The sequence below is a fragment of the Cyprinodon tularosa genome, unplaced genomic scaffold, assembly GCF_016077235.1.
Source record: "Cyprinodon tularosa strain WSP-4 unplaced genomic scaffold, ASM1607723v1 ctg9, whole genome shotgun sequence".
In the NCBI taxonomy this organism is placed as follows: domain Eukaryota; kingdom Metazoa; phylum Chordata; class Actinopteri; order Cyprinodontiformes; family Cyprinodontidae; genus Cyprinodon; species Cyprinodon tularosa.
The window spans coordinates 1,080,852-1,152,940 of NW_024039673.1; the positions used below are offsets into that span (position 1 = coordinate 1,080,852).

Consider the following 72,089-nt stretch of genomic DNA (forward strand, 5'->3'; position numbering starts at 1 on the left):
TGTATTGATAATAGATTAAAATCACCTGTATAAGATTAGAGACACATAGCAGGCTCACTCTTTTTCTAGTCTCTCATGAATCCTCCAGAGAAGAGCTTGCTGCCATTGGCCCTTTGTTGCTTTAAATAGTGCTTTACCCATGCCGGAGCAAACACCGACACGACATTGCTTGAATTCCCCCTTTACAGTTAAAGTAGGTCAGGTTTTCCAAACACAACCCCAGTTTACTCCGTCCCCCAAGAAAAAACATAGCATGACAGGTTATTTGTTGTTTGGTTTGTTAAATGATGAAACAGCAGTGTTTATGCTTCATTCATTTTATTAAATTTTTTTATCTGGGAGCTTGTGCCCAATTTGGTCTTTAGGCACAGTTGGAGGCATCATGTTAAGGGGCAAACGGCAGCAGAGAACTTTAGCTGAGGAGGGTAAGAGAAGGGAGACAGTACTTCCACGAGCTGTTCTTCCTTCCCCACGATGTTCTCAGTCATTGTCAGGATTGTCATCTGTAATGCAAATGTATTTTCATCTACTGTATGTTCCTAATGTATTTTAGTACAGTAATTACAAAATTAAAGTTTTCTCTGTTTCCTTACTCTGATGTTGTTGAGTGACATCCTTTTAGTCAGCCTGATCTGCAGGACCCTCCCCACAGTGAGGACGTCCAAAAAAGCCCAGACACTTAGATCTACAAGGCACTCACACACATCAACCAACGCCACCAGCTCATCATCGAGTGTTTCGCTTTGGTTGTTTAGGTCCAGTTTTAGATTCTATAGAAAGACAAGAACATGTCTATTTGTTTTGATTCAATAAGGTGGTTTTACAAAGCTGTAGTTGCTGGTGAAGGTTCTCAGTCATCCAGGTCATAGTCATTCCGTAAAAATTCAAAAAATATCCACTGGACTTGGTTTTCAAGATTTGAAGACGTTTCGCCACCTCTCCAGGAAGCTTTCTCAATTCAAATGTCTGGATCCGCAGTGAGTTTGAGTCTTATATAGACAACGCCTTGTATCGCTTGGAAACATGCAATGGTAACCGATGAATGGGTCGTTAGTTCCATCGTTAGCCTGTAATATCTGAACCTGTCTATGATTCTAGGGGTCGGTCGTTAAAGGGGGGATTGCCATTAAGGGGGGGGATTGTCTCCTGTAATACCTGAAACCTGTCTATGATTGTGAAGAGTCGGTCATTAAGGTGTTATTGTTCACCGGCTGGAGCGGGTAGGTCCCTCGTTCCTCTGTGATGGGGTGGGGGGTTTGGTGATATCTGGAAGGGATCATGTCTATGATTGAATTGTATGTTTTTGGAAGCTGGAATCTGAGTCCACCACCTCTGTTTAAAGTTGGTTTTTCTCTCTTAACATAGATGGCTTCCTTCACGCCCCTCTCAAACCACCTATTTTCTTTATCCAGAATATGGACATTCTGGTCCTCAAAAGAATGTCCTTTGTCCATAAGGTGTAGGTGTACTGCAGAGTCTTGTCCAGAGGCGGCCGCTCTTCTGTGTTGGGCCATGCGTCTGTGGAGAGGTTGTTTTGTTTCGCCAATATAAAGATCAGAGCATTCCTCGCTGCACTGAACAGCATATACCACTCCGCTCATATTCGGTCTGGAGGTTTTATCTTTAGGGTGCACACCCTAAAGATAGAATATGAGCGGAGTGGTATATGCTGTTCAGTGCAGCGAGGAATGCTCTGATCTTTATATTGGCGAAACAAAACAACCTCTCCACAGACGCATGGCCCAACACAGAAGAGCGGCCGCCTCTGGACAAGACTCTGCAGTACACCTACACCTTATGGACAAAGGACATTCTTTTGAGGACCAGAATGTCCATATTCTGGATAAAGAAAATAGGTGGTTTGAGAGGGGCGTGAAGGAAGCCATCTATGTTAAGAGAGAAAAACCAACTTTAAACAGAGGTGGTGGACTCAGATTCCAGCTTCCAAAAACATACAATTCAATCATAGACATGATCCCTTCCAGATATCACCAAACCCCCCACCCCATCACAGAGGAACGAGGGAACCTACCCGCTCCAGCCGGTGAACAATAACACCTTAATGACCGACTCTTCACAATCATAGACAGGTTTCAGGTATTACAGGAGACAATCCCCCCCCTTAATGGCAATCCCCCCTTTAACGACCGACCCCTAGAATCATAGACAGGTTCAGATATTACAGGCTAACGATGGAACTAACGACCCATTCATTGGTTACCATTGCATGTTTCCAAGCGATACAAGGCGTTGTCTATATAAGACTCAAACTCACTGCGGATCCAGACATTTGAATTGAGAAAGCTTCCTGGAGAGGTGGCGAAACGTCTTCAAATCTTGAAAACCAAGTCCAGTGGATATTTTTTGAATTTTTACGGAAAGCTGTAGTTCTGCTAAGATATTTACAGGACACAATATATGTATTTGTCTGTTTTAAAAAGTGTAACAGTTATTAATGGTAGAAGAATGTGCAGATGAAATTCCCCAGCTGAATTGAAAAAAGGCAAACATGTCTGCAAAATTTCAAGTAATAAAGAGCAAGAAGGATGAATACAATGTAAACACAATGTAGAGAGTCGCTATATACAACTATATATTCCTTAAGCCTTAACTAAATATGCCAAACAATACTAATATTTATATATTGCTCATAAGGCAGAAGAAGGTACCCAGACAGCTAGTGGTTGCTTGGATGAAAACTTTTCTACCACTCTTAGGCCTTTTTGTGTTATGCAATGCGGCTTGTTCTGCATTCAGACCTGCAGGCTGTGTCTGTAGCAAGGCAGCAAGTTGTGGAGCAGAGGCTTCGCACTCGTGTTTGGGTCTACTGTGTAGAAAGCAGTCATGCTGAATGCCACAAGGGGTATGTCAGGTAGCAAAATCCTTGCCAGCTGCTGTGTGTCCATGATTTGATCCACTGTGATGCTGACTTTCAGATCCAGGCAGTTGGACACCAAGTTGGCCCACAAGTAACCACACACCACCTTGAAAGAGATCATTTACAACTTATATATATATATATATATATATATACACTATATTGCCAAAAGTATTTGCTCACCCATCCAAATTATTGGAATCAGGTGTTCCAATCACTTCCATGGCCACAGGTGTATAAATTCAAGCACCTAGGCATGCAGACTGTTTTTACAAACATTTGTGAAAGAATGGGTCGCTCTCAGGAGCTCAGTGAATCCCAGCGTGGAACTGTGATAGGATGCCACCTGTGCAACAAATCCAGTCGTGAAATTTCCTCGCTCCTAAATATTCCACAGTCAACTGTCAGCTGTATTATAAGAAAATGGAAGTGTTTGGGAACGACAGCAACTCAGCCACGAAGTGGTAGGCCACGTAAACTGACGGAGCGGGGTCAGCGGATGCTGACGCGCATAGTGCGAAGAGGTCGCCAACTTTCTGCAGAGTCAATCACTACAGACCTCCAAACTTCATGTGGCCTTCAGATTAGCTCAAGAACAGTGCGCAGAGAGCTTCATGGAATGGGTTTCCATGGTCGAGCAGCTGCATCCAAGCCATACATCACCAAGTGCAATGCAAAGCGTCGGATGCGGTGGTGTAAAGCACGCCGCCACTGGACTCTAGAGCAGTGGAGACGCGTTCTCTGGAGTGACGAATCGCGCTTCTCCATCTGGCAATCTGATGGACGGGTCTGGGTTTGGCGGTTGCCAGGAGAACGGTACTTGTCTGACTGCATTGTGCCAAGTGTAAAGTTTGGTGGAGGGGGGATTATGGTGTGGGGTTGTTTTTCAGGAGCTGGGCTTGGCCCCTTAGTTCCAGTGAAAGGAACTCTGAATGCTTCAGCATACCAAGACATTTTGGACAATTCCATGCTCCCAACTTTGTGGGAACAGTTTGGAGCTGGCCCCTTCCTCTTCCAACATGACTGTGCACCAGTGCACAAAGCAAGGTCCATAAAGACATGGATGACAGAGTCTGGTGTGGATGAACTTGACTGGCCTGCACAGAGTCCTGACCTCAACCCGATAGAACACCTTTGGGATGAATTAGAGCGGAGACTGAGAGCCAGGCCTTCTCGTCCAACATCAGTGTGCGACCTCACAAATGCGCTTCTGGAAGAATGGTCAAAAATTCCCATAAACACACTCCTAAACCTTGTGGACAGCCTTCCCAGAAGAGTTGAAGCTGTTCTAGCTGCAAAGGGTGGACCGACGTCATATTGAACCCTATGGATTAGGAACGGGATGTCACTTAAGCTCATATGTGAGTCAAGGCAGGTGAGCAAATACTTTTGGCAATATAGTGTATATATATATATATATATATATATATATATATATATATATATATATATATATATATATATATATATATATATATATATATATATATATCTTTGACTTATCAGTGAAATATCTACTGGCTTATTGTTTATCTTTGTACTGAGCTATTCTTTTTGAAGCTTTTACACAGCCAATACTCAGTGATCCATTTTAACCTACCTTACCTGCTGATGCGGCTCATTCCGAGAGCAGTACAGTGACAAACTCTGCAGGATGTTTCCTCCTCTGCCCCTGCTGGATCTCTTTTCTCTGTTACTTTGACTGAGAGATCGCAGCAAGTCATCAGACAAACAGGAATAGCTGAGGTAGAGGTGAGAGAGGCCTCGGAGCTCTTGCAGCATGGAATACATCTTGGGAATGATGTGGTTTGGCACAGTGACAGAAAAGAAGCTCCTTAAGTCCAAAGAATAAAGGCTGCAAAGGGGATAGAGTCTGCTCTGGTTTTGTATTATTGCAGAAAGAAGATTCAGACCCTGCAGGTTAAAAAGGGGAAATAAAGCAGGTACAACTGCGTTATTGTGGTAGTTATAGCTATACACACAAACTGAGTGGTGTTTTTTCGTATATACCAGTGAATAGAGAACTACACTAAAACAAGTTGTAAGGTTAGTTTGTAAGTGAGTAATATACTTCATAAAACCAGATGTGCTCATGGCTATAAGAACTGAGTTGTGTCTACAGAGATTCAGGCATTAAAGTGGTACGAAATCGAATGTCTTTCCACTTCCTGTTTTATAAGATAACCCAACCATTCAAATAGCCCTTTGACGCATATTCTTTTATGCCTATTCTTACGCAACAAACCATTTGTGTTAGTCAAACAGCCATACTGTCACTATTGGCAGTTATTACACATTCAGGGCACACTTAGGACCCTTTGAAAAACTCTTGTATCTGGTTCAACAGGTACCTGACAGTGAATGAGATTGTTGTCTGTTATAACTGTTATTAGAAATTTGAAACATGCCTAAACGATTCATATGTTTTTACACAGCAGTGAAAGTAACAACCTCAATTTCGCAACAATTTAAAGGCAAAAAGTTCATAAAATGTTTTTTTTTGCTGAGAAGAGGAAGTGCTTTGAGTTTAATTTCCCAGACGGTTGTGTATGCTCTTTGATGACACTTCCTATAAACACTTTAAGCCCTGTTGGTGCACATATTATTAAGTCTAGATATTTTTATGCCCTCAACAATGCTTAAAGTTAGAAAAATTAACAACAAGGAAAGATAAACATTTGTTGAAATATTTCTTAATGAAAACAAAATGTGTAGACCTGCATTTCATTTGTTTATAAAATAAGTATATTGGCAATTGATTTTCTAAAGCTTTGCAAATACCCTTTGTCTTAAATTATTACCGGTATTTGCAATAATACAATTTTCAAATAATTTTTAATAACCTTAATCTCAATACAATATTTTCAAATCCTTGAATGTTATGTAGGACAGAGACCACATTAGGTATGATGTCAAATCTTTCACAGACTTGAATTGGGATTATAATTCATATGGTGTCCCTTTGAATTAAAAAAAAGGACTACAGTCCCTTCAGTTTTTGCTCCAGCTGTGTCCACCTGGCATCAAAAACCACTCTTTTGAGTTTATCATCAATATTATTAATCGACTTTTCCTCCCTAATTTCTTTGTTATGTGTACTAATAGTACGTATAACATTTAATATACTTTGCTTTTTAATAAAAAGGGTGGATTGTTTTCCTTTTTGTATTTACAAAACTGAATTGTTGCTTCCTCTGTTTATTTGTTTTAGTGTTCTGGAGAGGTTGACTGAAAACTCACCAGACAATTGATTATGTTTCATAGACTAAAAATGAATTTCAAGCTAACAAAAAAAAACATACCTTTTGTAAAAATGTATATCAAAAAAACAAAAAAAATTGTATGTCATAAAGATGCAGTTACCTGTGGAATACTGATCTGAATCTTGTTCAAACAAATTACTTTCAGTCTTGAGGAACCAGCCGAGAGGAAAAAAATCAGGTTATCCACCAGATTATTTCTGAGGCCCTGACCCCAGGCTGACCGGTCCAGCTGTAGTCTTTCGATTGAAAGGGACTTCAACTGGGCTTTTACTCTGTGGTGACAAAGAAATGCTCAGTTTTCAAGCCTGCTCTCAGATACATGTTTAGGCTGCAAGTTGTTTTACCTGACAAGTGTCACCAGCAGGCCACATATGGTAAGAATTAGACGCTCCGCCAGCGCGACGGATTGTGGAGGAGAGACAGTCACCTTCAAACTTTCCAAGAAGACCCCCAGATTTTTAGCATAGCCAACGGCTACGTTGTATTCAGACTGCTTGTATCTAGAGACACGACCAGTGAAGTAGAAGGAACGGTAGCGCCAGAGACAAGGCAGGCGCATCATGTTGTGCCAGTGATGACAAACCAGAGCTGCCTTGCTGCGATCATAGTCAGGGAGATATTTGAAGATGTGCAGCAAGCAAACGTCAGGCAGCCTCTCCCACTCACCAATCTCAGTGCCACGGTTGTCTACGGACATATCTTCGTCTTCACAGCCAGAGGAGGGAGAATCTTCCTCCCTAAACCTGTCTTCAAAATTCTCCTTGGTCTATATGAATTTTAATAGTAAAACAGGTGGTTGTCTCACAGTAGCAGCCAGTAGATACAGATTCCTGAGCCCGTTCAACTAAGAATGAACAGGCACTGTCAGAAAAAAAACCACAAAACTGGAAATTATCTGTGAGTTAGGTATTACCTGAAGAGAGTCCTCTCTGGCAGAACTTGCAGCAGAGAAAAACACTTTTACAGAAACTTTGGGTTATGCTACATCACAAGGAATTAGTTATAAAATTAGTTACGGATACAAATCAAAAGAAAACACTCCAACAGTTTAATTAAAAAGAAAACAGCCAAAATTCCAAAAAAGTAAAAACAAAAAAAAAAACAAAAAAAAAAAACAACAACACTGGACTTGTTTTTTTTTTTTTACTTTTTTGAATGATTATGACCTGGATGACTGAGAATGTTCACCCTCAAAACAGCCAACATTCCTTGGGTGAGGAGAAAACATGCAGCTATCAGGCCCACTTGCATTTTTCTTATCGTCATGGAGATGAAGTTGAAGATGCCATTATACACCTGCTTCAATAAACCCATTGTTATTTACACAAGGCAGACAGCACTGTGCGAATCTTGTTATTTGAATTATCCAATGCATTTAACACAATTCAGCCTGTGGGTCAAGCGTGTAGCTGGAAACGAGAGAAATGGGCTTGTGCATGCTTGCATGCTCTCGCGCACGTTTACAGGGTACAGGGTTGGGCATGTGCATTTTTTTTTTTTTAAGTTTCAAAAATTTGCGAAAATCCCCCACAATACCTTTAACACCGTAAACATGCACCTGAGGAGTAGTTTATGACTGTCTGTATGAAGTAAAGTTGCTCGTAGGAATATTTATTGCATTTCTGCACTTTTGGCAGAACCCTGATGCCATAGTAAACAAAGCTCATCATAACTTGACAAAATAGGCACTGCGACTATAAAGAAGCCATTTTGTACTATGACAACCTCCATATTTTAGGAGGAGGAGAAGCGTTGGGAGAAGCAGGTAATATTCTGCAGTCTGAGCATTAGATATGGCAGAAAATTACACACTGTAGCTTTAAGACCAAGTGGCTTGAAAAAGCTAATCTTTACAGAGCAGCAGCTTTCCGTTGTGTTTTCTTTTTCTCTTACAATATTTTCATGTTTTAATGTCTTTTAATCCAATAATTAGCAAACAATTTTCTTGTTCTCCCTAAAACATTTTACAGTTATCCATTCAGAAAAGATATAAATGAAAATTTTGTTGCTTTTTAAATGTAATTCTTTAGATAATTATTACATTTTGTTTAATTTGCTTTAGCATATTTTTTTTTTCAGCATTAGTACAGAGAAACAGAAGTTGTTGTAATATTGACTGTCCATAGTATATTAGTGAAAATACAGAATTGTATCTTAAAAGTAGAAATAGCTTTATAATGCACATTTTATAAAGGTCTTAAAGAGAAAACAACAAACCTAGGAGGAGAGTTTAGTGACATTTAACAAAAACATTAACTCAAAACGATAGAAGGAATACTCCATATTATCGTACAGAGATTAACATTTATTTGCACAAGAAGAATTTGAATACAAAATGGTTGCAAAGGATTTCAATTCAAAGAAAAGGGAATATTTTTTGTCTTTATAATATATTGATAAACACATTTAATATTATTCTCTGACAGTGTAATGATCTGTGGGTCTTTGTGTTTCTTTTTAGTCCTTTGGATTTCATATAATTTGGTTGGGATTATTTTCATTTTTGTTTTTTACTCACAGGTATTCTCATTTCATTTTTGTGTTCTGTTCATTGAGTTGCATTTTACCTTCATAGTTTTACCTTCTACAGAATTTTTTCCTTTTCATTTAGTAACATCCTTTTCTTCCCTGTGTTCATTTTTGTATTTAGTCACATTCCCTCAGCGTCTCAGGTGAGGTCCAGGAAATTAATTAAAAAGCTCAGAAAATCTGTAAGAGACGAGGAACTAGAGAATGTAGCTAAAGATAACAAGCTAAACAAGGGATGACAGTAACAAGCAAATTGGTACAGACACAGCAGGAAACAAGAATTTGACAGTGGAGGGACATAAATGGAAATAAACTACTGAATAAGTGATGAGCAACATGGGAACCAGAGCAGACTAATTAAATGCAGCTACCACTTCTATATAAGGTAATGTAAAATTATCTATAAATATGACATTTTAAATGCAATCATATATAGATAAATGGTCCACTTGGAGATTAAGATGGTACCACAGTAATGAATTAATGCAAAATGTGGAAATATACTATACTAATGGTATAACATATCTAACCATTAGTTAAGTTGAGACATGACTAAGAATTTTGTAATACACAAATAATTTAGAAGTTTGGATACTGAAATAAAATTTAAATGCAATGTTTAGATTGATTTGATCTTTCACAGTGATTAATTTTCTTTCTTGGAACTCCTCAGCTCCTCAAACAGCAGACATTTTGCCTGTGAAGAAAGAAATATATTTTTTGTTAACATTGAGTAAATTTTAGTTGTGTCTCTTTGAAAAGCATCTGTAATGACCTCATGCCAGCGCAGGGTGTCAGGGGTCAAGCCAAGATGGCAGTGTGGACAGATGTCTGTCTGGTCAGCCTCCTGGGTTCTTTGTCCCCAGCTAGGCCCCTCGCTTCCCCACAGTGGCTGACATGTAGAGTGGGAGGAGCAGGCGACACCAAAGTGAGGCCGAGGGTCTGTCTGGTAGTTTATTTTCTGGCCACTAGAGAGCAGAGGTAATTCAGGATCAGAGTTTTCCTGAAACAGGGAACAGATACCTGCAGTTTAATGCAATGTCTGATAAGAACTATGCTGTAAATGCGACACTTTCACATCAATAATCGAGGAGATTTGCAGGGTGAAACCACAGTATTTTAGTGGTGCTTGTTTGCATGTAAAGAGTAAAAGCAACACTGTTTTTAGGGCCACATAAATAATTCTTTACTTGAATTAAACCAAAGTTACATTTATCCAATACACTTGATGCAAGACAGAATATTTTACCTGGATATATATACATTTACAAGTGGCTAAATGGAACAGACTTTGGTTTGTTTATTGTTGTTTTAGAGTTATGTGTATTTCTTTTGAAAGACTTCAAATTAATTTAATAATTTTTGTCTTTCAATGTACAGTTGTGCCTTTGAAAATTAAATTGCATTTCAAAGGAGGCTTGAATAATTATTTAAAAACACAGAATTTTAATAATTAAAGAGAAGAACAAAGAAATAAGCTTAAAAAATTGTAGTGTTCTCTTCAAGAAGCAAAATGTGTCGGAAAATCAACATATCGAATAAGATGTCAGTTCTTTTTTCTTTCTTCTTTGTCATGTAAATAATCTGATGACTTCTGCTAATTTCAGAATGTATTAATTGGAGTATATCACTGCACAGAAAAATCCATTCTGCAGTCAAAATTTCATAGAAGAATTATTTTTGTTTGACCTTTTAAGAAGTTTAGAGCTAGCTTTTCATTTTTGAAACATAAGCAGAGTAGGTGTCAGTCTGTAGAGCCAAAATCTTTCAGTTTGGTTTATTGGTCACCTATCTGCTGTTACACAATTGTTAAAGAACAATGGGGAAAAGTCTGAAAGAACAAATTTACATAAGTCCAAATGCCTACTGCCTAATACAATAATATTTGGTAAAAAAAAAAAAAAAAAAAAAAAAAAAAGATAATTTCAGAATTAGATGAAGCATGTATCTGCAATGTAAAATTTTACACATAACAGCAATTTACTTTGCTGATAAGGCACTACATACAGTCACACATAGAGATTGGACTGTATAAATAATAAACAAATGCAAGTTGAATAGCGACAATAGGAGATTAGAAAATATCGGTACATCAATTTGACAGATGAGATCAACTAAGTCATTCCAAGTTTACATATTCAGCTGTATATATCCTTAAATGTGTGTTTTTTAAGCTGGCCTAATGTGCAGGTAAAACCAGATAAGAGAGGTAGAGTGAAGAGTTTGTAATAATGGAAGAAAAAAACCTTACAATGACAAAAAAAAAAACAGTTTATAGTAACTGAAGAATCCTCTATTAAAATATAAGACGTCAGGGGTTTAAATGCTAAATGAGCAACATGGAAAACAGCTGTGTCAGAATGACAGCATGCAACGTGCCTGCCCAAAGAGGTTTCCACAGCTGGTTCTAATGATTGTAGTTCAGTCCAATCCTGTTAATGAGCTATCAATTGAAATCAGCTGTGCTGAAGCAGGGGACCTCTACAAGCTGCATGGCAGCAGCCTTCAAGGGTCAACTTTGGCTGGCTGAGCATGGATGATCACCAAATAACACAAAGAGAGTTGAAATGAGACACAGACAAACTTTTACCAAGGGTGTAAATGTTAAGTAAAAAGAACAAGACATAAAAAAAAGTAAGAAACTTAACAAAAAAGGATTGAACTTTTAAAACACCACCATAGAAACAAACAAGGAAATATCAAAAGAAAAATGAAAGCAAGAAATACTGGGGGGAAATCCAAACCAATAGTTCATTGAAAATCCTTTCATTAATTTAGAAAAAGATGTTTCAGTTACTCTTTTCCAGATGATGTCCAATTTGGACATTTTAGATCATTCCGTTAATTTTAAAATCAACCATTTTAGACTATGTGTGATTACATTCCTATTGATTAAATGATCTCAGTCAGAATATTACCTCCTGTTTCGTAACTTTGGGAAGAGATTCAGCCTCAAGAGACCTCAGACAATACCAGCATGGCTCAGAAGGGGCATCTGTAAAGACAGACATTACACAATGCGTCTATGGTTCATTGTAACAGATGTTTCTTTAAGGTAAAAAGCCACACACAAAAGCTAAAAATAAAAACTCCCTCAAATTCACAAATAGGGTCTGATCATCAAAAGGCTTGCATGTAAAAAAAAAACAACTTACAAACAAAAAAAATAAAATGTGCAAAGCTAACCCTCATACCAGGTCTAAAAGAAGCTGTGTTAGTGTATGAGTTAATAAATACACAGATCATACTCTTACAAACAAACTGCAAAAATACTGGGTGGGGGATGTTCAAATGTAAATACTTGGTGCCAGGAATGTGATTAATCAGTTTAAAGGATCGGAAGGGCAGTTTTTGTCTATATATGGCTCATTTGAAACTCAGATGCAAAATCATCGCAAAAAGTTCTGCAGTCTTTGTGATCACAAAGGAGGCATTGGTATAATGGAAAACAATCGAGGGAGAGTCTGTGCACAAGGGACTATATTTGGTTAGTCAGAAATAGCTACAGTTGAATATTTCTGAGAAAAATGACTTCCGGGTAGGAGAGATTGTTGCAGCTGAAATAAAACAATCTTTATTACAATGGGCTCTATGCACAATTGATCTACTTCCTGAACTCAAGGCAGCTTCTATGTTTACTGTCTTTGGCCCAATCCTAAACCGGCCCCTAAACCCCATGACTGAGCACCCAGCAGTGTTAATTTCTTCAACCAGGACGATGACGAAAATATTTCGATAATGCCGAGATAATAACGAGACTTAAGACCAGACGAAATTTACGAGCCATGGACGAATGGGCATTAAGAAATGTAAATGTTTATAATTAATTTGTAATTGTTAATATAAGTGTTTCCTTTGCTTCATGGAAGATTACGTGTTGTTTGTCCCTAGACGGCACTTGTCCCTCACTGCCTCGGGCCGCTCAGTCAATAGTAGCAGAGGGCTTATAGTCCTAGCTCAACTTCGCAGTCATGACGCTGGGCTCAGACTATTTGTTGGAGGAGCTGGGCAAAAACAACGCCTGGATGTATGGAGCCATTTCGTTTACAACGCGAAGTTCCTATGCTCCATTTATCAGGAAAAAATTTCCAGAAACTGTAAAAGTGCGGAAAGCCTGAGTTCCTTTAAATCAAGACTAAAAACACATTTGTTTAGGATTGTCTTCGACTGTTCTAGTTAAACAGTTCAGCTGAAATATTATAAGTTCAACTTTTTTATTTCCTTTAGTTCAACTGTTTTTAATGGTCTTTCTTGTTTCTGCATTTTTTATTATTTGTTTATGTTTTTTTTTCTACTTGTTTTGATTCTGTTTTATTTTCCTATATTTTAATCATGTAAAGCACTTTGCATTGTCTTTGTACTGAATTGTGCTATACAAATAAATTTGCCTTGCCTTGCCTTAAATTTCCTCCTCCAAACCACAGCCAAATCAGACATTGGGGAAAGACAGGAAGTCTTTTGCAGAGATGTTGGGAGCACCCCCCACCATACAAACCTCATGCCAAAAAGCAGACAAAAGTTGACAAAAGATTCAATGTGTACTGTGTGAAATATTTAAATAAGAAAAGCAGTGTGTGGAGAAGTTCTATTATTTACGGTGTTCACTAAAATGACTAAAATTTGACTAAAACTAAAATTGATTTTTATCATTGTGACTATGACTAACACTAAATAAAAAAAAGCTGATGAAATTAACACTGGCACCCACCCTCCATTTGTGTGTTGCTGCAGAGGGTCTGACACATTAAGTGCACACATTAACTTTGAGAGACTGTTCTGACTCTCAAAGTAGGGGGTTACATTTTACTTCTGCTCCTGCAACTCCCTGCACTGTCCCTGCTCTACTGTGTGTTGTCTTTTCTGAGCCCTCTCTGCATATCACCCGAATTCAAACAATGGATTTGGTCAGCTAATCTCGCAATGCAATTGATCAAAATTTCTCAACTGTAAGACAGGGAAAGGGGACCAGTCCTGTCTTGCTTGGATATACTTCGTGGGATACACCATGTACTCATAGAAGGCTTGGAGGATGGTGCATTTTACAATATATGATACTTGGATTTCTTCTTTTTGGATTTGGAGGATACCTGATGTATCTACAATTACAGGATGTCGGTGGCAATTTGGGCATTGATCAGGCTGCCGGCAGCGGTTGACACGCTCACAATGGCTGTGAACGAGCAGGACTGGGAGCTGAGCCGTATGCTGGGTGTGATTGAATGCAAGCTGGCTGTGGTGGTTGAATTCAAAGATGAGATGGAATAATATCTTGGATGTGCACACTCGCTTCAAGGCGGAAAAATGCAACAAATTTTGAATATTGTATTCACCATGTGGAGCCCAGCGACAAAAGACTTCAAGTCTGATGAAAATTCAGACTTGAAATTCTGTGCAGCAAAACAAAAAGTGTATTTTGGATTACGGCCTCCCCTTATCAAGACTGGATGTTATGGCGAAAGGGCCCAGAACAGCCAGCTCCCCCCAACCCCTACCCGTGGACACCTGTAAACACATTCAGAACTATAGTGCCCTTGATAAACTTCCATCTTATAAAGGCCAATGGCCTCTGGACAGCGTTCATGGACAAATTGAATAATTGAATGCACTCATTCATACACACACAATTGATGCTCAAATACTGGACTGACATTTGACTCCAGCCTCCAAGATTTACCTTCTGCTGAGATGTTTGTCACGTGTTACACGTGCTTTTCTTATGCTGAGGTGTTTTTTTATATATCTAAAACTGTACCAGGATAAAGTTTGAAAAATGCTTTTTTTCCCCCTCTCCCTCCCCAATGTGGCTCCTGTCTTTCCACAGAGAAAAATGCCATGATTGCTGCCCTATGAACTGACCAATTTTGCTCACTTAAGTCACCTGCCTAACCCGTGGTAACTAATATCTCCTGCACCTGCTCCTGCTGCTTTATATATGGCTCAACCCAGCTTTCAGGGACATATCATTGTATGTTTCTTTGCTTGTTTGACTTTGAGTTTTTAGTTGGAGATCATGGCTGATTTCCATGATTCGTGTGCTCATTCTAGGAGACCAGTGGTTACAGTTGGAGACGGTTTTTAGTCTTGTCTCGGTGTTTCCTGGTCATGTCCTGGCACTTGTCTGGTGATAGCGCCCTGTTCCTGTTTTGGCTCAGTGGAGGGAGCTAGTTTAAAGTTGCACACTGAGTCTGCCTGTTTTCCTTCTAAATATTTCTGCCTCGGCTTGCTGTTAGACTCGTGGAACCCTGACCCTGCTTGAACTCTCTGTGGATTTCTGAAACCCTGGATCTGTCTGTTCCTTTTCTGTTCAGAACCCTTGGCCAGGTTGCAGGCTCATGGATCTCAGAACTGTCCTGTTCTGAACTGTTTCCTGACCGGGCTTGGACTCCTGTCTGTTTACTGAGGCTGAAGTCCCCACCTCAGCTCTTTGGCAGTCCATTGGCTGGATCCTGCCTTGCTCTAAAGAGGATGGACTGAACTGTTAAACCAGGTAAGTGACTCACATTGATAATTATCTTCAGTCAGATTATCATGGTCACTTACTTGTGTTTCTCCAAAAACACAGGTAAGTGCTGCACTCAGTCTTTTCAATAAAACGCCTTTCAAGTATCACTGTCTGTCTCATCTAAATTCTGGGTCCTATGTTCTGAGTCTTCTGACAGAATAATCTGGCCAAACATGGATCCATCAGTGGAGAGACAGTGGAGGCAGGATTTGAATTCAGTATTACTCAATTAGAATCAGGTGTGGGGGACATTCTCATCCAGCTACGTAATCAGGATTCGCCTGCCTCTGATTCCTCTTCCACTGCAGAACCTGATCTGTCACCTGCTCAGGCTAGCATAGCCAGCCAAGAGGCGCGCCTGTCATCCCCGAATTTATTTAGGGGCAATCTGGAACAATGATGAGCCTTTTTGACTCAATTTGAAATCCACTTTGAGCTGCAGACCTCCGTGTTGCCTTCTGATTGTGCAAAGTTGTCATATCTGATCTTGCTGTTAGCAGGCAAGGCAAAGTTATGGGGAATGTCGGAGTGGTAGAATAATCCCGTTCTTTGTAGTTCTTATGAAAGTTTCTCCAAAGAATGAATTTGAGTTTTCAGCCCAGTTCTCCCTAGCAGGGAAGCTTCAAGAGGACTCCTGGCATCAAGACTGGGGAATCCGTCTGTGTCTGATTGCATAATCGACTTCCACTGGCTTTACAGCAGCCAAGTGGTTGCTGGTGAGGGATATTTGTTGAGATCTTGTCCAGTAAAAGGACAGGCTCTATAGAAGCAGTAAGGGATCCTGCTGAGCCATGCTAGACTATCTGCCTCCCCAGAACTCCTGCTTCCTGTGACTCTTTCTGTCGGTGCTCTCAGTCATAGTCTTTTAGCTTTTGTGGACTCTGGAGCTGACACCGGGTTTATGGTTGGGGACCTGGCCAGAAGACTCAGCATTAAGCTCGGTCCACCAAAATACTCCCACAAGGTTCTAGCCTTAGATGGTCATGAACTTGACCAGTCATCACTTATGACTGAACCGGTGGATGTACTGGTGGGTGGTAAGGCCAATTTATGCTTCCGACGTATAACCTCTGCAACCATCAAATCTGTCTCTGTGCACGACCATGCCCCCCGCGCAGAGGTTCTGTAACCGAATTCAAGCACCTCAAAAAAATCCTGACTATGCGTCGGACAGTCGCAAAGCTGCGCAGACCTCAAGCAGAAGTGCGCAGAGAAAAAGCAGCTGTGATTGGTCCTTGGTATGCCTTTCTGGCTGTCTGTGTGGTCGTCCTTCTCGATTCAGTGCCGGGGGGGCGCCATTTTAAAAAAAAAGGAGGAACAACTACAATGGACAACCTACATCTACACCTTTGGCTTTTTGCCGACTCCATTAACAGAACCTGTTCTTCTTCGATGTCTAGAAACTCTAGATTAATCTCGGTGACTATGATATCTTGCAGACGCGCCATTGTTGTCTTGGTAGATAAACTGTGCCGCCGGCGCTGCCGAAGTCCTCGTGACCATCCGGCGAAGTTCTTGTGAGTTCTCGAATAGGTTCCCCCTTGCGCTGTGGTAGGAAACTGCTGTGTGTCTCTAGAGATTCCAGAACGACGGTGTAGAAGCATACCAGCAAAACTGGTTCAGGACCAGACCCAAGCAACATTTGATGTGTGCAGTTGCAGAAGTATAATCTGCCCGTTAATCATGCTGAAATTATATCCTTTATAATCATTATTTCTCCTCAGGTTCCAGTCATTTTAGGCTTAACCTGGCTTAACAAGCATAATCCGCATATCAATTAGCAGAAGTAGGAGGATTTAGGCGGGGGTACTTCCTGTCCTGGTTCCTGTCTACGCCCAGCCAAATCAGAAGCCTCAGCTAAGAGTGAGGATGAGGATTATTACCCTGATCTCTCTAAGATTTCTGTGGAGTATCACAGTCTCCGGGAGGTTTTCAATAAAAGCAGAGCTACTGCTCTATCTCCGAATAATCTGCTGCCAACACACACACCCCCTAGAGGTAGATTTTTTTTTGTTATCTGCTCCTGAGACTCTCGCTATGGAGAAATATGTGACGCATAATTCGTCCCTTTTCTTCCCCTGCTGGAACGGGCTTCTTTTTTGTGGGGAAGAAGGATGATTCCCTCAGCCCATGTATAGATTTCAGGGGTCTTAATGACATCATAGTCAAGATTGCTACCTCATCCCTTTGAACAACTCAGCTTTTAACCAGATTTAGGAGGCTAAGATTTTTTCCAAGCTGGATCTTCACAATGCTTACCACCTGGTCCGCATCAGTGAGGACGAATAGAATACTGCTTTCAATACTCCCACTGGCCATTATGAGTATTTGGTGATGCATATTGGGCTCACTAATGCTGCTGCTGTTTTCCAGAATCTGTTTAACGGCATGCTCAGGGACATGGATGGACATTTTATATTTGTTTACCTTGAGGACATTATTATTTATTCTCAGGATTTAGAGTCCTGTATAATACATTTCAGATCTGTCCTGCTTTGTCTGCTTCAGAACCAGCTGTTTGTCGAGGCAGAAAAATGTGAGTTTCATGTTAACACTATGTCGTTCCTGGGCTTTGTGCTCTCCCCAGATCAGAACTCCATGGACCCCATGAAGGTGTGTGCGGTTGCCGGCTGGCCGGCTCCCTGTAATTTGAAAGCAGCTACAGAGATTCCTGCGATTCGCCAACTTTTATCACAGGTTTATCAGGAACTAGAGTCAGGTGGCCACGCCCCCTCATGCTCTCACCTCCTCCAAGGTTAGGTTATGTTGGTCTGATCAGGCTAATCGGGCTTTCCAAAGGCTTAAGTCCTCAGAAACCTCAGGTCACCTCAATTAATGACTAGCGGCCTGTCACACTTTTCCCATGATGATGAAGTGTTTCGTAAGGCTGGTTAAAGAACACATCGTCTCCAGTCTCCACCCAACATTCGACCAGTTCCAGTTTGCCTACCGACAGAACCACTCCACTGATTATGCCATCTCCTCTCCTCTGCACTTCACCTGAGCCTGGCACACCTGAAGGAGAAGAACACCCATGTGCGGATGCTGTTCCTTGACTTCAGTTTAGCTTGCAACACCATCATCCCACCACATCTGATAAGAAAACTGGAACAGCTGGGCTTCAATACACCCCTCTGCCATTGGCTGCTAGACTTTATCACAAAGAAACTTCAGTCCTTCCAGGTCAGACAGAACACCTCTGATGTCATCACCCTAAGCACAGGCTCCCCTTAGGGCTGTGTCCTGAGGCCCCTTCTGTTCACCTTGGTGACACACGTCTGCGTCCCCAGGTTCACCACTTATCACATCGTGAGGTCCGAAGACAACACCACAGTGGTGGGCTTCATTAAAGATGGCAATGACCACGACTACAGAAAGGAGGTGGAGCAGCTGGTGCAAAGACAACAACCTGACCCTGATTGTAGAGAAAACGAAAGAGATCATCATTGACTTCAGAAAGAATCAGCCTAACCATAGTCGACTTCTCATCAACAGGTTAGCTGTAGAGGTGGTCAGCAGCACCAAATTCCTGGGGATGCACTTCACAGACAACCTCACCTGGACTGTAAAGACCACCTCAATGGTCAAAAGGGCACAAAAGTGCATCTACTTCCTGAGGAGGAGGACGAGAGCCCACCTGCCCCCACCCATCCTCACAACCTTCTACAGAAGCACAATAGAGAGCACTCTGACCAGCTGTCTCACTATGTGGGGTGGAGGATGCAAAGCAGCATACTGGAAGAAATTGAAGAGAGTAGTGAGAACTGCAGAGAAGATCATCCGGGCTCCTCTTCCCTCTACAAAAGACATTTCATCCCAGCGCTGCGTGTCCCAAGCCTATAACATCGTAAGTAACCCCTCACATCCCCACCATGGACTGTTCTCCCTGCTGCCCTCTGGGAAGAGGCTTCAAAGCATCCGATGCAAGTCCAGCAGATTCCAAAACAGCTTATTTCCCGCTGCCATTAGAATGCTGAATGTTCAATAAAACGAAGAAAGAAAAAAAAAAAAGGCTTAATGTTGGAAAACTGTAAATAATATCTCAGTCTTATGTTTACCTCTGATCAACATGTTTACATTTTATCACTGCTGCACCTTAAGAAATGGGAATGTCTTGAGAGCTGTACTGAATAAAATTTTGATTTGTATACATCCTGTGTGTACAAAATGACAATAAAGTTTGTCTAAGTTAAACCAGAAATAAAAACATTAAAACTGAATCTAAATGTAACGGCATGTCAATGAACAAACAGAACTTAATATTTACGTCCATCTGAGAACAACATGAATATGCCTCTTTAAGTTGCGGGAAGATGAATCTTCTCTCCTTCAACATTCCTTTACAGCCTGCATATGGAGCACAGGTGTGTAGCACTAAACTGCTATGTGCCTACTTTGGTTTGTAATTATTTGGGTCGTGGGGGTGTCATTAGAAGCCTGCGGATGTGAAATCAACTGTTTAGAGCATAGTTTCAATATAAATCTGAAAGTAGCTCCTTCTAGAACTAGACTCACTTAGAGGGGATAACAGGAGAGCTGACAGCTTTTTCAGGTTTTATGGCTGATATTTAAGCTCTTAAATCTGTCATTTTTCATCTTTTAAATTTTGACCATAGCTTTGTAGCACTTCTAGATACTCATTTGCAAAGTGCACCCTAAACATTATTATCGTATAATTTCTTCAAGCTCCATGGCTTTGAAGTTCATTGCTCTTTTACAGCCACTCCCACACTTCCAGGAAAAAAACGCAATTTGCTTTTTTAAATCAGGCAAACAGTACTTGTTTTGCATGTCTTATCCATTTCCATTTCATGTATACACCCATAACATGCCAAACTAAATTTGTTTTCACATTTTCTCAATCAAACTAAACAGTTTTATGTATTTGTTCAATTTTTATTAGATATAGGGTAGCCATACAGTAAAACGATTATTATTTTGAAAATTAGAAAAATGTACAATGCATTTAAAAATCTAAGGTGCTCTGATATCTTAAATCCAGTGCAACTAACTGTCTTCTGGACTTGGTAACTAAATGGATTCTACCTGGTTGCCATTTAGTCTCAGTGTTAATCCAGCCACTCTGTGAAGGCTTCAGCAGTTTAATGGAGAATATAAGTAAACACGTTAGTGAGTTTCATTAAGTCTGATGCTCACTAACGTGTAGGTCAAAGAGAAAGTTGCAGGTGCAAGCTATAAAACGAATTACAAGCACTCCACATCTCCCAAATCTTACAGGATGGCAACGAGAGCATCAGAAAGCAACAAAGTACATTGAAAGGTTTGGTTTTACTTTCAATATAAAATAAAACTCCCCCAGGGGTATCAGTTCATTTGCAAGGAACAAATGAACTGATACACGTGTTGTTTACATGTACATCAGTTTAGTTTGAGTCTTAATTTGTTAATGCTGGAATGATTCTGTGGTTCTGGTTATAAATTATTTTCCAAAAAGCTGAGAAGAAAAGTTTTATGCTTTGAGCACTTCTAAATAGAATGTCCCCACAGGAGTGTGAAAAAAAAAATACTAGTTGGTGTGCATGTGTAACCTACCCTTTGTGGTGGGGGGATCAGGTGACACTGATGGGGGGTTCACGTCATCCACCTTTGACAGGTGGGTCTCTGGGAGGTAGTCCTCATCGGCTTGTGTATCTGCAGTTATCATAGCTTCCTGTGCCAGTGTCTCCGAACTTCTTCTGCATTGATCCTCTGAAATCTATGACCACCAACCACACAAAACAGGCAACACAGCAAAAACAAAAGATCTGATAGTGGCAAATAATGTTTTTTTTTTTTTCATTTGAGGGGCTCATCTTGGTTTTACCTCCTCATCAGGGTCTCCACTGTCAATCTTGTTGTTTTCATCTGGTGTGTGGATAGGTCTAGACTCAGTATTTTCCTCAATGAGGTTTTCAGTCATTATTTCTGTCTGGACAGATGTTTTCCCACTGCTTATTTCAAAGAAAAGAAGCAGAGTTGAAAATCCTGCCCCCCTAACTGTTCAACAAGAGGGTTATCAGCTGCTCAATTATCTGCAGCTTAAACCAGCTCAGCCTCTACTGTTACTCTGAAAGCCGCTGCTTGATTAGTCTTAAACATTCAATCATCTCTTGCCTTACCTTTCTTCCTCCATCCTTCTTTATGTGGCTTCCTCCCAGGGTGCCTGATGTACCGTCTCCTACTAATCCTGCACTTCTTTGGCTTTTTCTTTCTCTTGTCCCTTGTTTCTGCCAGCTTCTATGCTCTCTTTCCTCACGCTCTGTGTCTGAAACGGAAGCTCCAGGCTCTAAATATTTAATGTGTCTGAATAGCTCACAAGCAGGTCTCTGTAAAAAGTAATCAGATGGGGGCTCCGGTATCTGTGCGGTGGAGTTTGGCTCACATTAGCAAGATCAGAAGAAGCCAACAACTTTCTAAATGCTTTTATGAGATATGCAAGGATATGCTCTATATAAAGTGGCAGTAAATGATTGACCCCATGTTTTTACTACATTATTATTCGTATTTCAAATGAAGATTCTTTGTGTGACTTTGACCATAAAATAAAAATACAAAATAAAGAAATGATAATATATCTCCGTGGGCTCATTTGGAAATATGCATTGTAGGGCCTGTTAAGATGTTTTCACATCTTTTATGTAACTGCTCCAAACATGCTCTCAATGCTGGTCGTCAAATAATTATGAGACAATATGAAGTTTAGGATAGGGTTGTGAAAAGGGCATGCACATTTGTAGGCAGAAGGTATAGTTCCCTGGAAAATTATGTAGACTGATTTCTTGGCAGACCTGTTAAAAATGTGTAACAGCAAAAACCTTCAAATAATTAGTTCATCAGTAGCATAAAGTTATGCTGGAACTATTGGACTAATCAAACATCTGATTTTGGTATTTTTATGCAGCAAGGAGAAATTAGAAAAGTGGAGAGGCACAAAATCCACATCGGTTCAAGTTTTGTGTGCTGATTTGTGTGGCCATGTTATCTGATGTCAATCCACTGTTCTTCCTGAACTTCAAAGTTCAGAAAAAGTTTTGAGCTCTTCCTGCTCCCTTCCCCATGTGCATAGTGCAAAATGTATCAAAAGCTAGTTCAATGAGCATGGTGTCACTGTGTCTGTGCCATCAAACTCACCTGACCAAACCCTATAGAGAATCAATGCAATATTGTTAAGAGGAAGATAAAAGATACCAGACCCAAAATGCATATGACCTGAAGGCTACTGTTAAAGGATCCTAGATTTCCATGACACCTCAACAAGCTAATTGACTCCATGCCAACACTGATGCAGTAAGTATTGATATTAAGGTATTTTAAAAGCAACAGGATGTGGAAAGAAAATAAACATAAAGTAGTTATTTTAAAATGTTCTTACAGTACTTTATTTGGATTGTTAGAAAATAAACAGTAGTGATACCTTCTTCCATTGTTCCAGATATTCTTCGGTATTACCACTGCCATTTTAATAGCACACATATGACTGTAGAGACCCATTCCACCAGCAGATGGAGAAAGAGTATTTCCTATTTAAATAAGCATATCAACATGAACAAAAAAGATTAATATCTCCTGGGGTGCGTTTGTTTTACTGTTTTATGCCATCTCATTTCTTTGTTTTTCTAACCCCCCCCCAAAAAAGATCACAATTACACAAATACTGTTAATTTTTAACAGTCTTGTCAGTTTGTGTAGTCATTCTTAAAATCATCATTATCACTCTGTATGCAATGGATTCACATAATAATGTATGGCATTTTAAGAAGCAAATATTGGGCAATGTTAACATGAATAAATCTGATTTTAAATAAAGGGTTTGTTTCAGAAACTGTGGAATATTTTTGTTCAAATCTGTATCTGTAGCTCACAAACATTTGTGCATCTAGACATGTCTTCCTGTAAATCCGCAGCAGGTAATGTGAGTGTTGTTTTATACGAGTGTGTGCATGTGATGTGTGAGTGTGTGTGTACTCGTGCTCTTTTTGTGGGAGGAGGGAGTCAAGGAACATAAGTGGAGATGACTCACCGGTCTTTTGTGACAGTGGTGCAGAGAAAGTGTTTTTCGCCCATTTTTTCTCCCTTAGCGTTTGCATACAAAACAAGAAATGGGGAAAGGATAGAAGGAAAGAAGGGTACAACTGGGTGTTATAGGTAGCATTAGGGATACACGAGGAGGGGAGGAGGGAGCATGGATAATTGTAGAGACAAAAGATGGTACAGATTGGTATAAGAGAGGAAGGAAAAGATGAAAGACACGAGCAGAAAGATAAGGGGTGCACAGATCATAAACAAGGAGAGCGTTGCAGTGGGAGAGATCCTGGCTGCTCTGCCTCTAGTGTCCTAATGGCTTCTGAAAGCATGTTTGATAGAGTGTGTTATGTTCAACAAAGTTGGTAAAAGGGAACAACATGAAAAGTAATGAGGCGAGATTCGTGTTTAATTTACTGTAACAGGCTCTTTCAGGTTCAATGTTTGCTGAACATGCTTCTAAACAAAATACAATATCAAATCTTTGTGCTAGTCCTTTCTCCCTAAAAACAGACATTTCTTAGAGGTATTTTATTCATCATAAGTCAGAAAGTAAAATGTCTTTTATAGACAATGCTTTAGAGTTTTTTCCCCTGGGTTTATATATATATATATATATATATATATATATATATATATATATATATATATATATATATATATATATATATATATATATTTATATTAAACAAGTAGAGGATTTAAGATGAAAGCAATAGACAAGTCAAGGTATTTAAATATTTCAGTCTTTAGAAAACAAAAGCTGATGAAGACATCTCCTTGGATAATATCATTGCAGTGAAAACTGATTCTACAAACCTGAATGAGGGGTGTAGACTACAAATGCACACTCTGCCTTTTAGGTGGGATTTAAAAGAAAAATATTTAAATAACTTTGTTTCAATTTTCTTCTGGCCTGTTACAGAAAAGTCAATATGATACACTGATATTTGTGGTTGTAATGTCTCAAAATGTGGAAATAAAAATCAATACATTTTTGTAAGGCAATTTTATTTCTCACTGCAGTGCTTACAAAATGTAATGGAATATTTCATTTATGTATGTGAATGCATATATTATTAAATGTCAGTGTTGCATTTATTTAACACAAAAATATATCTCATACTGAATCGGTAGCACGGAATCAGAGTTTAGCAGAAATTTCTTTGGAATTGTCCACTGGGCCTTGGGTGTAAGGCTGAAAAAAGTCGACATTGGATATCATTTCTATTTTTGCCTACTTAAAATTCATTATCTATATGAAGATACCTCACTATTAGATTACCTAGCAATCAAATACTACAGATTATGTTTCCTTACTAACCTTCCTAACAGTGTTGATCTGAAAAACAACACAGTTTTTTTTTTGTGGTAACCAAAATAAAAAAAAAAGAAAGAAAGAAATAAAACATACTTTAAAAGACACCTTATAAATCCAGATCCTGAAGAATAAAATGGTGTGCTGGAGTGGAGAAACTGTTGAGCAACATGACAAAAAAATATTTTCATCAACAATGGTTAAGTTCTGCCTAGAGGAAGTCTGTTGGACAGTCGAAGAGATTTGAGTCTTTTGAAGACAAGTAATGATGATGCAGGTCTAGATCGTAATAGTCTTCAAGAGTTTTTATGTGTGGTGAAGAATTGAAACAAGGAGTCAGAAAACACGACAGTAAAATGCCTCTATTTTGTTTTTCAGTTTTACTCCAAGAATGGTATCATAATAGTTTGATGTTGTGTAAACCATGACTATACCCCACTCACATTTTTGATGTACTTGTTGTTTTGTCAAAGATAAGAGTATATCTGCTGTTGTTGTTATTTTGAGTTCTGACAAGCAAGATATATGTAGAGATTAACTTAATCAGCCTTAGTAGCACAACATCCAATGCTTGGAATAAAATGGAAACATTTTAAGGGAAGTTGAAATTAATTGTTAACAGAGGCTTTGAGTTTAGAAGAGAGGTTTGGATTTATCCAGCAGATGTGTGCAAAGTTGGCTGTTTGAAAATGCCATTCCTTCATTAATTGTTCTATAATATGTAACCTCACCAAGCATATTTTAAACTCAGTTTATTTATATAGCACCATTTCACAACACATGTCATCTCACGGCACTTTACTGTTCCAGAGATCATACAGTCAAATTGATTCAAAGTTTTCTATCTAAGGAAAACCAGTTGATTACATCGACTCATTAACTCGAATGCAATCCCTCACACTAAGCATGCTTGTAGCGACAGTGGAGACGGAAAACTCCCCTTTAACAGGAAGAAACCTCCAGCAGAGCCAGGCTCAGTGTGAGCGACCATCTGCAGAGGCCGAGTGGGGTTCAAGGAGACAGAATCAGAGATGAAAAAAGCAGCTTTAAAAGGCAGACGAGCAACAAGCCAACTCCCATGTCAGAGGGAGAGCACATCCAGCCAGTTACAGTCAGAGAAACAGGAATTTTAATTGTTTCAGTATAAAATGACACAAAGTATACAGCTACAAAGTGGCTAAATCATAACATAGAAGGGATTATTTTACAGAAACAAATATAAACTCCAGAGGATGAAATGGTTGCATACAAAACTATTATTTATTTCACTAAACTGCTAGGATTATTCTTGCCCATGCCCCACCTATTCAAATAAACTGCCTACCAAATGAAGATTGAATTGCATTTATAACCTGCTATTATACCAACAGCATCAGGGTGTTCACAAAAAACAGCAACAACATGGAGAAACTGAAACCATCATTAGAAAAATGCATAAATAACACCATTTGCTGAGCAAAAAAATGACATGGGTACTCTTAGTTGCCATGCAACAAAAAAAAGAACAATCATTATAGTTATAATTTAGTTACTTTATCGCTGTGATATTGTAATGTCATTCAGTGTGAATACATTTGTAATATAGTCAAGTTTTAGCTTCATATTTGTACACTGGCTTTAAAGAATAATTGATTGAATTGTATGTTAAGGTTAACTTAACCACCCCGACAGTAGTTGAAGTTTGGCTTTTTATTTTTCATTTTTTATGCATAAAAATCATTGGGGCCATCACTGGGAAATTGTGGTGCTTTTTAACTCACATTAGCCAGGAACTGGATGTATACCAGGTTTCTTCCTTGGAGACTTGAAGCCTTCAGAAATACTCAAATTACATTTTACTTATAGTTTACCCACTGGGAGAGACATGAATGATTAGTAACATGGCGTGTAACTTGACCTTACAGATGAGAAATATTAATCTATATTTAAATGAATTAAAATTGTAATTTTAATTGCATATAATACAATAACATGATTATGGGAAATGTTATAATGTGCCCTTTTCAAGCAGTACACAGTAAGACCATCAGCTAGCACTGACTTGATGTTTTAAAAGAAACTGCATAGATGAACCATCATTTTCAATAGCCAAACTATGTTTTGTGTGAGAGACAGTTTAAATTATCCAATTTGTTAAGAAAAAAAAAAGAAGACGCCATATAAGATTCAGTTTTCTGTCTCCATAAAACTAACCAATGTGTAGGACTTATTTCAAAAAATATATACCTTCATTAGTGAAATCCAATCTAATCCACTTTATTTATATAACACATTTAACAACATTTTTTTCCAATGTGCTGTACAAAAAAACAAAAACAACAACAAAAAAAACACACAAGAAAGCAGTAAGGGTTTAAAATGAATAGATAAATAAAAAGGACACAGAGGACAACACAATTATGCAGTGTTAAAAGCCAAAAGAGTAAAACTGGGTCTTAAGACGAGACTTAAAACACTCTACTGTGGAGGCTGTTTGTATACAGAGAGGCAAAGTATTCCCAAGTCTGGCGATTTTCCAGTTGTGCAAAAAATGTTTCAATCGGGCCAAGTTTCAGCCTCATCGTGTGTCCTGCATCGTGTAGTATACAAGGGGAAAGAGAGGAGATTAGCCGCTCATGACCACCTCCCGATCAGGTATCGTAAGGTCGGGAGTAAAAAAAAAACATTTTTAAATTCAGTGGGCCGTCGTGAAGTGTTCGCGGACAAATCCTTCTGTTGAAGCAGAGCTATGAGCATCTATGAGCCGATTCACCAGAGCCTCGAGCCCGGCACATGTGCAAGCAAGGCAGATCTTCTTCCAGATTCATGAGTCAATGCCATCTCTTTGCAATGAGTCTGACGGGTGCTTTTTTAGACGTGCAGTGAGAGCAGGTAGATCACATCAGAGCGTTGGGCCGCACATTGTGAGAACATACATCATGAGCTGGGAACTGTTAAACTCTGTGTTTGCATCGTACGGTTTGAGCTGTAGCTGTGTGCAATGATTGAAAATATTGCATATGCCTGGCTTTTGCTAAAGATGGCCCTCAGACCTAAAAGTAAGTGGCAGAGAGTAAGTCCGGAGGAGATCGGTAATATTTTGAGGAGCCATCCCATTCAAAGCTCTAAACACAAACATTACAATCTTAAAATAAATTATAAAATCAAGAGGGAGCCAGTGCAGAGATGCAAGAATTTATGTAATGTGTTGATGTTCTCTGGTTAAAAGATGAGCCGCTGCATTTTGGACTAATTGCAGACAGGAGAGAGTTTGTTGGCTATTGCCAGTGTTGTGCCTGAACGCGTTCATTGAACGAAAGTTCATGAACTCGTTCATATTTTGGGCGAACGTGAACTGAACGTACTGCATTATTGCCTGATGAACGTTATTGTGAACTCGTTCATTCTGGTGTCTGTGAACGGCACGCTCTCTCAGTTCAGCTCCGTTCAATAGGTTGCCAGATTTCTATAGAGTCCTCCAGGCGAAACCCCGGCTAAATCACACCGTAAACAGGCCTTAATATGTAGCGGGAAAAACACCCAATCTGGCAACACCAGCTACCAGCGTCGTGCTACAGCCGCGTGCGTCATCAAAACAAAATGCAGCGTGGAAGCCACAGCAGCATGGAGGCGACTTAAAACAGGTTTATGACCAGGTGGTCGGTGAGGATGATGGCAACAAGTTTGCCCGCCGGCTTTCAGTAAAAAAATCCGCACTTCAGTAACCTTAAATTCCTACCTCAGCCTGGTCCCTCAGTTTGTGTTAGTAAAATCTTTTTGAGCGGAGGTCTTCAACGGGGGATCCGCGACCCCTAGGGGGTCTACGGAGGTACTGCATGAGGGTCTGCATGGTTAGTTGATATTTTTATATTCCCCCCCTGCATTTTTTTCCCCCCACTAATTGAAATGTCTTTAAATACTCATTAACATGAAATCAACACACTGTAGTAAACAGATAAATGGAGGCAGAAGATGTCTTTCAGTCATCAATGCTCACATTCAGCGACACACAGGAGCTCTTTCAAGCTGGGCACCGTTTCCTTCACAACAACCAGGAATCAGAATCAGAAAAACTTTAATAATCCCAGGGAGAAATTAATTTCTTTACATTACTCCATCTGTAATAGAGTGACTATAGGACACAATTTCATACAATATATATAGTTAGGGGGTCCCCGCTCCATCTCGCCATCAGTTTGGGGGTCCTTGGTCTGGAAAACATAGAAGACCCCTGTTCTTGAGGGTTTTACTATCCATGTAACTTGTTTGTTAAACCTGCCTGGTATAATTTTCCAGGATTCCTTTTTAGTATGTATTGAAATGGAATTTCAAATGGAAAAAAATTATTAAAATAAAAAAAAACATTTGCACCTTAAAGACTACTTTCCTATTTTTCTTTTAATAATTCCTCATAAAAAAGACCATTCAAGCAGCACATGTTTCGTGATGTTTTTGAGAATATACTGTAGGGGTGAAAGCTGCAGCTGCTACTAGTGTGAAGTGAATGGACAGCAACAAAGCATTAAAGCAACAATGGGGAAATGCTGTCCCCTCAATGCTAATGTAAACCCTGGTTGGATAAGGATTCAAAACTGGATATGAAGATGAAATCTGACGCACAGTTTCAGAGTTACAACTGATAAAATAATTGCCGTCTGTGGTTCTACAGTAGGCTATGGTGTAATTGAGCAATATATGAAAAAAAAAAAGAACTATGAACTAGTTCGTTTTTTGGAATTGTGAACTATGAACTGAACTAGTTCATTTTAAAATGTGTGAACTGAACTTTGAACTAGTTCACGTAGAAAGAGAACTTTCCCAACACTGGCTATTGCCTCCATAAACTGCATTTCAGTAGTCCAAATGAGTGTAAAACCTGATACTTGGTACTTAATGCTTGGCCATTAAAATAATGAAACATTGTGATTTCAGTTTCAGGAGATCATGGCTGATTTTCAGAGTTTAGAGCGGGTTTTTGTTGCTTTCTGATTGTGTTCTCAGCTGAGCATGCCCTGTTCCAGTTTTGGCTCAGCAGGAAGGAGCTAGTTTAAAGTCCCGTAGTCCTGGCTTTTATCCTATGAGGGAGCCCTGTTCCTTTTTTGGCTGTAGAAGAGGGAGCTAGTTCAAAAGTTCCACAGTTCTCCTGGTACCATGGCATGTCTCTGCCTCTCCACAACTAAGTCACCCTGTCTCCATCTGAGTGTGTCTGTCTGAGCTTGCTGCCGGACTCAAGGAACTCTGATTCTGCATTAATGATCTGTGGATTCCTGGAACCCTGGATCTGTTTGTTGCTGATCTTATCGGAACCTCTGACTGGGTTTTGGGCTCCTGGATCTGAGAACTGTCCCTGTTCTGGACTGTTTCCCTGACCTGGCTCGGACTTCTGCCTGTTTCACGGAGGCTGCTGCATTGGGGACACTCTGGGCAGCTCCGCACCACCTCTCGTTGGCAGTGCATCGACTGGATCTTGCCTCACCCGAGAGGACGGACTGAAATGTTAAACCAGTTAGGTGACTCACATGGATAGTTATCCTCTATCAGATTATTGTGGTCACTTACACTATATTGCCAAAAGTATTTGCTCACCTGCCTTGACTCACATATGAGCTTAAGTGACATCCCGTTCCTAATCCATAGGGTTCAATATGACGTCGGTCCACCCTTTGCAGCTAGAACAGCTTCAACTCTTCTGGGAAGGCTGTCCACAAGGTTTAGGAGTGTGTTTATGGGAATTTTTGACCATTCTTCCAGAAGCGCATTTGTGAGGTCGCACACTGATGTTGGACGAGAAGGCCTGGCTCTCAGTCTCCGCTCTAATTCATCCCAAAGGTGTTCTATCGGGTTGAGGTCAGGACTCTGTGCAGGCCAGTCAAGTTCATCCACACCAGACTCTGTCATCCATGTCTTTATGGACCTTGCTTTGTGCACTGGTGCACAGTCATGTTGGAAGAGGAAGGGGCCAGCTCCAAACTGTTCCCACAAAGTTGGGAGCATGGAATTGTCCAAAATGTCTTGGTATGCTGAAGCATTCAGAGTTCCTTTCACTGGAACTAAGGGGCCAAGCCCAGCTCCTGAAAAACAACCCCACACCATAATCCCCCCTCCACCAAACTTTACACTTGGCACAATGCAGTCAGACAAGTACCGTTCTCCTGGCAACCGCCAAACCCAGACCCGTCCATCAGATTGCCAGATGGAGAAGCGCGATTCGTCACTCCAGAGAACGCGTCTCCACTGCTCTAGAGTCCAGTGGCGGCGTGCTTTACACCACCGCATCCGACGCTTTGCATTGCACTTGGTGATGTATGGCTTGGATGCAGCTGCTCGACCATGGAAACCCATTCCACGAAGCTCTCTGCGCACTGTTCTTGAGCTAATCTGAAGGCCACATGAAGTTTGGAGGTCTGTAGTGATTGACTCTGCAGAAAGTTGGCGACCTCTTCGCACTATGCGCGTCAGCATCCGCTGACCCCGCTCCGTCAGTTTACGTGGCCTACCACTTCGTGGCTGAGTTGCTGTCGTTCCCAAACACTTCCATTTTCTTATAATACAGCTGACAGTTGACTGTGGAATATTTAGGAGCGAGGAAATTTCACGACTGGATTTGTTGCACAGGTGGCATCCTATCACAGTTCCACACTGGAATTCACTGAGCTCCTGAGAGCGACCCATTCTTTCACAAATGTTTGTAAAAACAGTCTGCATGCCTAGGTGCTTGAATTTATACACCTGTGGCCATGGAAGTGATTGGAACACCTGATTCCAATAATTTGGATGGGTGAGCAAATACTTTTGGCAATATAGTGTACCTGTGGCCACTTACCCCAAACCAGAGTGCCAGTGATGGGTGTTGCCCTGCCTCCCCCCGCTGTCGCTGCATATCAGCAGATCCACAGCTCTGCATTCCTGTCTGTCAGTGTTTATGTTAATTAACGTTGTGAAACTTCCTGCTGTCTTTCTCGACTGTATACTGTGTCCTTCATGACGCATATGATGGAAATCACAAAAACTATCAGGACAAATTTCAATTGTTTTCACCTAATAAGATCTTGTCTCCATATAAATGTTGCTAAATTATTGTGTTGCCTTTTAGGCATTAATCTTAGCGGACTTAAAAGAGGCAGTTTTTACACTAGCATGCCGAGTTTCAGGTTTTTTTCTTTTTCTGTCAGGACGGAAGTTCAAGGAGGGAGCTGAGTTCGCTTTTCTTCTGCTTTCCTGTTACGTTATGTTTATTTACATAAGGGAAAAGCAGCGTTCAGAGTCAAATGGTCTTTTTTGTATTTTTCTGTTACAGTTTTCACTCTGACTTTGTAATACGAAGAACCACAATAAAGAGCAACTGGAGCTCTCTGTGACTCAACTCTTCATTTATAAGGAGGAGATTAGCTAGTCGTATAGCTGCAAATGGTACATTGCAGCGAGGACACATAGTGAAAAGATGTTGAAAAAGCTGCCATTGTACATCGTGGCAAGATGGAAGCTGAACAAAGCAACACAATTTCTGTGGCCAATAACAGAAGTTCATGTTCATCTACATCAACTAGTTCATTAATACGGATAAAGCAGAGGCAGATAGAACACGTCTTGAATTCGCACTCAGCTTTTCGAGCTGTTTAACATTGCGTGCAAACTGTACTCTTTCTATTTGAAGACATGCTCTGGTGTAGTCAAAACATGTAGACGTAGGGCCAAAAGTGTGGTAATCAAGTCACTTGACGGAAAAGCCACAATTCCCCTCCCACCCCTCATTGAGTGCAATGACATACCTGACAACTGTTCTTAAATCCCAACCCCTAATGCAGCTTGCCATCATCAAAACCTCGTCAAGGTAGCAGAGCATAACCCAGAGGTTGAACCAAAAGCCAAAATCCTCTTTTTACTTGGCAGGGACATAATTAGAGTCCCTTAATTTAATGAAAAAGTCAATGGTCCCCACAATGTCCCCTTTGCCAAATACCTAGGCCTAGGATGGGTGCTGGTTGTAGAAGTCTGCTTGCCTTTAGGACAACTGTGCTTGACAGCGGCCGGCCCTCCCTACTCGAGCCCTGTACAAACTTCTTGCAAATCAAAGAAAAGGCTCACCAAGAAAAAGGTCAGAGAGAGGACTTCAGAGAAAAGAAAGTTTGAGGAAGAAATATTGGGCCAGAAGGTTTTCAGCCACACTGAACACAAGAACAAACTAGCGCCTTCTATCAAAGATGATATCTTTTTGAAACTAATGGACAAAGAGGTCTACAGAAGAGGTCTCCTCTCCCATTCAAGCACTCTGACTTTGTAATTAGAAGAAGAGAGCCACAGTAAAGAGCAACTGGAGCGTACTATGACTCATGTCCTCATTTATAAGGAGGAGTTTAGCTAGTTGTATAGTTGCAATTGGTACATTGCAGCGAGGAGAACATAACTATACTTTTATGCTATCATTTTATCCAATTACCTATACTGTATCACTGTTTGGGCCCAGCCTAACCAGTGAGCAATGAAAAGGGTAGTCTCTCTTTATACACAACCTTTAAAAGTGTTGGACCCAAAGACCATGCAACGTAACTCCTCTAGAATTCAAGTAAACCACATTGCATCAAAGTTTTAAATGTTTTTAGTGAGAGTTCCTTGTTGGATTTTATTCCTATAGAAATTATGAAATGTCTGATTTCAATCAATTGGATAGTTAATCAAGTATTTCTGATTTCTTACAGGTTTCATCCTGGACTTCAGTTCAGCTTTCAACGCCATCATCCACAGCACAAACTGGAATAGCTGAGCTTCAATACACCCCTCTGTAATTGGCTGCTAGAGTTCCTCACTAACTGACCTCAGTCAGTCCGGGTCGGACAGAAACCTCTGATGTCATCATCCTAAGCACAGGCTCCCCTCAGGGCTGCGTCCTGAGCCCCCTGCTGTTCACTCTGATGACACATGACTGTGTCCCCAGGTTCAACTACAATCACATTGTGAAGTTTGCAGATGACACCACTGTGGTGGGCCCCCACCCATCCTCACCACCTTCTACAGAAGCAGTATAGAGAGTGTTCTGACCATCTGTCTCACTGTGTGGTGTGGATGCTGTTGCGTCTCAGACTGGAAAAAGGTGAGAAGAGTGGGAAGAACAGCCAGGAGGATCATCGGGGCTCCTCTTCCCTCCATTAAAGACATTTAATCCAAGCGCTGCGTGTCCTGAGTCCGTAACATCATAAATGACCCCTCACACCCCAACATGGACTGTTCTCCCTGCTGGCCTCTGGAAAGAGACTTCAAAGCATCCGATGCAGGTCCAGCAGATTCCGTAACAGTTTCTTCCCCACTGCCATTGGACTGCTAAATGTTATGTAAAATGGGTTAAAAACAAAAAAAAAAAAAACAAAAGAAAAACTGAAATGTTGGAACTGTAACTATACAGTCATATGTTTACATCATTTTTTTCATCTCAATGTTTTTATCACTGCTTTCTTATCTGCACTGCAAACATGAAATAGGCTAGGGAGCTCCACTGAACCAAATGTCTTTTTGTTTACACTTGTGTGTATAAAATGACAAAATAAAATCCCTCTAAGTCTAAGTCATAGTGCATCATCTAATTTGGGTTATAGAACCACCTTTTTATAGAGAACAATGAATGGATCAAACAAAACATGATGTTGTTGGTTGACAAACCTGGTTTGTCACCTGCTTGGTCCACAAAACACCCTATGGAAGACTCAATTTGGTACACAAAGTTAAGCACAAAAGAACCAAGAGTGCAAAATGGCAAAATAACCAGAAACCTTTTCTTTTTTCTTAGTAATTCTTTCAAGGCCTGTACTTAGGCCACCTGCTGGTGTGGTAGACCCAGGCAGCTGCTTAGTGTAATTTTGCCTTGGACTGGCTAGACATCTATGCATTGTGTTTCTCCAGCTTGTAGGAATAAGTAAAAAATATATATAAATTGTTTCATTAAGAGAAAAACTAAATATGATCAACTAAACAATGAAAGAATACACTGTCAAATCATTTGTTCACAGCTGGTGAATGAATCAAAGCTGGTATAGCACCAAATTAGCTGAAAAACATATTAGGAATATCTGCCTCTTCACTGTTGCACTGAGAGAGGGATTTAGTCTAAGTGTAGTTCTGTGAATAGTTTTACCTATGACACCCCCACCCCACCCTGCTCCTCATTCCTCCCTCCATTTCTCCCTCTGTGTTTTTTGTGTCTGTCGGATGGGGGAAATGTGGTTAATTAAGAGAACTTTAATTATTACAATTATTACTGAATAACCCACAACTTGTACAGGAATAACCACAGAGATTTTGGCTCCATTTGTCATTCTGTTGTGACTGACTCTGTATGTGCTAACCTTTAGCTAACTAAAGATTTGTGACTGGCAGCCTCATGGAGAAAATATATAGCTTAAAAGAAAACTGTTCAAATGTAAAGTATTCCAGCAGTGCAGTTAGTCAACACTATAAATTACAAAATCATCTGTTTAGATTTCCTATCAGCTACACCATAAGAAATAAGACTCCAAGCAGGTTGGATTCAGAATCCTGAATAACATAATTGTTAAGTTTTCCATGTTTTTATTTTGGCTTTCTTTTTTGTTTACAACATTTTATTAAGTGTGTTAGAAAAGGTATTGCTTGCTTAAGCCATTTATGTGTTCAGTTTATCTAAGAGCTTTTGATATTAGCTCTTAATTCAGTGTTTTGTTTCTTAGTTTATGCTTAGGGTCTGTCTTTTCCTGGCATGATATTTTTGTTTTCTTAGATATCTGATATGTTTTGCAGTGTGGTTAAATAGCTTCTGTGTATCTTATTTTTTATGTTATTTAGTGTACCAGTAATATCTAATTAGGAGTACATTTCAGTCTCTCTGCACTACATGTACTTTAGCTACTTCACATTATTCAATGGTTTACTCACCTGCATTCCATGCTCTTCTCCACTTATCCTCGAGTATATCTGTTGTTGTTGTCCCTTGCGCTATATATAATGTAGGTTATTTACTTTATCTCCCTTCATGAATGAACAGTTGTCTTCTTGTGCATTACCATAGTGTTTTTTGTTTTATATTACTAATATTCTTCCACTCATTGCTCCTTCTAAGTTGTGGTCAGAACTTTGCTCAGTTCGAGTAAAACACTTATTCTGACAGGGGAAGATATGGTGGCGACAGGTGCAAACTCGCAGCAAACAATGATAATCTACCACGATGATGCACATATAGATTTTGCTTTGTTGTTTAGTGTTTTTAGTGTTGAATGTGCATGCATCATACATGTGTCTGCAGATCGTTTTGTCGTTTGCTGCATGTTTGCACCTGTTGGCCACCATAGACAGCCTCAGAAAAAAATTGGGGAACTTGGAAGATTAAGACAGATAATTTAGAAAGTGTTGGTCAAGAATTCCTTTTTTTGGGGGAAATGTTGAAGGAAAAGAGCAACTGCTGTGCAAAATGAGGCTAAACAAAAGTACTGACAGTAGGGCCGACCCTAAATGAAGCACTGTTAAATGTATTACACATGTAATACAGAGCTGCCCCAAGTCACAATTGAACTGTATGAACCCAGATCATAGATCTAAAATTATTACTCAACATTAATGGAATAAATAAACTGAAATTGTTTTTAATATTCAAAATTAATATATATATATATATATATATATATATATATATATATATATATATATATATATATATATATATATATATATATATATATATATATATATATATAAAACAAAGGAACTGGTGAGCTTACATTATTAATAACAAAGAGTTACAGTTTGATGCCACAATATATTATATATATATTTTCTTTGTGTTTAAGCTTGGTTTGTTTATAAATACACATTAGGGAACAATAACCAGTACCTTTTATTGTTTTGAAGCTGAGCCAAATAAACTTGGTGCTCTCTCCCAGATTCCAACAAATCTTTCTGGCTTTTATCAGTGGTCCTGAAAAACGGTCCCAAATCAATGTACGTATTTTGTCTATTACATGTTCTTGAGTTTAACTGAGGGTTTGTATTGCATTTTTGGAATAACAGAACCAAAGAAAGATAGAAGGCAATTTCAAACCAAATGTGAGCAAGCTGGAGGATTAACATCTGATGTTCACCATATTGAAAGCCTGCTAATCATGGTTAGTGTTTGTTCTGTTGACAGCATCCATAAAGTTTGTTTTGATGCCAAACAAGCAGCAAACCGGTAGGCAACTCGAGGAAGTACAGCAGAAGGGCACATTGTGTGTTTGATGTGAGCGAGGGGGAGGTGTGAAAACAAGATATGGCAAAACCCATCTGCCAAACACCTTTTTCTACTGGCCGACTTGCAGGCTTTAAGCTGAAGCGAACATGACTCAATCTTTATCTGGAATGCCAGCAGCTGAATTACTATACATCTCAAAGAGAATATGTGTGTGAGTGTGTGGGTGTGATTGTGCGGTTTGGGGGCGGCGGTGTGTGTGGTCCTGCGCAGTAAACTGTACAGATGGATGACTCATCCACCAATCATGTGACTCATCAATCACTGCAGTTACCATTTCCCCTTCGTCCTCCCCTCTTTATTTCTACCATACTTTTTTCTTCCTTTCTCATCTCCATTCATGTGAATTTCTTTTTCTTTTGTGAATATAACAAACTCTTTTTAAAAGATTTTGCTTTGTCTCCATACTGACACTGCTTTGACATGAGTCGTGCTGTTGTTAAGCTTCAGCTGATTGTGATCTTCTTTTTGTCCTATTTAGCTTGGTTTTTTTTTTGTTTTTTGTTTTTTTTTCTTGTTGCTGAATTCAGACAATACAGCACTCTCCAAAAAGCCATTAAAAAACTGAACTTTAATAAAATAATTGCTTTTATTTTTTTTATCATATAGCAAAACTAGTAATCATCATGCTGTTATTTACACATTGCACAGGCAAATTTATTTCACACTGTACATCTTACAATGCTAAAGGTGACATCAACAACAACACTCTCCTTTTACAAGACAGATGGCTTCACTGTGCACACAGTGGCCCTCTTTCCTTTGATTTTTCTTTTTTTTTTTTAGGTTCACAGTTTATTTAGAGAAAACAACCATTTTGAACTCTCCATACTGTTTTTTTCCTCTTTTTTTGTTCATTTTTTTTGTTCATTTTTTAAGATGCAAGTAGAAAGACGTGCATTTAACGGCTTACGCACAATCCCTGACTCCCTGGACTGAAGCTTTTCGATGAATATCTCCTGAAAAATCAACAAAATATTTGTAGCCTCTTGGTGGAAACATCTGCAATTAAAGGCTGCAAAACACATAGTGTGATTTCAAGTATTTTTTTTTTTAAAGAAAAGGAAATCCAGGGATGTTGTAGAAACAAAAATTTACACAAGAAGTAAAAGGGCTTCTGATGACAACAATAAGTTAAGGCATACATAAAACTACCATATGTGTGTTGAAAAAATAAAACTAGATCCCAGAACAGTTAAAAACCCCTGGTCCACCATGTTGGAAGTGTTTACTCTTTAAGTTTGTGCTTTTGGAGTCCACAGGGTTTCTACATCAGGATCATATGTGAATTATTTCATAAGCAATGTGAAATATCCCTTATAGAACCATGGCATTGGTAAGGCAAATAATCTCAATCTTGAAATCAAACTTAAATATGTATAGCTGATTAAAGTTAATCCAATCTGGCATAAGAAAGGCATTTAAACACATCAAATACAACAAAAATATACTTTCATTTTCATGTTTGTTTAAGTTGTTGATCTGTTTTTCCTTTGTAATGTGACAAAAAGATACAAAAAGAAGATACCAAGTGATGCTGTAAACATATTTTTTAAAGTGTGCATGTAAATGTGTCATGGATGCATGTGTATGCATGCCTCTGTATGTGTGTGTGTGTCTGTCAGAGTGTTAATCTTTGTGAATGTGCGCTCAATAATTCTCTGAAATATACAAGAAAACATCAGAGATTGACCTGAATGGAGGCAGACATACACTGCAGTATGTTCTGTTTTTTTTTTTTTTTATGTAAACCCATCAAGAGGCTGAAATGGTCACAGGGAGATGAATTTCTTTATCTTCTCCCCGACTGAAAACTGAATAAACTTAAAGTGAAGAACAACAGAAATCAAATTTTTTAACTTTCCAACCACTGAAAATGACCACAGGCTCCAAATGTAACTCCTCTCAGTCCTTCGTATTATACTTTGCTAATTTTCTTCAAACTTGGCCCTCCTTCAGTCCCTCTGATCTGACAATGTCCAAAAGAGTCTCTCAATACATTCTGCGCTTCATGTAGATCCTCTCGATAAAGTTCTCCAGCTCCTCCTCACTGTCCAGCTGAGGCACCAGCCCATCTTCCTCATAGTCATCTACTTGGGTGACCTGTGGGTAGTAGTAAGGTGGTCTCCTCCCCCTTCTGGGGGCAATCACTGGTTTGGGGGGAGGCAGAGGCTGGTAGGTCCGTGGGTGAGGAAGGATATAGTTAGAGATATAAGGAGTGAGAGATAGGCGTGGTGGTGGCTGCTGCCTCCAGCCCTGTCCCGCCAAGTTCTTACCGCCACCCCTGTGCCTGCGCCTTGGGGGCTGGAGATCGAGTTCTTGGGGGCCAAAAGACTGGTCTCGGGAAGGGGATGACTTGCCATAGTACTGTGCTTTAGGATATGGGAAGTAAACTGGGTAGTAGGCTCGATATGGCTTTTGGTAGTAGGGATAGGATGGGAAGGCTAAAAACTGTTTCTGAGGTTTATACCAGTAGTCAAGCTGCTTCTGTGGCTTATACCAATAGTCCTGCTTGTATGACTTGATTTTGTCTTTGTGCCATTTCTTGTTGGATTTATTGTGCTTATAAGGAGCTTTCTTGGGATTTTTTGAAGCTGTGTAGTGGTAAATGGGTGGGGTGGCAAGAGGAGGAGGCACCAGAGGCCTAAAGCGAGGAATGACTGGATTACTGTTGATTGGCTGCTGCTGCAACTCTTTCCTTTTCTTCTTTTTCTCCTCCACATCGCTTATGATCTCAATCACGTCGTCGGCAGGGAGGTGGAGCTTGCTGCTGATTTCAATCAGCCTATCAATCATTTGCTGGTCCAGGTCGTCTTCGTCGGGTAGGACCTCTTCTGACCTCTTGTCCTCGGCGGTGTTGCTGCTCTTCTGTCGTGGCTTCATGAAGGACTGCTGCTTCCTGCCCATGTACTGCAGCAGCATGTCGGAGGCGATGTCAGCGAGCCTCTGCTCTTCCTCCCTAGCTTTCTCCGCCTCCTCCTGCTGCCGGAGAATCTCCTGCTTCTCTGCACGCGCCCTCGCTTCTTCTTCCATGTGGGAGAGGCTCTCCTCCTCCTCCTCTACCTCCTCCTCTATTTCTTCGCCTCCCTCATCAAAGTCGTCCATGAAATTCCCCCCCTTTACAGGTCTATTGCTAGACATGTTGTCCTGCCAGTGCTGCTTCTTCCCAGCTCGAGCGAGCTGAGTGTTGTATGCCTTGTAGCCCTTCAAAGGAGGCAGGATCTCATTGTCTTGCAGACCCAAGTCTATGTTTTGGAAGTAGCCTCGGATTTTGCGCTCCAATGAGGGATCATCCACGTCTGAGGTGGATGCAGATTTGACTTTGTCTATGAGTTCATCTAAATTATTTCCCTCTTCTTGTTCCTCTTCTTCATTTTTTCGTTCTTCCTTAGTTGCACTTTGCTCCTCCTCCTTTTCTTTCATCTCATCTGCCTGAACAACTGCCAAATGGCCTAAAATTACCTTTTCAATTGCCTTATCAGCCTCCCCCTTATCATTGTCGTCTTCCTTCCCCCTCTCCCCTTCTGTCTGCTCTGTTTCTCTTATCTCACCACCCTGCACAGATTCAGCAGAGGGCAGCTTCCGACCCTTATCCTCCTCCTTCCAGTCTCTGTTTCTGCTGGTAAGGATTTTGCCATCCCCTGGGTGGTCCAGAGACTCCAAAAGAACAGCAAGCACCTGCTCGGGGTCACTGGCTTTATCTAAATATTTATCTTGACCAGGACTACGGCCTCGATCTTGCAATCCTTCAAATGGGTCAGGCAAAATCTGGGGCTGGGGGGCTGAGAGGATGGGGCCCGAACTGTCCTCTTTGTGGTCTGTCCGTGTGCGCCCCTGCACCCCTCCCTCCCCTTTCTCGTCCCACACTGGGGCAGAGCTGGCTAGGCGTGGAGTGACAGTGAGCAGGACCAATAGGATAAGGCGAGCTGTGAAAGGGGAATTTTGACAGGTCATGACCATGCAGGACAGTCAGGAGGGAGGTGAAGCACCTGAAAGAAAGGGAAGAAGAAGCAGAAGAAGAAGAAGAAGAGAAAAACACATGAGAACCTCTTCGCATGGAGACTGATGTAGGAATTTCAATGGATATGGGATCATCAAAATAACAGGATCACTTCTCTTTTTTAATTAAATGCATGGAAATCTCTAATAATTTGCATTTCTTTCATTTGTAGACGGATATTAAATCCTATAATGTGCATTTGTTCTATAACAAAAAACGATCAGTCTTAGTCTTACATTTTTATATACATTTTAGAATAAACATAAATTATCTATGAAAGCAGAATTTATTTTACAGAAAAAAATGTTTTAGTTTCAATAATACGCTTTTAACAGCTAAATTTTTAACCCTTTAACTAAAATGATTCCTTATATAGAGGATTGGAACTTTTTTATTTGAATTAGAGCGTATTTATATAGGAAATAAGTGATCCACATGAGTAGTTTGGCCTTTTTTTTCCGTCGCTTGCCTAATCGTCACCTTAAGCAGATGCTGATTAAGATATTTAAAAGGAATCTTTCTCCTTCGTATAATGCCGGGCGAGATTTAAGGGAGCATAGCTCTCCAGTAGTAATCATTTACAGGACAATAAACAACTCGTGTTTAAGGAAAAAGAAAATTCTCACCCTTTTTTCCAAGTCAACACGACCATGATGCAGGTACATCCCATTTTAACAAACTCTATCTTTAAAATACAGTCGGAGAAAACAAACTCTTTCCCCCGTTATTTTGGCTTTTTTTCCCCGTGCGTCAAAGCGATTTGGCACGACTATGGGTTTAAAGATGGCAAGCGCAGGCAAGTCACGCGTAAAACCTTTTGGAAACGTTGGGCGGCGTTTAACGCTCCGGTCTCCTCACGTTCGGTGCAAATAAAGCTGGATTTGTAAAAAAAAAGAAAAAGAAAAAAAAAGAAAAAGATTTTCTTTCCATTATTCACAGAAAATGAATCGGCCAGTAGAGATAAGTGGCTTTTGTCCTTTGTATGATACATCTCTCCAGAGGCGGCAGCCGTTACGGCGGAATGCAGACGAGCGCAAAAATGTCGGGGCGAGGGTGCCCGAATCTAAATTTGCATCCCTTCTTATCTAGTAAAACGAACAGAAACGAAACAATCTAAGTTGGCTTAATCAAATGGTCCAACATAAATGCTTAAATCACTTAATTTAGAAATTATTAGCCATTTATTTTTAATTGTTTAAAAATGGTTTTATAATAAAAGTGCAAGCATTTTTGTTTGTTTTGTTCTTTTTTTTTTTTTTTTTTTTTTTTTTTTGTCGCGTCAAACATTTTCAAAATTTCAAAGCAACAGAAATCTGCTGTATAAATGTATTTCCCGAACACAATTGCAGACACAAAGCGGTTAAATGCTCCACTGCCTTCTCGGAACAAAAAAACATTCCTAAAATGTTTCCTTTTTTAATTTTTTTATTGTGTATTCAGTTTGTACTTTTTAAACCTCAAAATAAAGAAAGACATAAAACATCGTTTTTCCTACAAAACGTGGTATTGTTAACAATTAGAACTACGTTTCAAGCATGAAAAAATACACGTTTTAAACGGCTTAAATTTATGAACCAAAAGGTTTTTAAATATTTTAAGATTTTATTATCTTCTTAGTTAAACAAGGTTCATTACCCGTGTCTCAAAAAAATATTTACCAGTAAAACTGCAATTTTCTATGAAGTTATGAATTAATTAATCATGCACCAAATGGAAAGCCTCGATCCTATTTTTATTTTTCTCACATTCTTGAAATTGTTTCTGCGGGGGAAAAAAGGGTAAAAAAAAAAAAAAAAAAAACACCCAGCCCTGTTCTGTTTGGTCAGAATGCCTAGCTTTGGAAAAAAGATGAGAGTTTGCTCCACTTACCTGGAGTCCCGCAGGGGGGCTGGGGAAGCGGTGAAACTCGCAAAGCCAAAACAAGCCAAGATTATTATCATGAATAGAGGACCGCCTGAAAGAACTTCAGTTTCCCCTCCTTCTCTGTTCAGCTTGCGACAAACATCAATAAAAAACAAATCTTAATCAGGGATTCTTTGTTTAGTTTTGAAGGTTTGTTTATACCGCAGCGGCACTGGTGCTGGTGTGCATTTGGGTGAATGTTTTCAGCACCACGGTCAGCGCAACTTTATCGTATATAACCCTTCGCTGGACCACGTGACACCCCCCATGCAACCCCCACCCCCATCTGCAGGCGCTTCTGACGTCACCCCCATTGATAAGAATGTTGGTGGGGAGATAGCAGTGTGAGTCTAGGCTGGCCCGAGCTGATGAATGAACGGAAATGGCATGAATGAAATAGTACTTTCCTGAATGAAAAAGGAAAAAAATGTTGTGATGGAGCTGCTGAAGGGCTGGTTTTCTTTCTTGCACGCTTGAAGATTAGCGTGTTGCATCTTGCGTGGATTGATTAACTTCTAGGAGATGGGAAATATAAAAACACAGAGGGGTTCACTTGGTTCACAGAGTAGAATTCAGGGTCATTTCGTGAGATAGTCTTGCATCGGTCAGCTTCAAACACAGGAGTGGTGCAGACTCATTTCTCTTCTATTCTTTGTCGGTGGTGGCCCATTTCTCTTTGGTTGTCATGCCCCCCCTGCCTGGCTGTGGGAGCTCTTTATGTATGATTTTTATGCAATACTCAGAATTATATTAGCACTTCACTTAGACAATAAAAAATCATCAGTTCTGTAGTACCATGTGCTATTGCTCATGTGTTTGTTTTGACTGCTCTCATAATTTTCAGAGAGGTTTCAAAATCTAAATTTAAGTGCATACAAAAAAAAATCACATTTTTATCTATCCTGTTAGATTTAGTGAGGGATTAAATTTTTTTTATTTTTGTTCATTCATCCAGCATTATGATTATGATTATTTTTTTGACGTGAAGTGAAAGAAAAATTATGTAGACCTATTTGTGTGATCAGCTGCATACAAAGATCAAAGAGTAGTCTGCTTTCCAAATATATATATTGAGGAAAATCAGTATTTGTACAAGTTGCAATTTTTGCAAGTTCTCCCACTTGCAAATTATGCAATAGTCTGACATGTACATTTTAGGTGAATGTTCAATGTGAGAGATATATTCATACTGTCTCATGTGCAGAAAAACACCCCCAAAGCATGTTGCTTCCAACCCCATGCCTCATAGTTGGGGTGGTGTTTTTGGGATGGTACTCTTGTTCCGGCAAGCACAGCAAGTGGAATTAATGCCAAATGGTCGTGGGCAAACCATAACATCTTAGTGCATTACACACAGTAACCATGGAAACGGTGGTGACAGCTCTCTTCAGGTCATTTAACAGCTCCTTCCATGCAGTTTTGGGCTGATTCCCTTAGTTGAAACAGAATTTTTGTAGGATCCTGCATAGAACCTCAGTCTAAGGGGGGGAATGACATGTCCTGCTTTTCCATACTTTTGTGTGTGTGTGTGTGTGTATATATATATATATATATATATATATATATATATATATATATATATATATATATATATATATATATATATATATATATGTGTGTGTGTGTGTGTGTGTGTGTGTGTGTGTGTGTGTGTGATTTGTAAAGCTGTAGATAGATTTTTTTTGGCATCACAGTGAGACTTGACATATTAAAAATAAGCCTTACACGACAATGATTTGAAAAATTTTAATTGGAAATGAAAAGGCTTAGGAAAGTACAAGCTACAAACTTCAATGCTGTTATAAATTGATAAAAAGATTGCCACTTAAAAGATCAGGATGGGAAATTACTTGACAGTCATGTTTGTGGATCCTTTCAAAAAACTGATTCACAAAAACAATGCTGACATTACTTGATGTGTACAGATGCAAAATATCAAAAAACTAGAAAAGTAATCCTGAAGACTTCATCCTTGCTCCAGCTTGGTGCATTTAATTTAAACACAAGACCTTCAAAGTTACACACTGAAATAATTGCATTAACCTTTTATTTAGCAATAACCCATGATCTTTTTTTCTGATGCAGTGACATAAAACATCTTCACTATGCAGCCTAATGTTTCAGTAGTGTTACACTGTTACTGCAGATTTGTTATCTTGTAACTTAATAGTAACTTTATTTATTAGGAATGAATGAAAAAAAATAAATATTTTTCCCTAAAGCTGTACAAAACATTACATTAAAATTGTAACTGCAATTTAAATATATGTATAATATTAATAAAAAGCAGCTTATATGGAACAGCTCATTAACTTTTATATTTTCAACGGCAGTGGGATAAACCCATGTCTCAGACCCAGCCATGATAGTAAAGATTGACTGAACTGCATGATCAGAGAACAGAAGAGATGGGTATAAAAAGCTCCCAAGAAGGAGGATTTTCACATAACGGGAATCTCCGTATCAGAGGTACTCCAGACCACTAGAAGCCGACAATCACTAAAATAAAACTAGACCCCTAGTGAAGAAGAAAATGGAACACGCAGTGTTTTAAAAAAGATTTAAACTAAAATTTACATTTTCTTTCTTCTCCCCAGATTTCCTCTATGAAGGCATCACTCTTTTGTTTTTGCTGTTTGGTCCATAGAAATTAGTTTGTAATAATGTATATAGCTCGGTCACATGTGAGATGATGATGGTTTCCCCCTAATGGTCTGGAGCACAGCTGTTTTTAACTTGCAGTTATTATCGCTACTTGCAACATTTTCCCTTTGTATGTAATTTGTGTGTTAACATCAATTATGAAGTTGTAGCATGTTTTTTAATTTGCCGGCCTGTTTATGAATCTGCAGTGCATCTGCACTTTGTTGCTCTCTATTTTTCACTTCTGAGAAAAGCTGAGATGCAATGTCAAATTATAAGAAAACATGTTTTGTATTTTCTGATAGATATTTCAAAGGTTTGTTTTAAATTTTTATTAACCCCCTTTTTAAACATCTAATACAGTCTAATCAGATTCTAACAGTTATTATAATTAGCTACTATCTTCTTTGGCACAATTTAATTTAGGCCTCAGAGGTTTCATTTTTTGTTAAACAGAAGATTTGTTAAACACAGATTTGTTAAACAGAAGCATGAAAACAAATAAATCCAACAGAAAGGTCAAGCGGAAAGTTATAAAGGTTAAAACATCTATTTATATTTTCATTTTGGTTCTTTTTTTCAAGAAAATTGCAAATCTGTTAAAGCACTGATATTTTACACAAACCTTATGCATAACAGAACCTTTTTATAATTTATATTTTTTAATGTATTGTGACTCATACAGTAGCTGCTTGTCACGAACAATGTCCTGTAAGCAAAAAGCTTTTCTAAATGTCTAGCTTTATACACTTTGGCTGTAACTCGGATTATTATCAGTACCTAGACATTGAAACAAACTCTGCAGCTTTTGCTGTAGAATAGAGAATGACGAAATGAAAAAGAATAATGAAAAGGGTTTAAATCCCTCACACCTTTCCAGAGACATCAAAGCAAGAATCAGAATGTTTGCTGGAGTAAACAATTACTGGTCATACAGGGAGACTTTTATTACCCACACATGGTTTTTACCAATGTTTTCACTCTCTCATATGTCTGCTCTATTTATCAGAAAAATAAAAAACACATCCTGCTTCCCCCTTTAGCTCGTCGTTCCCAAGGTTTTCTTTAATGGCACATTTTGTGCATTATGGCTCAAGGCTGAAAAAAGTACACTTTTTTCGGCCAATTGGCTTTGCTGTTGTACTTCAGGTAAAGTAAGACACTGTCATTACTGGCATATGTGCATAATGTAAAAACAAGCGTATTGAAAATGTTCAAGCCAAAGTGATTTCCATAGATTTCATTTGTCACTGTCAAGCTTTCACTTCTGCCTTGTGTGCAGTGAGATTCAGCTGTCAGGCCTCAGAGTTTATTTCTAACTGCATCATAGGTTTTTGCTTCTGGCTGTGTGTGGCTGAGAGCCCCTGTGTTAATGGACGGATTTTATTCCCCTATATATTCAGGTAACCATAGGCAGGGATTTTAAGAAATCACTGATGTCCAGTGATTAGATTTGTATTAGACACAAATGTCAGTCATATGAGGCCTGGTTTCTTAAGTAAGTGTTGTGTTTGCCCATTAGAGTCTTAAAATCTTTCATCTTATTAGAAAAAGAATTGCCGATAAGACACTACAGAAGCTTTCAGGCTTCAAAATCATAAACCAAAATGCACATTATTAGATATATACGATTAAGAATTGTTATATTCAAATGTATGAAATTCAGGCATCTTTACTGTATTCAGGATAATTAAGTTCAATTGAAATGAACAGCAGTTCAAGTACAACAGTGCAAATCAAACTTTAATATTAAGATTTGCTTAGAGGAAAAGGCAACTTCTCTTTATATTATTAAAAAAGTCCTTAAAGTACAACTCACCCCAAAACATCCTTTGTTTTGTTTGTTTTGCTGATAATCTGATCTTTTGCTACTAAACTGCATAAATGGATGTCTCTCAATGCTATCAACATGGAATAGTTTTAACAATTTACTCTGATCTGCATATAATGTATAATCTAAACCCTGCCCCAAGTCTGTGTTGAAACTGTCTTAATTCTATGATCAGATTCCTTGGCAGGCTCAACTGCACTAGAGATTCCCAACAGCCTTGGGAATCTCTAGCTCTAGTAGCCTGAACAGGTGTGGCTCAGTGATGCTGGGGACATATCGACATAACATTCCGCTATCCCTCTATTTTATCTGTCACTGGTGAAGACAGTAGAGAGAAATCCTCCACCTCAAACAACTGTCCATGTCTGTATCACTGTCACTGCAGGTGTAACTGTCTTTGAATCATAGCCAAGACCAACCCCCCAGCACCTTTCTTGGTCCTCCATAAGGAGCATTTTTCACAAATTAGATGTCAGTGGAAGAAGGGTTTCAACACAGACTGAATGAAATCCCACTCTTGAATTGATACAAATCCCAAAAAAAAATTTGTATCAGTCTCCATTTATTTGTGAAAGGAGTTTCCCCGTGGCAGAGTTGCAGGCACTGTTGTCTTGTTTAGCGTGCATTTTTCCTGTTCTTAAAGCCCCATCCAGTTATTCCATTCCATTTTAATCTACAAGTATGAAACCCAAATAACAGATTCTTTTCAATATCAACAAAACCCCACAATCAGATTTCCCTCTCCTCCATACTTCACTGGTTATTGACTGAGAATACAGACTTAGTGCTCTACTGTTCCATTACACACACACACAACTGAAAAAACATCTGCTTTCAAAGTGACACTTACTAAGTAATATTAAAAAGCTAATATATTTCAGGAATTCAGTTTACTATTTGAAAAGTGTCATATAGACTAATTACAAAGACTGATATTTTCAAGTATTTATTTCTGTTAATCAAGAAGATTTTCCACTTAAAGCTGCTAAAAGCAAGATTTTTTTAGGATTTATATGACACATAATATTTAACACCAAACTGTGGAAGAACCAATAGACAGGTGTTATTGGAGCTTGGAGCCCCATTTGACTCTGTTTCTATTCTATTCTTCTATGTGCGATCACACTAATGAATATGCATGCTATCCCTATCTAGAGGGATCAGGAGCACTGTGAGGTGAATGAAAATAAGAATCACAGGAGTTGAAATATTGGAACTTTTGTCTCTTTCTATGTCATAACAACTAATCAGGGCTAGATGCAGCAGTGATGTACGGTGAAGGAGTGCCTTGGAGACAAGCTTCTTTCAATCAGAATGGAAGATAGAGAAAAATAATACTGACATATGATGAAGTAGGGAATGATCTTAACAGGTTTGTAGGTGGCTGCTGTTAAATCATTTATCATTTGTCATCCAAACCCTCGCTGCAATCCAGACACCAGCCAGCCACAACCAATTCTCTTACCTCTGGTGGTACCTGCCCCGTGGACTTCTCCAATCTACAATCTCCCACTGAAGCATGGCTGGCTGCCTCTGCCCCATTCTGAGGCACTCAGCTGGGTTTTTTGCCATAATCCTCGACTGCTCTTTCTGAGCTCTAGAATAATAGCTCGCTTTACCTCTATTGTTCAGTTCTTCTTCCCCAAAATGGGATAGTTGCAGGTCCTAGTCAAACAGAAGTACCACTGAAAGTGACTATGTTTAAGATGCAGCTCCTGGAGGAGATGGTTGTACTCTCCAAACTGGCTCCGTCTTTGGAGAATCTGGTAAACCCAGGGACTTCAATGCTGGTGACCCTGTTTGGCTTTCCAAACTAAATTAAGCAATGGACTCACTACATAAGTCCAGGACCGTCCTTTTTGAGGTGGAACTGGCAAACACAGATGTACAAATTCTTGTCACCTGCCAAATTAGTAAAAATCACTGAAAGTTTGTTTGCAGTATGTCAGGTGAGCTGCTGCATCTGAAAGCACGATTTTTTTTTGTATCTATATATATTTATTCAGAATGTATGTCCATACAGAATCTACATCCAGGGTACAATATTATTCTTCTTTCTTTTTCTTTTTTTTTCCCTTAACCCTTCCGCCCCGCCTAAAAAAAAAAAAAAAGAAAAAAAGAAATACACCAGCACACCCATTCTCTCTTTGTGGCAACACACTTAGTAACATTACATTTAGCACTATCCATATTCTTGAAAGGCCAGATTAAGAAGTAAAGGATACAACAAAAATATTAGAGGAATTAAACAAGACAGTAAAGATCAATCCGAATCAGTCTCTCAGGTCAAGGCTAGTAAGAATGTCCAGGAAGGGAGTCCATATCTGGTCGTACTTTGCCAATGTCCCCCTTATTGAATGGAGAATCTTTTCAGGAGTGCAGTACGACAACAGTTTGTTGATCCAGTGTTTTTGGTTTGGAGGCTCCATAGATTCCCAATTTTTAAGTATACACTTTTTTGCTGCAGATGATGCTAGTAAAATAAAGTATTTCTTACAGGAATTTAATTTCAAAGACATAACATCTTCAAGTATCCAGATCCTAGGGTCAGGTTCTAAAGGTAGCCCACAAACTGATGAAGTTACCTGAATTACATTTTTCCAGTAGATTTGCAAGTGTACACAATTCCATATGAAGCATATGAAGAAGATCCCCTACAGACATCCTACACCTCTGGCATTTGTCAGTGATACTAGCATTCAGCTTATTCAACCTATATGGGGTATAATGTATGCGATGAAGAATATTAAATTGAATTTGTCTATGTTTTGTTGATGTTAATATGGTTTGAGATGAATTTAATAATCTGTTCCAGCTTTTGTCATCATAGTTACAGTTTAAGTCCAACTCCCATTTAGATTTTTTTGAGTGCTTGTCATAAGCTGGTGAAAAGTCAAGAACAATTTTGTAAACAGATGAAGTAAGTCCTTTTGTAGTAGTACGTTTGGGATTTAATAAACATGATTCAAGCAGAATTTCCTCTGGTTTATTTGGAAATATTTCTACTGTTTGGCTCTTAATCCAATGTCTGATCTGCAAATATTTGAAATGGTTGTGCCTATACGAGTCAAATAATTCAGATAATTGATCGAAGCTGGTAAAGACATTATTGGTATAAAGGTCACCAACTGACCTTTTCTGACCCAGTTTGTAGTATACCATCTGCTAAAGGCTGGGGGATGCTGGGGTTATTTTTAAGTGGTGTGTTAACCTAGCCTGGGTGCCATTCCAAACTTAGTCCCGCCCACAAAGTTTGAGGTCGGGGAAGTTCGGTCTGGCTCTGCTCCATAGTAGCGCGAGTATTAAAGCCCACTGTCAGGCGATCCAATCAAATTTGACTCATTTAAATCATATTAAGATAGGGACTATTTATGTCATTAGGGAAACTGGCAAGCAAGACCAACGTAGATGTGTCATAAATCAGTTTTTTAAGGCTCAGTAGTCTTTGGTCTAAGAATAATGCAACAGTGCTTATTGGTAACCATAAGAGTCAAAATTGCAGCTACAATGTAGCAATATGGTGCTCTTTATTATGTCTCGAAAAAGATCTTCAGATTGTTAGGATTTCAACAAATGGCTGCTTTAAAAACTTAAGAAAATATTTTTTATCACATCTTTAGGTATCTGATTGGTTTTAAACTGTTTATTCTTTTTTTTCAGTGTCCTGTTTGGCAATGTGGCAAGAATAATTGTCTTGATGCCAAAAAGAGCCCAACAGATTTTGCTTTCAAAAGTGGAGCAGTACGGCTTTCACCATACTGTTCCGCTTGATTTATGGATGTAAATAGCTTTATTATAATTAATGCAAGGAGTATTACAGATTACATATACAATGCAATGGGAAAGTAGAACAGAAAAAGGAAAAACAGGAAAAAGGAGAAACGATGAAAGAAAGAGGAGATAAAAGTGAGACAATGATATAACGTCTTCTGTCTGCTTCATCACCTGCAAAGAGAGATGTAATAAGAACAGCAAAACAACAGATATAGTATAAGAGATACAATAAAGTAGCACCTTGATAAAACCATCGCTAAAGTATAAGTAGTATTATTTATTCTCATATATATACTGTAGTAGCTGAAGATGAGAATATTTTTTTTACTTTTTTGTATGGAAGTGAATCTCTAAGTACCTGGAACCAAGCACCTGTAGTTGTTTGTGAGAGTGCACTTGTACATGTAAAATTTTTACAAAGAAAAAAATGCTCAATAGGGCCAACATGTCCCGCGTGGGCCACCATAACCAGAAAGCCCCCGCACCCCCACCCCCCCAAATAGCTCACAGGTTCGCTCGCTCTTCCTCCATATCCTAGCCATCCTTTCCCCCACCCCTTTTTGAGGAGAGCAGAAATGTCAGCTCCAGTCCCAGCAAGCCACCCAACCTCCCGCCAAGCACACAGCCAAAATTAGCACACAGTTTAAGATACTTTAGCTGGAAACCACTAATTGGAAACCACTAATCTGGGCCGATTTATGTCCTAAAATTCCAGTGATTAGACCAAGACCGTCAAAGTTATATACAGGCTATAAACATTTTTTTTTCTATCACCTGAAGGACATTTCCAGAATAAGAGAATTCATGTCCCAGCAGGATCTTATGAAACCCATCCATTGTCATGGTCCTGGCACTGGTGGCTGGCTTGATTGATTATTCCACCCACCTGTTTAGCTCTGCCTGTTTTCTCATCATTGCTTATCTGTTCCACCTGGTTCCAGCTCCTATATATACTGTGTGTTTTCAGGCTACCAGTGCCAGATTATTCCATCTGTTGGTGAGAGTAACTCTAGCGTTTAGGTTATAGTTCTAATTACCTGATTGTGACCTGTTTCTGTCTTGTGGAGTTTTGCTTTGCCCCTTTCTGCTCATTTAGTCTGTTCTGTTCCGGACTCATTACTGGATTCTATTGGCTTACCAAAGCTGGACTGATTTCCTGACCACGTCTTGGATTCTAACATCGACACCTCTTCGGCTCTCTGATCGTCTGGTTATTGAACTTGATTCTGTACGACTTTGGCTTGGATACTGCGGCTCCTCGGCGTTGGTTGGCAACAGCTCCGTTCATCAGCCAGAGCTCCGGAGGTTGCGCCGCCACAAGCAGAGGACAATCTCGGTATCGGATTCATCACATCACTCTGGGATCTGAACCAGAGGATCCAGCCTTTCCGCTCCAGCTGACTAGCTGCCACACACTGACTGTTCAATAAAGACTGTTTTAACTTGTCAAGATCTGTCTGACTGAATGTTGGGTCCAAGGTTTCGAGCCCTGGCATCCAAAGGTTAATTTTTTATCAAATTGATTATTGCAATAATGTCTTTACCTGAAAGGTTGACCTGTAAAAACACCAAGTAGATCATTCAAAATATCTGTTTTTGTGGTTTAGCACCGAGATACATAATGGATGTATCAACCCCACAGACCTCTCAGGTCCTTTAAAGTTCCTTTATAAAAGTTAGCAACCTTTTTGTTTTAATTTACCTTTGACTTTTCAGCTTTAAAATGTATATTTTTATAATCAGAATTAACTCTATCTCTTTGGGATGCACTGATACAACCAGTTTTGGAGAGAATGTGCAGGGTACTGTCCTTTCTTTCCACTTGAAGACAAAACCAGGGTTTTATTCTGTTTCAGAAAAAAAGCACGTCAGTAGGTTCCTGCATTAGAATATGGAGCTTGAGTCAGTGGATGAGAGACCCACACATCAAAAGGAGAAGCAATTTGTAATAATGCCTTGAGGCAGCCCATAACCTCCGTTTGATTAGATTCTGCCCAAGTGATTGTTTGCTGCAAGAAGGCAGTGTTTCTTGGTGTGTGTGCATCACAGACATGTTTATGTGAGAATATGTTCATCTTTGTTGAAATGCTTGATGGCGGCAGCAAGCTCACAGAAGTAAGCTTCGAGCTGGAGGGCAGATGCTGATATAACGGTCTGGTATTATCAACTGCCACTCAGCATTAGCTGGCCCCTTACCCTCACTCCATGTCCGCACCCCCGCACTGACTCACGCTCCCCCGCCTGCCCGGCCACTCACACAGTTTAACATTGATGCACCATGGCTGCATTTAATGGAATACATGCACTGGAGAGAATACACAGATGCCTCACAGTAATACTTCCATCTCTCCCTCTGTTGTGTATTCCCTTATCTCTCAAACAAAATGCACAAACATGCATCCCCTCTCATGCAGTCATGTACGTTACAAAGCAAATGAACCACAGGAGGAGCTGTCACTGATGGTTGCCTGTGTAAGCTGTGTAGGACAAGAAGCAATGACGACAAATATAGTCTTTGTTTTATTCAAATAAGTTTCATTCAATTAAGTTTTTCTCTCACAGTATTTGACTGAGGAAGGCAGCAGGGGGTGAGGTAAACAAAAAAAAAAGACTTCCTTTTTTGTTGGTAGAAGGGAAAAGGTAAATGCTGATACAATCCTGTCCACAATTATGGTAATACAAGCAGGGGGATCTCTGAGCAAGTGCACTAATGCAGCTTCCCAGCACAACACTGCCAAGGGTTTCTACCTGGAAGTGATAAAATAGAGCTCATGATTAACAGAAGCTATTTCCACCCACGCCAATATTTTGTCAGAAGAGGGAAGTAATTGCACCATAAGGTTTCTACAACACAATGCAGAGCAGGGACTTGATGAGGTGAACAGGACTCTTGCACCCACACTATAATCTGCAACAGAGTTACAGCCAAATTGTTGTTGTTGTTTTTTTCCATGGTAGCTACATGCTTTCAATCATACATGCTTTCTAAAGTTAGAATTTGCTGCACAAAGTGTTATCCTGACCCGCAAAAATCATGACGCAAAAAATTACTTTTATAGTCTTGTATAGCAGGATATATAATTGACTGTATGAAAATAAATGAATACATGCTTCTTTCCTTCTTTGTAAATCTAATTCACTGCTCAACTCACATTATTAATTGAGCCAAATGTTACAGGGTGGAACAAAGCATTACCAGAAAATGCTTTGACCTAATGTTATTCTTTGGCCACTTTTCTTTTTTTTTTTTTTTTTTTTAGGGGCGGGGAATTTCTGCTTGTATGTTTTGATAAAAATAAAGAAAATTATTAGTGTTTTGTAAAATAATTGATTTATTAATTAATAAATAAAAATAAATTAGGAGATTTTAAATGTCCAGATTGTATTTTTACTTGAAGTCAACGTTCTGCTGGAATTAATAAACTTGCCTATAATCTATAAGCAAAAGACATTGCCCTTTGTTTATACAATGTGGTGTTGTAATCCATTATCCAGATTTGTTTGAATCTTCTATGATTGCAGAATTTTTTTGTTTTGCAGCATTTTGCCAATTGCGATAGTTTTTGTTTGCATGTCCTGCTGTTTGAATCATTCATATGTTTGCAGGGCTTTTTGCTGTTTATGCGGTGTTTAGCTGTTTTCTGCTCATTTGCACCTATTAGCCACACTAGTTGTAAAGTTAATTGGACAGTGTGGACATTCTATCACATCAGCAATCTTCACTTTAATGATTGTTAGACACACAAGCCAATTCTAAGGCAAGCTTAGTGGTGCTAGTATTCTGCTTTTTCATAAAAGGTATATGAGAATTTAACAAATGAGTGGAAAATGTTTCTCCAAAAGGCATTCAGTGTCTTATTATTAAAATATTAATTTGCAACCTTTAAATGCATTACAGTGTATAGATGAGTGAATCTTAACAACCATATTTAAGATACATTTTACTTTGATAGGGTTTTTTCCACTTTGAGGTATTTGGTGATGTGCCAGCCTAACACTAGCCTCTTTTATTTTTTTTCATTGTGACTTTTTTGATCATTCTTGAAATATTCTCTTTATCCTTTCAAATATTTATATTCAAACATAATTTATAGAAAGGCGCCTTTCAGCCAGCTTCATAAAATTAGCTCTTTGTTTTCAGGCCATCTGCAGTTTCCACCCCAGAGATTAGGTCCAGATTGACTTGCCTTTCCATCCAGATCCATATCAAAGTTGTTACTGAGAGAGTAGCTGCTTTACAGTCTCATCATGTATATAGGTCTATAATGTCACACACTTCTTAAAGGTTTCCTGACGTATTTTTTTTCTTATCAAACGTACAGAAATAATTAAAACAGAGCTGGATATGAATTTTCATACTTACATTTTCTAAAAGTACACAACATCAATACTGATCAGTAGATTTTCAATAGTTATTTTGAAAACTACTGATTTGTAATTAATGAGTTTTTTATCACTAGCTATTAATATTGGTCATGTTTTTTAAACGGCACAGTTATTTTTTGGGTGGTAACCTGGATAATATTTTATAAATGAAAAATAATGAATCTGACTCATCTGTTCTCTGCTATCAAACCATTTGTAGTTCCCTTGTAGCAGTTTCATTCTGCAGGGTCTTTTCTTTGTTGGAGAATGTGACAAGGACATCAAAGGACATCCCATAAAAAAAAACAAAAAAAACAAAAAAAAAACAGTAGCTTATTTATATCATAGAGCTTTAATTGTAGTTTTTGAAAAATTACAAGGGACAAAGTTGTGTCTATAATTCAGAACAATTTCTTATACCTGTATAAAAATAAAGGAGAAACAAACCCAACAAAATAAAACTTTTAAGAAAACTGAGGCCTTACCACAAAGCAGGATTACTAAGTTAGAGAGAAAACTTAAGCCTGACTTTCCAGTACCAAGAGGCTGGATTAATTCTTAGCTAGGCTAGTCACCATGGTAACATACTGTAAATGGCAAACCTGCTCCATGGCAGGCTATCTTACAGGATTGATCTGAAACCTAGAAAACACTTCACCCAGCAGCCAATCTGTAATGACTCAAAACAGAGGACTCAGTATTCAGGCCTGACAGACAAGAAGATAACTTAAAAAGTGTTTATTAAAAGAACGGCGGAATGGATCTGCAGTGGCTGCAGCTATGGCATCTGAGGCAAGAACCTCTACAGAAGCGAAACACAGGTTAGTGGCCATGATAATCTGACGGAGGATAATTATGAATGCATGAGTCGCTAACCTAGAGTTCAGTCCTTGATTGAAGGCTGACAAGATGCAGTGGACGCTGCCAGAAAGTTGCAGATGCTGTAGCTTTGAAGGCTGCAGAATCCATTCCAAGCAACATAAAGCAGGAAAATTCACAGGGCAAGAACAAGAGGCAGATCCAGGTACAATCCACAAGAGCAATCCAACAGGACTCTGAAAACAGGTTAGGCAAACAGATCCGAACAGGGATAGGCAAGCTCAAAGGTCCAAATACAGAAATGGGTGAGGATCAGGCAATCAGAAAACTATTAGTAACGCTGGAAAACACTCAACACCGAAGGCTCAAGAATAATCTGGCACTGATGACTGGGACCAAGCAGCTTAAATAGAAGCAGGAGTAGGTAGATCAGAGGAGCAGTAATGAGAAAAAGGGGAGAGTTAGATAGGTGAATTAAAAGAGCAATTAAACTAGCCATCAGCCAGATCATAACAAAATCAGCTGTTCAGGGAACAATGATGTGGCCTTTCATTGAAGACCCGATTTAATTCAAAGGGAAAATAACTTCAACAAAACATCACAATAAAAAAATTAATTGAAAACCAAAAAGCAGTTAAAGCAAAATGTGTTATTGAGAAAAAGTTTACAATGTATTTCTTTATGATTATTTTTCTTCCTTTTTGATACAATAACCTTTCATGTGTCGTTGCTTTCTCCTTTCTAATGTCCTGTTACACCTCTGGAATTCACTTGTTTCTACAGTTATATGAAGCTAAATTAAAAAAAACATTTATAGATAAGAAAATTCAAAAATCAGAGCACAAATTGTAAGAGGATTATTTGGATCACTATGACAATGTGAGCAATACAAGTTTTCATGGGCCAGACTGGCTTATATATGTCAAATCCTAGAACAGCTTGTCGGATGTGCGACCTATAGGAGTGTGGCCCCCTGGCTGTATACCATATAAATATAAAGGAATTATGCCATCGCAGGTGAGTCAATACCTGGAGTTCTGTAAATTTCATATTATATATATATATTTATATATATACACATTCGTGCATAAATTAGAAGAGGAAACATTGAAGCTGCACCGATGGGGGATTAATAATAAGAAGCCAAAAAAGAAAATAAATGCTATGAAGTTTAATATAAGTGGAAAATACATCGCTGTATTTAGGCCTGCATTTGATGACTTTCACCATTTTAAGAACAGAGCAGGTGATCACTTATTGTATTGATATGATGAAAGAAGTTGTGGCATTAGCTTCCAGCTTTATTGTAGCCAAAATATTATTCAATTAAAAAGTCCATCTTACCTGATGAAATTATGTTTTTGTGTTTTAAATTAACTGTTCTATGTCTTCACTCCCGAGGGGCATGTGATTAATATGCATTACAGGCTGTGATGCATGGCTGTGTTAAATGTCACTGATGTGTAACTTGCACATTTATGCAGTCAGCAATCCTTTGCCACATCATTTGGCATCTCTTTCATAGCTCCACCACGTTTGCCTTTTCATTGAGACTTCTGTCTTCCTCTTTTTTTTCCTGTAAGATGAGTTTTTGTTCCTGACAGGAGAAATACGGCTTTCTTCTGTGCTCATTATTGTGATTGGTCTGCTACCTTGATCTTGATGAAATCCTGAGAATGTTGTGCATGTATATAATAACACTTATGTATATGTTTGAATATTAGTTTTTAGTACATCAATAAAGATTTTGAGTGATATACCCATGAAACAAAATTACTAAACAAAGTGAAAATTCTGGGTGTGTCATTCATTTTTTGTGTTCTTGGTGAGTGTTTTTGGACATGCTGTTTGGTGTAATAAAAAAGGTGCCTCAGGTGTTTTTAATTCAAGAAAAGATGCATTGCACACAGTAGCAGGACTCTTTTTTTTTTTTTCTTTTTTGTAAAAAATGTCTCCAGTTTTGAAAAAAAAATTCTCTTTCACAGGAAACAGATGTCAGGCTGTGATAATGTACTGTTTGGCTGGGTGGGATAGATTTGGAAAGAGAGTTTTGTTTCTGCCCAATATTTCAGGGATCCTCTGCTTGGTCCTGAGGTGGAGCGGAGAAGTAATGCTGCACCTGCACTATAACACCTGTAAGACCTGTCAACCACAGATACACACTAACACTAAATACTAAGCTGCAGCTACAGATATATACTACTACTGTATATCTTCTGTGTTGTCTATTTTTGCTGTTTTGTTTTATTTTCTCTTTTCATGCACTCTTTCCTATCTCTCCCTCTATCTCCTTAGTTCCTTTGCCCTCTTTCATTCTCACCTCCCTTCCAATTCTGTGTCCGTTGTATAAGATTTTAATCCCTAAACAATTTTCAATAAAGTTTCATATACAAGTATCAAGCGGAACCTTATGGCAAAAGAAATAATAGCTTTCTTGTGAAAGCAAAGCTGTTTGGCTATAGTCTAGCTCTGGGGCATCTATTCCCAGAGCTATATTGTCAAAACAGGGCACAAAGACAAGACAACAACCTTTTATGACATTGTTCATCTTAGTAAGAACTGCATTACTTGCATGACTTGATACTATGACTCTTATACTACTGGACATTAGAGGCTTTAGGTTTTCTAATAAACACATTGAATGTACATTGCCTTATTAAGTTTCTAAAAAATGGAGACATTTCCACACATAGGATGGCTCCCTTAATGTTTGCTCAGTAAACGGATGATCCAAAAACACTGGATATCAAAAAAACAAGAGCAAATGGTAACATATAATAAGTGTAGAAGGAGGATATGCACCAGTGCTTGACCCAACTTTATTGCACTGAGGTGTGCTAAATGTTCAAAGCTCCGCCTCTAAAGCTGAATTTGTCTGAATGAAGCCGCAAATGTATCAAAAGTCATCATTGATGTCATGAAGCAAACTCCAGCCCACTGCTTCAACATAACTACCCTGTCAAGTTTTAAGGATGCAAAGAATCATTGCAGGAAAAAGGTTCTGGGTTCGATTCCCGGCCTGGGGTCTTTCTGCATGGAGTTTGCATTTTCACCCTGTGCATGAGTGGGTTCTCTCTGGGTACTCTGGCTTCCTCCCACAGTCCAGAAACATGACTGTTAGGTTAATTGGCTTTTCTAAATTCTCCTTAGGTGTGATTGTGTGTGTGAATGGCTGTTTGTCCTGATGGTCTCTGTGTTACCCTGCAACAGACTGGCGACCTGTCCAGCGTGTACCCATTGACATTGATAGGTACCTGCACCCATTTATGACCCCAGCAGGGATAAGCGTGATGCAAAATGGATGGATGGATGGATATGTTTAATTAGGAGACTTTTGAGCACAATTTGTCTTGTGGGATTTTATTTGGTGGACGCAGAGTATTGGGGATATTATTTTCTCTTTACCACATGTTTCAGATAAAGCATGATAAATGTAATGTACAATTTTCTTTTTGCTTTAGGATTATTCACAGATTTGTGCTTGTCTAAAAAAAATAAAACTTTTGATTAAAATCTGACAAAAAGACGAAAGGTTCAAGAGAACTTTATGTGCTGATAAAAAAAAGAAAGCCTAGACTACATATTTAAATAAAAAAGTAAAGTGAGTCAAAAAGGTGTAAGCATTTGCAATGAAATGCAGCAGTTTAGTACTTTAAACTTAGGAAAGTATGATTTTGCATTTTTATTTCAAATGAAAATAATAAATCGCAAAAAAAGAAAGAAAGATATTAAAGGTGACAAAAATACTCCACTTCAATTCCCAGCAACTTATTAAATCTTTAGCTGACACTGCAAAGAATAATGCTCAGCTGTTCACACTGTGCCGCCCTCTGAATGAACATCACCCCTCCGTAAGTTATCTGTGGCAGGTTAACACGTCTACCTTGATGAATATGGTTTTAAAAGTAATATTTGGATCTATAAGCCAGTATTAATGATGCATACAGCTCCCACCGACTGCCAAATAGCTATTACATCTATAAAAAGACTTATGACTGGATACCATGTGTGCACATTTCTGCCAATTGTTGTACCACACTCTCAGTGTCTGCTACTCAGAAATTATTTAGCCCCTCTGACTATTAGCTATTAAAATGTGTATTGCAACCTTTGAGAAAGTGGTGGTGTCAGTGATGAATGGTGTCGGAGGCCAGAAGCAGGCAATGAATTTGAGGTTGATGAGGCGACTCATAACAGGGCGTGCAACAGCAGTGCTCACCATCAATCTCCTCCTCTGTCCCCTGTAGACACCTAGCACATGCATCAGCAAACACACCACTGAAAGTGAACTGAGTCAACCCAGGCAAACGCACACAAAGCAGTGCAAGAGACTTATCCTCCAGCCAATTGCTACCATGTAATACATTACAACGCAGCAAGTGGCTTTATTAGGATACTAGCTTGCGTCCATATTATTTGTATTCAGGGCATAGATAGACAAGCTGAGAGACAGTTGTTATGGCGGGAAAACCTTTGTTTTGCAGCCCTTTATGCAAGAAATGAAAGTGTATCAAAACCTATAACAAGCGGACAGCATGTGCATCATTTTAGTCATCAAAAAATACACAAAGTTTCTTAAATATTTGCTTTTATTTATTTTTTCTGATTGATTTTTTTTTTTTTTTTGTAAAATGGGAATTCAGAGAATGCAATGGCGGTGACCCTTTAGGTCCATTTCATAACTCTAAATGAAACGCACCTATAAACTTGTCATTCACTCTCCCCCTGTTGCTTGTTTTTGGACTGGCTAACAGTTTAACACTCTGCTCTTCACAATGGTATTAATTAAAGTGAACAGATGCACTTGTCTCTCTCCTTATCACCCCTCTTCTCAGCTGTTATCATGGCTAATAATACTTTCCCCTCTCTGTCTTCCCAAATCTGCCGTCCAGCAGCCTGTTCAGCAAGTCAACAGCCTTTTCAGCCATCATTTCCTGCTCAAAGCCTGTTTAGTCATCATCTGCTTTCTAAATTCTCCCATCAGCCTGTTCAGTCTGTAACCAGCAAGGTAAGCCATCATATGCCCTCTTAAGTCTGCTACTAAACTACAACTCCAGTCCAGTTTATCTTTCTCAAAAACTCTCAATAAACCTTTTTTGTGCTTTGTCTGTCTGAATATCATATTCTCTGGAATCTTTCATAACACTCTTCCATTTCAAATCAGTTTATTTCTTTATTTTTTTTGCAATCAAGCCATTACCAAAAAAAAACGATTGGTCTGAATCTAATGTTTTCTTTAATTTCGAATTAAAGAAAGGCAGGAAATTTGAATATGTGTAGTTAGTGATTAAGTAGAAAATAAAGTGCCAGTACCCCCTGCTGCCACCTATCCATCTATCTTCTGTTGCTTAACTATGCAAACACCCTCTGCAATAACCCTGTATAATGAAAATGATGAGGTCCACCTCATCTCCGCGTTCCTAGTCAGAGAGAGAGAGAGAGACCAATGAAACAAATGTTTTGAGTTTTTTAACTGTTTCAGACAAAAACAAACTAACAAAAGCAAGACAAAACAAAACATTAGCATCAAAGCATGATTTCACATACAGCTATCCACTACTGTACGTCAGCAACACTTTACTTCTTCTAATAAATAAGCAACATGAGAAATTATAACACAAAAGCAACAAAGATATGAGAATTCATGATCAACATTTCAAAAGAAAAGGCTGAAAGCAACAGACAATTTCATATGCAAATTGTGGATCACATTATGCATTGCACTGTATGGTAAGAATTCATATGAAGCGAGTAAACATCATCTCTTGAAGGAATTTGTTTTAAGAGTTTGTGAGTACAGGTATTAACTAATACTAGAAGGCATATTATGTCGAGGGAAATCAGCTACTTGGCAGAGCACTGTAAACAAAAGCAATTGCTTTTTGTTTGTTTTTTTTGCCCTATTTTCTTTATCAACAAATAGCCTACAAGCTGTAAACTGTGGTACATTGGACCCACTATTGGCTAGGTATAGCAGCAGAGATACTCTGAGGTAACTTATTTGTTAAGTAATTAAAATGATAGTTTGATAGTATAGTAACCATAAGATGATAACTAAAATACAGTAATGATTTTTGTCCCATCAATGTACTAACATTAAATGTATAAAATACAGAATTCATGCTCTTTTCTAAACTATTTTCTTGTGTTTTATAGGGGAAAAGGGAAAGGGTCCGGGAATCAAAGTATAAACCATTTTTCTGACAAAACCAAAACACAAAAAAAACTGAAACAGACCCCTTTTTTATTATTTTAAACCACAACACGGTTTTGCCTACAGTACAACAAAAAAGCAAAGAAAAATCTAATAACAGACCCAGTTTTTTTTTGTTTTTTTTTTATTCTATTAATGAACATACATATGATTGTGACTGCAGGCAGGCTGGAGGTTGAATTGAAGTGAGAAATCTTCAAAAAAAAGCTACGTAAATGTATCATCGTATCTCCCGGTATGCAATGATTTTATTTCCTTCCAGTAAACTGAAACTTTAAGTTAGCAGCTGGTTGTTTGTAAGGGTGTGCAAAATAATCGTCAAATCGATGAATCGTGATTCTAATTTTTGTGATCTACTGAATCGATTCTTGAAGGCAAGAATCGATTATAAAAAAAAAAAAAAAATGAACAAATAAAATACATTAATGGTTGGCGTACATCAATCAAACCAAGTGGAATACAACTTCCAGTCCAGCAGATGTCGCTGCGGATGTGTTGACGCCTGCTGCTTTGTGTCATAAGCATGTCCGGACTGATTATCCTCATTTTGTTATTTTAAGTTTGATGAATCCTAAGATCTTTTTGTTGGTGTGTCCATGCCAGTAATAGTAATATTTCTGTCCAGTATTTGTTTTCATTGCAACACCTCCAAAAGTAATTTCAATAAATACAGCTATGTATGAATTCAGTTGCTTTCAGTTATGTATCAATTGAAGACACTATCCAGATCACACCAAGCCAGTCAGCTACTGGTAAGGGCTGTATCTTTTTCTTACAGTGTTCAGTGAAAATATCACAATGCATCGCAATATTTCAAGTATCGTGATGCATCGTGATAGAATCGCATCGTGGCATGTGAATCGTGATTCGAATCGAATCGTGACTTCTTTGCCAATACCCACCCCTAGTTGTTTGGGTGAACGGGATGTATGAAAAAAGCCTATTTTATCCTAGGGATCAAAATAAACAAAAACATGATCACAGTTTGACAAAAGCTCGGGATAGTTTACATTTCTGACCACTGAACATTTGACATTGCTTAACTTTTAACTCTAATCAATAATAATAATAAAAATGGTTTAACTGCAGTTGATGATTTGTGTGTGATATGCAGGGTTTTTTTTGTAGCCTATGTTGTCAAGCCAGCCTTTTGGCATCTACAAGCCTGCCAACCGTCATGCAGGTTTTTACATTGAGCGAATAATGACTGAGAATTACCCAAGTCACGGCTGAGAACAAGCTTCAAAAATGAGAGCAGTAATTTTGACGTATATCTATACTTTTTCTTATTCCTTTTTTTTTAAAAACATTCTTGACGTAAGTAAATTAATAATATCTTCAGCTAAAAGCTTTTTTCTTGTATTCTGACAGTAACTATTTCAATATAAACTCAAATACAAATGTACATTCATTCACTCTTATTAGGCTTATTAGATGTTAGAAATGTTTTTTTATACATGACTACTTTTAACTACAGATGACAGATCACTTGGAATTCCACAAATTAAAGCCCCTCAAAGTCTAGTTTTTCTCTGATTGTGCTGAGTTGCTGTCAATCTTATTGCTGAGTTGTTTGTTTTTAGTAAATGCTTTCAATTAAAAGTGAGAGACTCCAGATGTGACTGAACCTCATTTATGTGTGAAATTAAAACCTTGAAAAATCTCTACACTAAGTCACTTAAAACTAAGTTGCTGTAAATCTTGTTGCTAAAGGGTTTTACTGTGACTTCTGAAGAAAGGCAATACACCTCCAGATCTGCTTTATTTCTTGTATATCTACTTCTGTTTCCTTAAACCCTAGTCGGCATCAGCAGATGGCCGCTCATACTGAGCCTGGTTTTGCTGGAGGTTTCTCTCTGTTAAAAGGGAGTTTTCTTTTCCACTGTCACCACAAGCATGCTTGGTGTGAGGGATTGCTGAAGAGTCAATTAGTTTATGCAATCCGCTGGTTTTCCTAAGATAAAAAAAACTTTGAACCAATCTGACTGTATGATCTGGTTGAATTGTCTCTGTACAGTGCCTTGAGATATCATGTGTTATGAGTTGGTGCTATATAAATAAACAGAATTGAACTAAACAAATCAATAAGGAACTTTAGCAAATACTAACTATTTATACTGTCCTGATTTGCAAAGACAATGAAGTGTAGAGGAAAGCTCTGTGTTTACATCTTTAAACTTTCTCTCTTACCCCCAGAATCCACATACTCCGTCAGCGCTCCGCTCCGCCCCGCTGACGTACGTCGTGCGGAGCGCTTGTCTTTCATGGAAATCAATGAGAGCTGTTCCACATCCACCGCTACTCCTCCGCACGTCTCCGTCCACGTACGTCTTCTCCGTCCGTCGCCGACAAATTACGGAGCCGAGCTATTTTTCGCTCCGGTCCGGCCAGGTCAAGATCCGCAATTGCAATCGCACCAAACAGGAAAAAGAACATCGACAAATTCCGGTTCGTCAAATTAAAATATAGCAGCAACAGATCGGTGACTAGAAATCATAGCACAATTCTTATATATATATATATAAAAAAAAAAACTAACACCGTTTATTTAAATGATTAGATCCAAACTATTGGTTATTCACCAACCAGGAAGCAGATTTCTCATCTCCATCAAAATATTTATTTTATACCGAGGGACTTAAAGTTTAATCAAATCCATTTAAAAAAAACTTCTTATTACAGGAATGAAAAGAGATGCTGAGTTTGGGAGTAGAGAACAAGTTAATTTAAAAAAAGCTGTTTTGAATTATCCTTATCTCTGTTACAAAAATCTACAAATATATATTTATATATTTGGGCAGAAAACTGAACATATGCTGGATGATGGTGGGATTTTTTTAATATGTCATATTAAATTAAGCGCTCACAGGGTTCATACAGGAATGAGTGACTCTAATTTAATGCTATTTTAATGCTATTAGAAATGATTGTAATGCCATCAACAAGAACCATGTACACAAGTTATTAGTGTACATGAAATATGAAGGAACTGTAAGCACAGTTCCATGACTCCTGTATGTATGTAAACACACACACACACACACTCACACACATATATATACGTATATATATATCCTCTAGCTTTTTCTCCGCCTCGAGCTTCCTTTCCGAACATACGGCTTTATGATCAGTTCCACGTAAATTAATAGCGATATAACATATCGGACGAAATTGTTTTTATAAGTATTTTTTATTAAAGAATTATAAATACTTCGATAAACATATTTAAATAATTTTTGTGCCAATTAAGGCCTTGATTTAAAGAAAAAATGAATGAATTGTAATTATTTTTAATGATCCGCCGAAACCCTGGTTCATCTCGCGCATGCTCTCTACGATCTCCAAGGAACTCAGAGCGGAGTGGAGGGGACCACAGCGGCGGCTGTAGGCTTTGCTTTGCGCAGGCGGTCTGGAGCGCAGCGGGGCGGAGCGGAGCGCAGACGGAGTATGTGGGATTATAGGGTAATTCTTTCCTGGAAAGATATCACTTACAACAAACACTTTTAATAACATCTTATAAATTTAATCTATTAAATTACTAAAAATTCTTACATCATACCAGTTTGTAAATGAGAAGAAATCACTGGCTAAACATTACACTGTATTTTTAGATGGAGGACAATCCTTCCATTCCATTCCCAAATCTTTATGTACAAAATGAAGATGATTACTTTTTATCCTTTCAAAAGGACTGCCCTAATTTGATAAAATGTTTCGGAAAACATCAGTCTTGACATTTAACAGCCATGTGAGATTAGGGTTGACAAGCAGATACATGGATCATAAAAAAGTCATCCTAATAGAAGCCAGGGTGAGTGACCAGAGACGATCTCACAAAACTAGAAGCGACTCAAGAAGTGTAATGTGTGAGAAGGTACACTTCACACCAGTTGCACATGACTTTTTATCTCTGACCTGATTATTACTACTTAGTGTGATCAGATCTCGATATAGGTATAATTTTTTGTCCCTTATCTGACTGGAAAAGATGATTAAAATTTATTTAATAAAACAAAAACTGCGCGGCTACAAAGAAATGCTCCGCTTGATGACCAGACTTCTGTCCAGCATCTCAAACCAGAACGAACGATTTGAATAGGCTTATATTAGAAATATAAAGGGAAGTACATTTAAACTAATGTAAACGCAGCAATAAATGTGGTGGCTCGGTTTATATGAGCATTGGATGAGCCAGTGAGAGGTGAAATTTAGACAGAGAACTGTGACGTTTTTTAACATGTTTGCTTTTGTTTGAAGGGAGAGCGATAAGCTGCACTCACCTGCACTGTCTGCCACTTGTTTTTTGTGTTTTTGTGAGGCTCAAAGAGGGACACTATTTTACTATATTCCTTTTCTGTCCTTGTGAATTTTGATGAAGTTTTCTTTTTTAGGAGAGTAGTAAGCCGCTGTCTCCTCTACTGCACCTCATTGCTTTTGCGAGGTTTAAAAATGATCACTACTTTATCTGTGATGTTCTCCTGTACTCCTATCATGGGTAAGGGTAAGGTATTCTATTATTAAAAATATGTATTTATTGTTTATGCACTCATTTATTGTTTCTTTTGTATTTTTTCCTCAAAGCAGGTGTGTTTTATTCTATAATTTGGTCTCTCATCCTGTCCGACCCATGAAATTACCACTGAATTGTTTCATAGTCCAACTGAGATCCCAGGTCTACTCAAGCCCCCTGCAGAAAATCGTATCGGCTGTGTTCATCCCCATTGACTTTCAATTAGAGAAAAAAATGCCATGACCTCGTCCGACATGATTTTCTGTCAGATTGGAAGCAAAATAGGATTCGGTGTGTTTAGGAAGCACAGAGGCAACAAAAGGTGACTTTTTTTTTTTTCAGGAAAATCTTCTTTTATCACTAGAGGAGGCCTGATTGCACCACACAGGAAAGTCATCAGAAAATGAATAGTCATTTAGCAGTTTCTTTTATTCCTTAGTCGCCTGATGAGATAATTACAGTAAGGTGTGAATACTGCTGCCTGCACCACAACGCCCACTGGTGCAAAGCTGTGGCCAAGGAAAAACAGGAGAAAACAGGAAAAAGAAGCACACCCAACACACTCACAATCCACAGTTTGACAAAAGGATTAGCGTCTTTTTTGTTTTGTTTTTTATGGCTTGGTGAGGTTGAAAATTAATAAAACAGAGGAAGACTTTGCTGAGGTTGTACTTTTTAAAATAATTTTTTGAGAACATCTGAAGTACAAGATGTTGTGTGCATTGTGTCATAAAAATTATACTTAGACTTTTCTTGTCATTCTGTAAACATAGATTGAATACAAAACAATTTTTTTTGTACAGCTTTCATGACATTTCCATTTCTTAAAGTGCAGCAGTTATCAAATGTAAACTGTGGGGAAAAAAACATTGTACAAAAAATTGCATTGATATAGAAGTTCAGAGCATTAATATATATGGTGCAATTATGCAGTGATTTGGTTAGATGTTGTCAGTTTGAGTCTGTGACATGATTAAGAGCTTTTTCAACAGTTCAGCTGTCTGATGGCGGTGGGGAAGAAGCTGTGGCAGAATCTGAGAGACCTGCATCAGATGCTTTGAAGCCTCTTCCTAGAGGGCAGCACAAAGAACAGTCCATGGTGGGGATGTCAGGGATCATTGATGATGTTTTGGACTCAGGACACACAGCGCTTGAATGAAATGTCCTTAATGGAGAGAAGAGGAGCCCCGATGATCTTCTCTGCTGTTCTCAAAACTCTTCTCACCTTCTTCCAGTCTGCAACGCTGCATCCTCCACACCACACAATGAGACAGCTGGTCAGAACGCTCTCTATGGTGCTTCTGTAGAAGGTTATGAGGATGGGTGTGGGGCAGGTGGGCTCTCCCCATCCTTCGCAGGAAGTACAAAAGCTTTTGTTCCCTTTTGACCCGTGAGGTGGTGTTTACAGTCCAGGTGAGGTTGTCTTGGTGCTGCTGTAACATTTCTCAGCACAAAAAGTTCTGAGTATAATTTGTTTATGTTAGAAATTCTTTGGCGGGCAAACCATTCTGAGCATTTTCACTGATCGTGATCACCTTTCACAAAATAAATGTGATTGACAAAATTGTGCAAGATGATTTCAGTTATATGTATTGATTAATAAAAGGTTTAGAAAAAGTTCATTTATTTCTATTTTTCGAATGAAATAGTCCATGGCACAGGTGAAGGTTTAAGTTAGCATTTCTACTGTGAGATTTCCTACATAGCTGTAATCATAAGATCTGAAGTTAATATCAGAATTGTCTTTAATGCCATTATTTATTAGGTATCAACTCCAGTGCCTGATAATTTATTGTACACAGGATCCATGATTGAAAGTCTTCTGTGAAGTCTTTTTCCCATCACAATGGAGCTTGATATCTTCTTTTACATCTTCAGCCAAAATGAATCAGAGGAAGGTAATGATCAGCAAGACAAAGACTGATTACATCCCTCCCTTGATGTAACCCTGTATTAATCATAATAATTTTCCTCAACCTGACACGTCAAGCGAGCGTACCCTGTTTGCTTTGATACCATCAGGCTGTCATCAAAATTATATTAACATGACAGTGGCTTCCTCTCTGAAATCAGGATGCAGACAATTTGATTTGCATTGCTCCCGCAGAAAGCTTTTAAAACCCCATTGTAGTCTGGATATACAGTATAAACAGAAACAATTCTCAGCTACAGTAATTAAAAAGGTAGCTGTACAGTTACAGCACGGATGCTCAGGGTGTGTAATCAACATGCAACGATCCATGTGTTAATTATGCATAAAAGGTCAAAAAGTGCAGTGCAGAAAATATTTTCAACATAAAGACCACCAGCTTTGGTCCATATTAATATGACTGGGACTACATCCACTTCTGCAGCTTTGTATTTATTAACCTCAAATGCCAGCGTGTTGGTTTTATCTAGCACATACACACACATAGTAATGTTACCCTCCTCTGCCTTTAGAGGATCAGAGTTTTTTTTGTTGTTGTTGCTGCAGGTGTCAGTGATGAGTCACACTGGCAAATTACTGCATTTCAAACAGCTTTCAAATTACTTCCCTTCCAGTCGGGTGGTGCGCTGATAACTGATAACAGTTTTCTCTTCGACAAGGAGTTTTGGAGGACTCGTCTCTTGGGTAGGAAAACAGTTCAGAAAACGCCTATTAGATTGTTATTCATAAAAAGACTCTACTAAGTTGATATTGATATTTTTATGTTTTACAGAACACTTCATTCATCTTAAATAATTTATTGTTTCATTTTAAAATCAGTAGATTCTACTTCAGGTACAGTAGGATCGCTTTTGCATTCAGAGCTCAAAACTAGTGAAGTATTCTTCTTTATCGCTTTATGAAAACAACAACCAAACTTCTGATCAAGTCTTCTTTTTCTTGGCGGGGTCACTTCTTAGTAAGCTTTGAGTAAATGTTGGTTTTTTTTTTTTTCTTCTACTACTACTGAATTAAAAACGAACTTCCAGGAATCAAAACTGTAAAGAACTTGACTTCGATTGACATCACTTCTATAGGATTCTGCTCCAAATTGTAGCACATTATGCAGCACACAGCATATTCAAGGCAATAGAAACATGCAGTATATGAATTGACTCATTGGTTTTGGTTTTTATTGCTTCATCACCAATTAGCATTAAAAACCTGGACATTCATGTGTATTCTTTCATAGTGTCTCCCCCTAGTTCCTTTTAGTGTTTGAGCATTTTAGTGTTTTGACCCAGCTAAAGCTTTCATGTGGTTCCCTTTTGTGTAAGAAATGGACAGAACAATGGACCCTAGATATGGAGTTACCGAGGCCATTAATTCATTACCCATAGATCAGCAAGGTCAGAATTTTAAGTATTATTTTCAGATTAAACTCCCTTAAACCTACCCTATATCATGTAGAAGTTATAGGAAGCATTATCAATGATCTTAGTAGTTGAAGAGGATCTCCAGGAGCCAGCTGGGATCCAGTCTCTGGATCCAAACCTGATCTCTCTTCAGCTGCCAGCAGAAAACCACCTCAAAAAGAGCTGAGACTCAGTTAGGTATACATAAAAAACAGTCTAAGTATGTACACCTTTTGATTTATAAGGAAATGTGAGACTGCTCTTTTTGATCTTTAGCACTCCATTAAAGTATTTTTTAACCAAAGGTTTTTAAAGTGGTCTTAGAATGATTATATAGGGTATTTGGTGCTGGTGCTTAAGGTCTCTGAATAGGGTGTGTAACATTGTTTGGGCTGAAAATGGCATATTTGCTGTTTTATGAGCCCCAATGCAAGCCTGGTTATAAGCCCCTGAATGAAACGACAGGTTTTCTTTCTTTTATGGTATGCTCATGAATATGTAGATGAGCTGTGTGCTGATTGGTTTACAACGAGCAAAGCTTCTGAGTAAAGGCGCATAATAGCAACAGGCACTTACTGAAACATCAATTTGTTGATATGGTAGGGTGAACAGACGTCCTCTTTTTGTCCTGCTTTTCATACCTCCCTTACCGGGCAGTCGGGGGGAAGCATGTTAACATGTTAACAGCTAAACTGGTGTCTTACATCTACCTCTATAAATGTTGTTGTGCCAGTAAACCAGTGGGCTGCACAAAGCAGCCTAGAACCAAATATACCGTTTAAATTCTCCCGTTTTATGGTGGAAGTTTAGAATTGTGAGATTTGCAGAGAAAGGAGGTCTCGGTGGGGTTTGAACTTCTCTGTACGTCCATTTCACCCACTGAATTATCGTTATTTATCTATGACAATCTAAACTTGGATTTGCATTCTAAGACCCCTTTAATTAATACCTTAGTTAACTTAAAATATAAACATTTTATGGCAAAAAAAACTGTTTTAAGTTTTACCACATACCTAATAAAAAAAAGGCTTTCAGGCTGTGATGCAGCAGCCTCCACAACACACAGTAAGGACTGGACAAGTGCGGTCGCATGGTCTCAAAGAGAGGGAAGATGATCAGAACCGAGGGGGTTGAACTACCAGAAGGCCTCATAACAGATGTTCAGGACAGCTACAAATACCTTGGGGCGCCACAGGCTAACGGAAACCACGAGGAGATGGCAAGAAAGACTGCCACAGCTAAATACCTACAAAGAGTAAGGCAGGTCCTGAAAAGTCAGCTGAATGGGAAAAACAAGATCCAAGCCATCAACACATATGCCCTACCAGTCATAGGATACCCCGCTGGTATAATAAACTGGCCAAAGGAGGAGATAGAAGCTACTGACATCAAGACGAGAAAGCTCCTTGTTGGGTTTTTAATCCAGAAAAATGTGAGTTTAAAAGATTAAAAGGAAATGATCAACACAGAGACCGGGTTTTGTGACGTCAGTGTGTGCCGGGTGGAGAGAAGATCCTGGCTTGGAAAGCCATCACCTTCTCCCACCGATCCCTTCATGGCAAAGCCTTTTATTAACAGTTTACAACATCAAACAGGCGGGCCTAAAACAGAAGAGCCAGTAATCATTGTCTGGGAGGATGCAGGTAACAAGATAGTGTGAATTGACCAACTGGCTGGATGGAAGTCACACATCCGTGTGATTCTGCCTCATGACCTACAGGAGGTCATAAAAGTTTATGACCCTTCTGGTTGAAACACAGGATAGTTATCACTCTAACATTTCCCTCCTCTTATACATAAAAACATCAGCATCTTTCAATTCATATTGTATTCATAGAAGTAGGAATATTAGTATAAACATAACAGTCTGTTTTGTTCAAATCTTCAGCAACATGTTTTGAATGTTGCCACCACATATTGGCACCGTATGTATGATTTTCTGGGGATCCATCAAAAATCATCCTGCTCTTCC

General features: G+C 38.8%; 3 protein-coding genes across 6 annotated transcripts; all 3 read right to left on the bottom strand.

Moving 5' to 3' along the window:
- Positions 1 to 313: 313 nt before the first annotated feature.
- LOC119775849 (F-box only protein 39-like) lies at positions 314 to 6,913 on the bottom strand. Its single transcript, XM_038273956.1, has 6 exons — positions 6,486 to 6,913; positions 6,242 to 6,413; positions 4,484 to 4,792; positions 2,760 to 2,984; positions 594 to 770; positions 314 to 503 (listed from the first exon to the last, which is right to left on the bottom strand). The coding sequence occupies exons 1-6, from the start codon at positions 6,836 to 6,838 to the stop codon at positions 381 to 383; spliced, it is 1,359 nt and encodes a 452-aa protein (XP_038129884.1). The 5' UTR covers positions 6,839 to 6,913; the 3' UTR covers positions 314 to 380.
- Positions 6,914 to 7,314: 401 nt separating this feature from the next.
- Positions 7,315 to 21,447, bottom strand: LOC119775883. 3 transcript variants are annotated; one of them, XM_038274020.1, is made up of 6 exons: positions 21,292 to 21,447; positions 20,997 to 21,120; positions 20,726 to 20,888; positions 11,589 to 11,665; positions 9,446 to 9,673; positions 7,315 to 9,367 (listed from the first exon to the last, which is right to left on the bottom strand). In XM_038274020.1, the coding sequence occupies exons 1-6, from the start codon at positions 21,303 to 21,305 to the stop codon at positions 9,317 to 9,319; spliced, it is 657 nt and encodes a 218-aa protein (XP_038129948.1). In that variant the 5' UTR covers positions 21,306 to 21,447; the 3' UTR covers positions 7,315 to 9,316. The 3 variants fall into 3 exon arrangements, with proteins under 3 accessions (XP_038129948.1, XP_038129947.1, XP_038129946.1); XM_038274019.1 differs by having other exon boundaries at positions 21,000 to 21,123; XM_038274018.1 differs by having other exon boundaries at positions 20,997 to 21,123.
- Positions 21,448 to 37,444: 15,997 nt separating this feature from the next.
- On the bottom strand, positions 37,445 to 42,858 carry si:dkey-175g6.2 (DNA ligase 1). 2 transcript variants are annotated; one of them, XM_038273999.1, is made up of 3 exons: positions 42,605 to 42,858; positions 39,354 to 40,724; positions 37,445 to 39,305 (listed from the first exon to the last, which is right to left on the bottom strand). In XM_038273999.1, the coding sequence occupies exons 2-3, from the start codon at positions 40,693 to 40,695 to the stop codon at positions 38,728 to 38,730; spliced, it is 1,920 nt and encodes a 639-aa protein (XP_038129927.1). In that variant the 5' UTR covers positions 40,696 to 40,724; positions 42,605 to 42,858; the 3' UTR covers positions 37,445 to 38,727. The 2 variants fall into 2 exon arrangements, with proteins under 2 accessions (XP_038129927.1, XP_038129926.1); XM_038273998.1 differs by having other exon boundaries at positions 37,445 to 40,724.
- Between the last annotated feature and the right edge of the window lie 29,231 nt (positions 42,859 to 72,089).

Coding starts and splice junctions, on each gene's coding strand:
- LOC119775849 (XM_038273956.1), bottom strand. CDS start 6,838: ATGTCCGTAGACAACCGTGGCACTGAGATTGGTGAGTGGGAGAGGCTG. Junction 6,414..6,485: donor CTGCTGGTGACACTTGTCAG/GTAAAACAACTT, acceptor TTGTCACCACAG/AGTAAAAGCCCAGTTGAAGT. Junction 2,985..4,483: donor GGAATGAGCCGCATCAGCAG/GTAAGGTAGGTT, acceptor ATCTCTTTCAAG/GTGGTGTGTGGTTACTTGTG.
- LOC119775883 (XM_038274018.1), bottom strand. Junction 11,666..20,725: donor TGATCCCCCCACCACAAAGG/GTAGGTTACACA, acceptor CTGTCTTTACAG/ATGCCCCTTCTGAGCCATGC. Junction 9,674..11,588: donor CCAAAGTTACGAAACAGGAG/GTAATATTCTGA, acceptor TCCCTGTTTCAG/GAAAACTCTGATCCTGAATT.
- si:dkey-175g6.2 (XM_038273998.1), bottom strand. CDS start 40,695: ATGGTCATGACCTGTCAAAATTCCCCTTTCACAGCTCGCCTTATCCTA.